This window comes from Lotus japonicus, chromosome 3 (genome assembly GCF_012489685.1).
Source record: "Lotus japonicus ecotype B-129 chromosome 3, LjGifu_v1.2".
Taxonomy (NCBI): domain Eukaryota; kingdom Viridiplantae; phylum Streptophyta; class Magnoliopsida; order Fabales; family Fabaceae; genus Lotus; species Lotus japonicus.
This window is the reverse complement of record NC_080043.1, coordinates 57,868,398-57,921,148: the sequence shown is the minus strand read 5'-3', so window position 1 is coordinate 57,921,148 and position 52,751 is coordinate 57,868,398. Positions and strand designations below refer to the sequence as shown.

Sequence of the window (52,751 nt, the reverse complement as noted above, 5' to 3'; positions counted from 1 at the left end):
AGTTTGTACCTTGATGTTAAGAGTTATTTTGTGAACTCTTTTTATTTATTCCTGGAATATGTTTAATTTTGGAGTTGAAAAATAAATCTGTTGTGCTATGCATATGATGTTATGACACTAAAGTTTGGAATTTATATATTTATTATGAGCATGACAGGTGTTTTCATTTATGGTTTTGGAGAATAAGTGTGACACCCTCTATGTTATGCATTTTACTCTGATTTAAGCTATAATATTTATGCGGGGTTTAGAGAATGTTACACGGAGCCTAGGCAGTTGGTCTTGCATCATGCTGCGAGTATGCTGAAGGTGCTGCGTGCGTCTCCCGGTGGTGCGTTCGATCCCCGGTGGGTGCGTTAGCGGGCGCCCCCCGAAGGGTGGTTAGCGCTGAATGTTGATGGCTCCTCTTTGGGTAACCCGGGTCGTGCTGGGGCTGGTGGTGTGGTCCGGGACATGGCTGGGGTGTGGTGCTTCGGTTTTTCAGCCTCTGTGGGGTTTCCTGAGATCTTGAAGGCATAACTCCTCGCTATTTTGTTTGGGCTGAGGTTGTGTTGGGATCGTGGTTGTCGTAGAGTTGTGGTTTTCTCTGATTCGCAGCATGCCCTTTCCCTTGTGCAGAAAGGGTGTGGTCGCTTCCATGTTTATGCTGTGGTGCTGGGTCTCATCAAGGACATTTTGAATCGTGATTGGCTTGTCAGGTTTGAGCACATCCTTCGTGAAGGGAATGCGATGGCGGATCTCTTGGCGAAGGAGGGTGCTCACATGGACGATCGGTTTAAGTACCTGGAGGCGCCTCCCTTGGATGCTATTCCCTTGTTGGCGGAGGACTACCGTGGAACTTCCTTCTTGAGGCTCTATAGTGTTGTAGTCGTTTTTTTTTTCTTTTAGCAGCTTTGTACCAAAAAAAAAATTGACAACCAAAAACTACTACCCATAGTTAATTTATAGCATATTTAAAATACTTTATTTTTTCTCAAAATTAATTATAACACTCGAAAACTACTTACATAAGTTAAAAGGGTTCTGAGTTCTGACTATATAATGATCCATTCAATCTATTGTTGGGGTGGTCTGTTTCCTTTTCCTCTTCATCCTTTCCTATTTGTTTATTTTCTTCGGTTTGGACAAATTAAAACAGCCAAAACAGAATTATTATTATGTGTGTGTTAAAAAAAGAACTGGTTACAAATTTGCCTGTGACTCTAGATTCTTCAATTAATTGTAGGCTTAATAAGTCCACTCTGGAGGTAGAGTTATCTCATCATTGTGGACATTTGCCGGCGCTTTTCTAGACTGAACTGAATACATGGTGTCACTGCCAGCCCTCTTACTCCCTAGAACGTCTGTAAATGCAGCAATAGTAATTAATTTCATTATCATATAAATTAATATTCACATAAAAGCAATAAAGAGTTTTTCTTTTCTTCATGGCTTATCTAAAAAAAACATAAAGCAATAAAGAAGTTTAAAATTAAGTAATACGGGCCTACATAAACTTTATAAAATATTAAGCAAATTAAAACAAACAATGACACTGTATATAATTAATTACATGTTACAACACTTTCAAAAAAAAAAACTACATGTTACAAGAGATGAAGCAACAAATATTAGACGCTGGTAGAGTAAGGTAGCTGCACGCAAAAAGCACAAAGAACAAGTAATAAATAGAGAGTAATTATATATAAACATACGTACATTTCACCAAACATCCTTTAGGCTTACGAACTAGAGTCAATTTTTTAACTCCCGCAAAATTTGGTAACAGTTAAAAACTGCTGCTAATTAAGTTGTATGTGTGCGAAGATTGCCTAGCGAAATCTTATGTTGGTGAATCATTTTGTATCAAACAAAAAACAAAAGTGGAATTGAGTACCATGAAGAGGAGGGAAGGCAACAGCTTTGGGTCCAGACATAGTAGCGGCCGTTTTGTCAAAATGTTGTTGCAATGCCTGCACCACTCTAGCTGGTATAAGGACAGAGCAACCTTTCCCTGAACAGCATAACATGCATCATGTATAAAAATCAATTTCAACGTAAGATGTGCAACGAACATGCATTGTTTGGTGCTATAAAGAACTAATTAAATTGAAGAATCAACGTATGTGGCCACCAAACTCTCTGACTGCTTTGTTTTTTACTTAACTAGCGTTTTTACCCCGTGCGTTGCACGCCGAATATTGATCTCATTATTTAGACATGTATTAATGAATTAAGATACAAAAAAAAAAGATGAGCATTCAACCAAACAAAATAAATCACAATGAGTATCACACCAATTGCAAAGTTTGACAAAAACTTCATATATACTTAATTCTAAAATTATTTAAAATTATGAAAAATATATTTAAATTAGATGAAAATTTGTTCTAGAGATTTAGTAGAAGTGGCAAGAGCTAGGAGACATAAGTGTTGGAGGGGAATGAAAAATAGCTTGTGGAAATTTATGTGGTATATACTTCTATTTGTGATCGATTTGACAATTCCTCAAATAGAATATGTTATTTTCATTCAAATTTGAAATTGATTTTTGGAGAATTAAGAGAGGTCTAAATGTCTAATTAATATTTGGTCACCACTCACCACACCACCATTCCCAAGCTAAGCGGGGGTTAGTTATAAAGCAAATCATTGAAGCTAAACAACATAATTAACTTTAATATGTGTTTGGTTCTCCCTCTTAAACTCCATAATCAATTTTTATTGGTCATATTCACTTTTAGAAGATTATCTTAATTGAGTGGAAAGTGAAAGTGATTCATGTTTATATGATTACTAGTATGTTTACCCGTGCCGATGCACGGGGGCAAATTTCCAAAGCTATAATAAATTGTTTTTAATATATGGAACTTTTTTTTGCATTAATGAAAAATAAATATAAATATTATTTTTTATTTGATTAATTTGATTATGATATAATAATATAATAAATTGTAGGATTTTTTTAATTTTTTATTTTTTCTATCTTCAAATAATTATACAAAATTTATAATATATAAAAGATGTGATATTTTTTGGTACATCGGACTGATAAATTGCATCATCCAGGAATTGATCTATGGACCTCTCCCACTCAACGAACGAAATTATAATAAAATTTGCTCTTCTCTTATTTTTTATTAAAAATATTTTAATGTAAGCTTTCTTCCCCTTCAAATTCTATATTCACAGTTAAATTGTAATGCTTTTGTTTATCTACTCCTTAAAATATTTAAAAAGTCTAGAAAAAGTTTAAAAATTATATTAAAACATTTTCTATTAGTTTCAACTTGAAGGTATTTTCATGTTAAATGTCTCTCATCGTATCAGCTTTTTACTATATAACCTAAACATCAACAAATATAGACTATATATTTACAACCCTCGTGTAATGAATTGTTCTCTCTCACTCCCCCTCCCCCCTCCCTCTCTCTCTCTCTCTCTCTCTATATATATATATATATATATATATATATATAATGTATAAAGGACTTATTATTCCTACAACTTGTTCATTTAGAAGCTGAATTAATCTATGTTGTGATATTATTTTGCTGATTGGATACTTAGAAAGCTTGAATTTAGCGACTCAATAATTTATTTTACTTTCTCATCGAAAAAATTAAACATAGAAAAATATAAGCTATATATGTGGGAGCCTCATATTCACAATCAAATTAAAATGCTTCTGTATATCTGCTCTCATTATTAGAGTTGAGGTTTGCACTACCCTTATAAATGATATTTATGCTCTCTATGTCTAGCCAATGTGAGACTTTTAGAAAAAGTAATGAAATTATAATAAAACATTTTCTATTAGTTTCAACTTAATTGTATTTCATGCAAATTATTTCTCCCCGTATGACCTTTTTAGTATATGTAACGTAAACATAAATGAATATAAGCTATATATGTTCATTTATTCTAATTCCCTCAACATTTCATATATATATATATATATATATATATATATTTACTTTTAAACATATAAAAAATTCTAAAATTATTTTGAAATTTATTGTTTGTTATTTTCAACTTGAAAATATTGTAATATAAATGTTCTTCCCCGTGTAATATATATTTTCACAATCAAATTAAAATGGTTTCGTATATCTTTTCTTAAAATTATTTAAAAGTCTGTAAAAAGTACTAAAATTATATTAAAAAAATTCTATTAGTTTCAACTTAATTTTAACATCAAAATTCTTTTAAGTGTACTGATAAAATGATATTGAAACATTTTCTATTAGTTTAACTAAAAAAATTTATTACTTTTTATGGAAGAGAATATTAAATTATATTAAAATTTATCTTTAATTTTTTTTTAACTGTAAAATATTTTAATATAAATATTCTTCTTCTTGAGATCCCTATTTTCACAATAAAATTGTAAAAAATGCATTTTACATTCATTTAAACAGAAATACGGTCCAAGGATGAAAAGTTAAAAATAAAACCTGTTTACTAAAATTTATTTAAACTTTATGTTAACTATAGTGGAAAATCAAAAAATTAAAATCTTCACAAATATACCAAAGCATATAAATTCTATATCTTTTATATATCTTTATAAATATTTTTTATACCATATGGCATATAGCTATAATGTTTGCTTATCAAAAAAAAAAAATATATATATATATAGCTATAATGTTTAAATTTTAGTTTCAGAAAAAACAATTAGTACATCGGAAACATAAATTGCACTCTTTGGGGATTGATCCCAATACCTCCCACTCCCAACCCACATGTCACCTAGCTCTTACCACTTTAGCCATCATTTGAGGACAAAAAAACTTTTTTATATATCCAAGAACAATATAGCTAACATAAATGGTTAAATTTATAATTCAAAAACTAAACAAAAATTATAATAATCTTCCGATGTACCAAAAAAAAATTTTTTTTATTTATTTTTGATTTTTGATTCTGGAAAACTTTGAAGTTATGAAAAAAAAAATTTAGTCCCCATGGAAGTTTTCTTGTTTTACCTTCTAATTTATGATACTTTTAATTAATTTATTCATAAATAATAGACTATATTTTTTTTTTGACAACAAAAGATGAATAATATTAATAGCAAAAGTTTCATGAGAACAACCCTCTCATGGATAAGAACTTGCCAAAGTAAAGACAAAACCTACAACTAGCGCCTGTGCCTCGTTAAAACCTCCCTAGGAAAAACCCATTGTGGGATAAAAAACCTTGGGTAGGAAAAAGAGTACACATAGCACTAGAAATCTTACATAAACACCAAAAGTCACCATAACATTTACCCATAGCACATTCCCTTTATTCAAGCACACCCCACCTAGTTAAAAATCCAAATCCACCCTGCTGTATGAGATAGAATAATAAACCAGCAAACTTAACACATCCATTAAGTATGAAACTATCCAAAAAAGAAACACCAGTTGCTCATATGCCTCCCCAAAGGAAACCAACGTAGCTCCTTGATTAGCTGAAACCTTTGTTGCTGCTAAATAAACAGACCAGAATTGCCCAAGTATCATGAGACATATTTTGAAGAAAAGTTCACAAAGACCCCAAAAAGCCAGCAATATCCATTCATGTCCTCCTTCATTATTCACAAACCTGCCAAAGCAAAATCTCCCCATCCCGTCCACTCTTGGCCAAGAAATCCGCCTGTTCATTTCCTTCGCGCAGTACGTGCTTTAGTTCCTTACAATTCACCTCAGAGAGCAATATATCAATTCTGTCCATCAGTTGAAATAATCTCCAGGGCCTGCTGTCCTCATTCTGTACCCAACCTATAGCCACCTTTGTATGTGGAATTGAAGCCCACAAAGCAATAAAATGCTGGTTCAGTAATCTCTGCTCAACTTGTAGCTCACTTTCACGCCATAACGAGATCAAGCCACCTGCACTGCCATTTGCTAGAGACACACAATAATTCATACCCAGAGCTTGAGCCCAAGAACTCAGACATTTTTTCCGACCTGCCCCTATTTTTGTTTCCTGAATAAGAACAACTCCTGGTTTCATATGAGATATATGTTTCTTGAGAACCCTTCGCTTCGAGGATCATCCCATGCCCCTCACATTCCAGATTATCCATGGACTCCCCATAAAACCAGTACCCACCAATACACAATAATTACAAGAAATTGGGATGATTTTGTCTGACCTGAAGCGCCAGCCTTTTTACCATCTCGCCATCATCACCGTCAAAAACCACACCCAATTTTTTGCCCAAGGACCATGCCTGTTGTGCCCAATTCACAGAATTTTCCACGCGAATACCCTCCTGTTCTGCTGTAGCTAAGACACGCGCTCCAGATGCCTTCTTGTTGCGGCTTCCCTTTGGCCTACCTCTCTTCGCCTTCGGTTTCTCTATTAATACCTCCTTGCGTTTTCCTTTTGATTGAGATACCTTCTTTCTGCCTCTTCTACGGTTTAAGTGATCAAAAATCTGTTCCTCCAACAAATCTGCATCATCCCCCAACAATCCAAGATCTGACTCGTCAAAAACACCCATAGTAGCCTCTTGTTTACAAATATCCAGCTCCTCACTACCAGCAGCCAGCCCACAATGATCAAGCCCATGAAGCGTTTTTTCTCTCCCCAAAAAATTATGTCTATCCCCTGGAGAGCGGGCCAACCCTTTTATTTTCCTAAGGGAGGAGGGTAAAAGTTGTTTTATTTTTGTCTCTGGGCCCGTAAACTGATCCTCAAATGGCTGGACCATGTTTATAATTGGCCCATTTTCCACATCAGTCATACCATTCAAATCTCTACTATAAATTCCCATTGCATCCCCATGTACAGGTCCCATAACGTTTTCTTTTAAAAAGCTGCATAATGGGTCCCTTCCCAATAGGTTTGAATCACATTTTCCTTTTGACACGCTGATTTCCTCAACGTTCCGGCCGTTTTCTGAAACCCCTCCATTAACACCTATTATTGCCGTATTTTGTAACCAACGTAATATTTCCCACGCCGTGTAATCCGCCTCAATTAATTCTTTGAAAACGTCTGTTACGACTCCTGTCAATGGCGCTGTCGTTGCTTCCGCCGTACCCACCACCGCACCCGCTGCTTCAACTGGCTTTGCATCACTCTCATCGGTCGTCTTAATCACGTCAAACTCTTGTTCCGTCTTGCTGCCTTCGTCATCAGTCTCAGAACGAGTACCCTCTTTAACCGTCGATCCCAACTTGAGCCCAGACCAATCTTGATATGCTGACATTTCTTTTTCTATCAAAATTCGTACCACAGTCCCTTCCACATTGACATCCATGAAATGTTGTTCTATCAATGGACATGTAGTATCCACCAGCATACGAGCGAAGTCCAAACGGTCTTTCCTTGACGTAATCTCATCAATACACACATACTTTCCCAACCTATCACCTATGATGTTAAAGAAATCATACCTCCACACCCCTAATGGCACCTTCCATAATCTGACCCAAACTAGCTGAGACCGTCCAACTGTCAGCGCTTCACAAGGCTTAATCCATTCAAAGAATTCTTCCAGCATAGAAGCGGCCTCCGTCAAAGTGATTTCCATCTCCTCCTTAGACTCAAATTCTAAAATCATGTCACGCGCGCCCAGTAATTTGATCTTAAAATTTGATAAGCCCTGCATCCGGAGCCCTTCCTGGAGACTTTCACGAGATTGAACATTATAGCAGGTTGCAGCAGCGCACCTCTCCACCCAGGTTCGCTCTTCCTCTTGCATAGAAAACGGAGTGCAGGTTTCAGGCTTCACGTTTTCTGGGTCGTTCGCCAATTCTGTTCTTCTCTGCTTTGGCCTCCAGACCTTCCCACGCACATTGTCTTTATGGAATCTCTGACTTCTAGGTGGTTCAAATTTTTCGTTCCCCCTTGTACTCTGATACAGAGCTTTCTTTACCTCCAAATAAGCTCCTTCCAGTTTTACCCCGTTGAATTTGCGTATAGCTCTCTCCGCCTCCAGATTTGTGCTGTATCGCAGGAACCCAAATCTCAAACGCCTACCCTCCTTCTTCCTCCTCTGGACATACACGCTGCACAGTCCTCCTGTTTCTGCAAAAATTGCATGGACCTTGGCCCACGTCACTCCATCCGCTATTCCATCAACAAAGACTGAAAATGATCCTCCCTGCCTCTTTGCATTCCAGACCTTCCTGACTCTCTTCTCCGGCAACTGATTTGCCCCGACCAGATCTGCCCTAGCAGAGCTTCCTTCCATTATTTTATTAATAGACTATATTTGCTAATTTATTTCACGTGAAAAATAATTCTAAGTTTTAAAGTTATGAAAAAAAAATCTTTTAGTCCCCCGTGGTAGCTTTATAGTTTTACCTTCTTATATATGATATTCTTAATTAATTTATTCATAAATAAATAGATTATATTTGTTAATTTTTTCCGATCTAGCGTGAAAAAAATATAAGTTTTAAAGTTATGAAAAATAAAGTTATTTAATCCCCTGTGGAAGCTTTCTAGTTTTACCTTCTAATTTATGATACTCTTAACTAATTTCCTTCTAAAACTATTTTAATATTTTTGAAAATAGTTATGAAATAATGATAAAAATTCTTTACGATATAAGTTTTAACTTGAAAAAAAATTCCAATAAATTTAGTACGTCTATATGCATTCATGCTCCACTATCATGATACTTTTCTACCACAACCGTTAAACATATTTTTGAATATCAATCACCATATCACATTAGTAACATACAATGATAGTCATAACTCCCTCTAAACTTCAACTACAACACTATCCCCGTTGATATCTTTACATAATTTTTTTAATTCATTCTCGCAGAACCTGTATCATCTATTAGACAGAAAATTAGTGCTACTTTGAAGGTAGGGAGAAACTTCAAAAAAAATAGGATGACCATAGAATTGAGACAAAGAAAGCACATTAAATCAAAATTTAACAAAACTAAAGAAAACAAAAATTTAGGAATAATTAAAAACATCAAAGAAATTGTCCAAGTCCTGCAAAACAGTCAGATATATTGTCCCAAAAAATAAAATCACTGATAAGATTAGTCATTGATGGAAGCAATGACCAACATCATCAGCTGTTTTATCCCCTTTCTTTGCATCCCCAATTACACACTGTGAAATAAGAGCAAACACAATTCTTTGAAAATTCACAACAGAAAGAATTAGAAGTGTTATATTCTTTGATAAACTTTCCTATATTCACTGATGCTACTGAGGAAATTGGTATAGCACTCAACATTATTTCTTTCACATTCTTCTTATTTACCTTGCAGTGCTTTTGAGAACCATATGTGCTTATTCCCTCTTATGCAAACAGAAAGAATCAATATAAACCCAAAGAAAAATGTCACTACATTTGGTATCATCACTACATATAGGCAAAAGGAAAAATTGAAAACTTAGCGGACTATGGTAGTTGAGGGAATAAGCACATATTGGACATTATATTACCACACAGCTACATACATCAGCAGGGTCCCTCAAGTTTAATCATCAGCCAACTTGTCTTAATGAAATTAGAAGGAATTATTGAGCCTTGAACCACTTTCAAATCAGCAGCCTCATTCGTGCTATGAATGCCACCATCGGAGCACATCAAAGTTGTCGCCGCTTTTTGAAGTCATCGCTGAAACCTTCAGCCGAAATCGAACCAGAAGTCGCGGCCAACACACACCATCATGGGTTGCATCACCTCCACTACGCAGCGGAATGGTCACCGTAAAGATGAACTACAAACCACCTCTTACTTGCTCCCTAGCCAGCTGCGTCCTTGGAGTTTTAGTCGGAACCATCGCCGCCAACACCGTGCCATTCGCGCTCACCATTCTACTTCATCTTCAGCCGGAACCACCTTCCTATCGAAGTTTCATGAAGATGGAGATGGTTGATTATTTGGGGCCAAACTCATCTTATTTATAGTAGAAGCCAAATATGTAAGGGTTGGCAAAATTAACCAATAAACACAATCTATGATATAATCTAAATATTTAAGCACAGTTTGTTGAAAATTGAAGAGGAAATAAAGATAAATTATGGCATTGGAATTCTTTTCAAGACTAACAATAAGCATGTGAATGAATAATGATAAGAAGTTTTGATTTCACCTAATTTCATTGGTGAAATTGGGAGGCAATAATTTTTTTTTAATTATCAAAAAATGTAGATAGTTATAGTTCAGAATGGAAATAGGTAGAATACAAATTGGCTATAGATACATTTAATTTTTTTTTTGAAACTCCCAAATGAATATTCAAAATTGAAAATCCTCAATTAAAAAGCTACAATTTTGGCCGCTTAATGAAGCACTATTTCCAAGTTATTCGTATAAAGGTTAAAGAGAACTAAACCAGAAACAACCCGAAAGGGTCGGTATCCAAAAAAAAAAAAGGTCGGTATCTTGAAGTGTCAAAAAAACCAAATATCAACCATGTGCATCAACACAAGTTGAAAAGCATTAACTTATTGGAATGCTTTGATAACCACTGCGGCTTCCATGATTTGCCGCAAGAATTTCTTTCTCGTCAGTAAGTTTTAACACAAAAAATAATGGTGTAATTAAAGTGATTTTGGAATTTGAACAGAAGTAACCCTTCATTTGTTAATGACTTTCACTGCTTTGTGAGCTGCTTCATCTAAATCTTCAGCCGTTATTAATGTCATACCACTTTCCTTCAAAATTCTTCTTCAAAATTATTAATATGCATCATTGAATATAAATGCATTAAAAAAGAAGTGACAATGCTTCATTTCTTAACATTATTTTTCTACTTCATTTTCTCTATCCAAAATTATTTCTCCCTATGATTGCATATGTCCAAAAGCTCATCCTTCCTTCTACTATTTCGTTGAAGAAATCGAGTTTCCTAGATGAATATTAATGCATTAAAGAAGAGATGACAATGCTTCATTTCTTAACATTATTTTTCTAGTTCATTTTCTCTATCCAAAATTATTTCTCCCTATGATGGTATATGTCCAAAAGCTGTTCCTTCCTTCCTTCTACTATTTCGTTGAAGAAATCGAGTTTCCTAGATGTAGTTTCAAAGCAGCTCTTCACGTTATCAAATCATGTCAAGCCTGTCCAGACTGTACGTCTTACCTAGGGAAAATAGAAGTATTAAATGCAAATGAAAATCTAATTACATTCAGCCAAAGAAACAGCCTGGAGCTATGCACTGTTTTCAAGTAAGTAAAATTCAATTTTAGTCCTCCCCTCCCTTTTCTATCTTCTCTAGTCAAATAATTTTTTCCTCTTTAATGGTTCGTCCAAGTGAAAATATAATTACATTCACTATCATGGACCTCTCTTTCCCACCTCCCTGATGAATTTTGACCCTAATTCACATCTTCTTGAGCAACTATCATAATTACTACAATTATTATTAAAATTCAAAAAACAAATGATCAACAATAATTATTAGCTTAACCATTTCCTTTTCTATTATTCTGATTTTATACCTTCTGAAATCCTGAGTATGAACTGAGTACTTTTATGTTGTGAACATCTTAGTTGTAGTCTTCTAGAGATAATGATCTGGGGAGAATAAATTTTTTTCAAAAGAAACAGATATGAATTATCATGAAATATATCAACCACCTGACATAACATGAGCAATGACTATTAAAAAGTGTTAGCTATCCTATATGCCATTCAGTAAACATGCTAATCAGCAAGACCATACAACCAAAACTGACCATTCTAAATGTGCACGCTTAACTGGATCTGCAAACCCATGTCAAGACATAACATTTTTAACCATCTCAACAGAAATTATGCACTTACCATTCAGCAGAACTGAATTATCAGTGAAGGGGCCACTGCCATCACATCAAGAAAAGTTCTCACCAAAAATAAAGTAGTAAAGGCTTTTATTGGGAACAAACTCATAGACCAGTAACTTCTCTACTCTTTCCAAACTGAAACCAAGTAGCCTGACTAAATTTATGTGTTGTAGCTTGGCCACCAACTACACCTCGTTCTTGAATTCCTCATCCCCTTGTCCTGAATTTGTAAATAACCTCTAATCCATTGGAATGCTTACCCTGAAAATATATCAGTTGATGTAAATGTATATCAGATCCGAGAGTAAGTGAATACCACTATATGAAAATTATTATTGATCTAAAATGTAAGCGCATATCATTACCTTGTAAACAGGTCCAAATCCTTTGTCCTAGAATATTTGTGTCGGAAAAGTTATTTGTACCCTTTCTTATGGTCTCCAAGTTTAATTGCATTGTATTAGCAGGTTCAATTCCACTGTCATCTTCAGCTACACATGTGAATGGAACTTAATCAAATTTAGTTCTTCAATGGTGAATTAAGATAAACAGCAGAAAATTAAAAAAAAAAAAACATGATGGTAAACGGTAGATTTGCTTTCTTTCTCTGAGTGAATCAATACCTTCTGTTATAGATACATAAAGTACTTCATATGTTATTATTTCTATTATGATTAATTGCTTGTATTGTATTGAGGAAAATTATATCATGTTAATACTGAAAGTTGATTAAACACTAGTCCAAAGTACAGTAATATTTGAAGTCAAAGTTGCAGTTGATAGCACAACCTGAACATGAAAGTACACTTTCTCACTAAGGGTCTAAACAGTAAACACTAAAATGGGGGAAATGGCATAACTAAGGCCAGTCAAGAATTTAACATGCAACAAAGGCACCTAAAGCATCTCAAATACTGCATCTCCTTAAAGTAAAAAAATAGAGAACCTGCGTGAACATGATAATAAGAGAAATACCAAAGATGGGTTAGCATCAGAAGCATCAATTATTGCCTTCCCCAAGACAGAGTTATGCTTTGGATTTGAGTTCAGCTCAAGCTGCTAAAGCTTTTCAACCGCCTCAGCCTTTGTGCCCTAGAAGTTAAGACATCATGATCAAAGAATATGCTGCAGATTATCAGAGAAAATTGAAAGTGAAAGAAAAAATTATTGATGCTGGAAACTAATATAAAAAATGTCTAATGACTTCATGAAGGCAGCACCAGTTATTAGAGTTAACATGAAAAAGATACCATTCCAAGAAGGAATAAGCAGAAAGCTTCCTCAAATTTCAGATCAAAGCCATCTGAAGCCATCAAACAATCAGATATGTTTTTTGCTTTGTTAATCTGCATCATATAAATAACAATACTGGGTATCAGGGTGAAATTAGGAAACCCATTGTTTGAGAATGTAAGCAAATAAAAAACAATATGGATTGTAACAAATATTAAAATGCTTCAGCTTTGAAGAGGGTGTTACCAATTCTTTTTGCTTGCTGGAAAATCGAAGTGCCAAATGAGCTGTAAAAATTATATAGAAACAACTTGAATATAGTATTACTCTTAAATTCTGTGATTCAATTGTCTACTTATTCTTTCGCATCACAGCTAAGATATTCCAAGGAAGGAGATAACCTATCTCATTAGCCAGCAAACTTCCCAATGCTTGGCTTAGAAAGGAAGGCCAGTCATGTACTTAGCATGAAGCTCCAACATCAAGACCCTGTCTAAGCAGTTCTCACAAAGCTGCTATTGCTCCACGTCTCCTATCAAAATTTTCAGGGGTATTTGACATGCTCAGGAGTTCCAAGATGCAAGCAGGTGCAAGCTCTTCAAGAGATTATTCAATCTAGAAACCATGAAAAGCATCCTCAGGGGTGTGTTCCATGCGTAATATACAGCTAATGTTTCCAACCATCACTGCAGAATGGCGAATTCTCAACCCACAAAGCATATGATGGGGGATGACATAAATTATGAAAATGGAATTTATCAAAATCTCCCTTAGACATGATTCTCATTGTTCTTCTTTTCCAATCTCATTTGCATCTGGATTCATTTCACATATATTGTTCTGCAGATAGATGGGTAGTTGCTCCACTATATTATTCAAGAGACTGCAGCGAACCTATGAAATCAAATGAGACACAAAAAATTGAGAAAAAATGTGATGCAGAAACGACAGCATCAGAGAGTGAGAGAGCAGAAACGAAAGCACTTCGTCTTCTACATCTTCTAGCAAAATTGTGATGCAGTTTCGGTGGAAGAGCTCCAGGCTTTATGCTAACTAATGGGTCAAGCAGGGTATGGAAGCTTGAGATTTGCGTTGGAAGTTCCTTTTCAAAAAGAATAAAGAGGTTTACGTTTCCAACAATGGCTTGGGAGGGGAAAAGACAGAGGCGTGCTATGCAAAGTCAGGGTTTTTTGTTCAATAGAATTAAAATCTGAAAAGGCTTCGAAAAATTGGGCTCTCTTAATTTCATTTTAATTCAAATTCAGTTTTAAATGTTTATTTAAAATTTGGGATAACCCACTTGTTTCAATCTGCAAGGTACATTGAATTGAATTGAGTAGATTTTTTTGAACGTGAATTGAGTAGGTCATGGTGACATTAAATAGATTGTGAACAAATTTTTAAAATGGTTTAAGTTGTTAAATAGTGATTGGCTTAGAAATAGGTAGTGGATAGTTAATGTGAATTAATAATTAATGTTACTCAGATTAAAGGTTAAAAATAATTCGAAAATAAAGTAAATTTCAGGTGCTATTACATGGCTACCCTTCAATAAAAATACAATTAGCAAAGATGCCACTCTCAAGTTTCTAAAAGTAGTAATAATATTTTCTTTTTGATTTTTTTTAATCTTACAAAAAATGTTGAAACCTCCCTCAATGGATGCCAAGTGTCAAAACTTGCCAAGTGACACAAAAAAAGTCTCAATGTTAGCTTATAATTAGGGACGGAGGGAGTACTATTTACATGGAAAAAATAATTTATATAAGGTAATGTTATAAAATCTTAACAATTTATTAAACCAACTACAAAAGTTACTCTATATTGACTTTAGAACTAAACTCCAAAAATTCAAAACGTGGAACAAAGCACTCACAAAGTTTACATTTAAAAATTGGTTAGGTTTCACATTGAGCGGAAAAGTGCATTTAAAAGAAACTATTGGAAATAACTTTTGAGAATAAAAAAGTGATTTGGATAGATTTTAACGTAAAACCAAACATGTTAATTGATTTAAGTCTCAAATTCAATTTTGAGAAAGTCAATTATGAGACTTCACAAAATTAGATAAGAAAGTCATTTTTATGAATTATCATAAAGGTGCCCCACATAGATTATTTACGGTTAAATCACACACAAATTAAATTGTTTCAATGGTTTCTACACATAGGATCGGAGACACAACTGATTGGAATATTAAAAGCACAAAACTTAGGTCTAGTTAGTTGCATATGCGCAGTTACTATAGTTGACTATTTGAGTAACCAACTAGTAGAACATCAAGGGAACAAACATCACTACAAATTACCCAGAATCTAAAAGCAACTATATACCATATCAATCGCATTAGAGCATCTTCAATGCAAGGTTCTTAGTTCTTATTTTTGAGTTAAGAACTCCGTAACCACTCGAGTTGATGATGTGGAGTTCTTAGTTTTTAAAAATAAGAACTAAGTTTTTATATAAGAAGTTTTACTTTTTTTTTTTTTGCTTCATCGGAAAATTACAAAACAAACAAACAAAAAACTAAGGAATAGAAAGAGAGTCCTTCAACAGAAGGTACTCAACATCATGGTCTGGTCTCGGAATAATCCAAGACCCAGAACTCATAGCAGCAGCACCTCTCCGAACTAAATGATCTGCAACTGCGTTGCTATACAATTAATTTTTTTTTTCTCTCATTCATTTAATTTAAGTATTGAATTAGCATTTAAATTTAAATCAAAATTATGTGAAAATAAAAAATATTAATATAATGCTATTGTGAGACCGGATGAATAGTGTTAAGAATAAAGAACTAAGAACTCATGGTTGGAGCAAAATCTGCAAAGAGTTGCTTAAGCACATATGAGAGTACAGACTCATATGAATAGTGCTAAGAACTAAGAACTAGCATTGGAGATGCACTTACCTTGCTTTTTGGTTGATTGAGTTGGGGAACCACGAGGCAAGAAAACTCCGGTACCACCTATGGAACCGGGCCCACCAATGAAAAGCGCCTGCATGCCTACATCGGTGGTATGTTGCTGTTGGATCTGTGGAGCGGGGCGAGTACTCCTCTGTCCATCACCTCCACCACCTTCACCTTTCCGACATGTTGCTGGTTTTGGCATCGGAGACTCCTTAAGCTGAGATAACTATATATATATATACACACACGCATAGCACAAAACAGGGGATCAGGATCACAAAAAAAAGTTAGTTATTAAGTTAAAATTATACAGCCAAAATGAATAATTGGGATGACCCTAAAATTAAGTTTTGATTAAAACATTAGGTAATATGAAATTTTTTGTTCACTTATCTTAAATATCATTCGAACATCACCTTGAAAATTAATTCAAACTTTGTTTATGATCATTTAGGTATTATATATCTGACCTCAATAGCTCGAATTTGTTCTTGTATGAGAGAGTCGTAGGAACAAAATCCAGTTTCTAAGGAATTAGAACTCTGAGTTTCATAATCTGCAGGTGTATCTGGCGGTGATGCTTCCTCAGAATCAGGGCTCCACAGAGTTGATGGGGGTGAACTTGTTAAGTCACGTGACTTCACAAGAAAAAAGAGAAAGAACTTCAATGATTTATTTATTTATTTGAAAAAGGTGTTAATTTTAAGTACTAACAAGAATCAAAGGGCAAGTCTGAGATTTTGACTCCACTTGTTTTTCACTATCTGAATCTGTGAAGATTTTATTTGTCACAGAACTAGAGAAACAAAAAGATTGTAGTACCTGTTCAAAATTGTTATCAGTCTGGTAGCAACTGTCTGAGAAATCCAAAGAGTGGTCGTTATCTTGAAGCAAGAAGTGAGCCATGTGGTGAGTTAACTCGGCCATGAAATCATCCTCCATGTTGTCGGCGTTCCTCTGAAGGTGCAGGGTGGATTGAAGTGATGATTTTAAAGGTGAGTCATGTTTGTTGTCGGTTTTGTCGTAATGTTATCTGAGAGACCATCCATCATTGAATAGTGAAAGCAGCAGCAAATGGGGTTTTGGAAAAGAAAAATATAGAGGACGACAAGGGAAGATGAAGAATAGGTAACCCAGAATGAATCTAAGAGAGACAGGGTATTGCCATATTGGTATTAAGTTTAATTAAACATAGCAAGTTGTGTATTCACGGGTGAAAGAGGAGATAAAAGAATGAATTGATGGATAATATAAAATTTAATAAAAAGGGTTGGGTTGGGTTGGGGCATGTGAGTGTTGAGGTCGTGAATGATTGAATGAGATGAGAATGAAAGGGATTTTATGCTGAGCCTGAGACTTGGGTTTAGTAGTTGAACCAAAACAATGTGTGTGTCATGTCATTTACCCACAGCCAGGCCAACATTACATTACAGCTCACCTGCAATTTGTTGGACTCAGTACACTACAGGCTGCACCACAAAACATGCAAACTACTCCAACACCACCTGCGTATTGCTGAAGTTTATAAGGACTCATTTGTATTTTATAAGGACTTGTAAATACTCAAGTTTTCAAATATGCCTACGCTTTGTATTGCAGAGGTATTGCTGATTTAATAGACGAGGAAAAGTGATTACAACGATAAAATAGCTAAGTTAAGTTATGAGTTGAGGAAGCCTTATTGATTCAAGTTCAAATTGGATATTGGAAGAGGGTTGAGATCACTTTATTTTAAATTGAGTTGAAGATAGAAAGATGTTGATCAACTCAAACAAAAGCTTTGGGATCACCTCAAACACAAGTCTTATTTTTTTTTTCCTTCAAAATTTTAAATTATTTTAGTATAACAGTCCAATCAACCCACCCAAAACCAATCCGAACATTGTCAAATGAGATCGGTTCGGATCTGAAGATTGAAATTCGTGAAATCTAACCCAACTCAATCTAAAGAGCTGATGAGTGGTTTTATTTGGTCTAAAAATCTACCTAATCCATACCACGTTTTTCAAAAAAATCACTTAAAATAAAATTGATTATTTTTAAAAGGCAAAATCCCTCTAAAGGAGAAAAAAAATAGAGAAAGAAAAGAAAGGGCCCCGGCGGGGAGGCGAATTTGCATTGCAGCCCGATCGATCTGTAACAATGGATTCTCGCCATGCTTCTCTCGGTCGACGAACGGTACAAACCTCCTTCCTGTTTTGCGGATTCAATTCAATTCCTCTTTTTTTCTGATTTCAATTGAATTGCATTCATCACCTTTCAGCTGGAGGAAATTCGCCAAAAGAGGGCTGCGGAGAGATTGAGCAAAACCTCTTCTGGACCAGATCTCACCAAAGTTCCCACCACCTCCGGTTAGTAATTTCACTTGTTTTTCTGCAATTCAAACCATGTATGTCTTTTCAAATCCTTTTATTTCAGAGATTGTGGGAATCAACAAGTCCGACAGCGCAAATAGACTCTCTGAGGTAGTACCTATTGTCCTTTCTTATTGCTTAATGTTGTTCCATGTACAATCGGAGTTTAGGTTTCTCTTTGTTTTTTATACAGTCAGACATTGGTGCTCTGCTATCTCAAATAAACCATCTGCAAAGGAAGAATGCTGACTTGGAGGACGATAACACCAAAATAACTTTAAAGGTCAAGATTCCAATTCAAAATACTCCATGTGTTGTGTTATTTATCAGTGTACCCACCTAGGCTCATTGCATTTTGTCTCTTATTGCAGCTTCAAACGGTGGAAATTGATAATGCTGCAATGCGCAAACAGTTGAATGATCTGGTAAGCAAAAAGGGCTGACAGTTAATATTACCTCATTAGTACTCAAATCCCGAGCTAGTGGAAATTGGAATGGTTTTAACAAATAAACCCTTATTTGATTCATTTAGGAGCAAAGTACAGTGCCATCACTCAGGAAAGCACTCAAGGATGTTGCAATGGAAAAAGATGCTGCAGTTGTTGCACGAGTAATTATTTCAACGTTTTATTCATGTCTCCTGGTTGTACACTTGTTTTTAGTTGTTCGCAATACCTAATTGGACCTTACATATAAGTGCAGGAGGACCTTTCAGCACAGCTTCGTACCCTGAAGAAACGGCTTAAGGAAGCAGAAGATGAGCAATATCGTGTACGGGAGAGATTTATTTTACTAAAAGAACTATTAGATGAAGGACCCTTTTTTTATTAGAATCTTATTGGCTATTTTGCTCTAGGCTGAAGAAGATGCAGCTGCATTGAGAGCGGAATTAAACTTAATTCAGCAACAGACAATGAATGATACAGTTAGCACAATTTCATCCCTTGGTACTCCACCAGACCACCTTCAAAGATTAGAAAAGGAGCTAGGTGCTTTGAAGTTGGAACTACAGGTGATGTCATGATTATGTAATTGACATTTGTTCACCTTATAATTAATTTCTTTTTCTTTTTTTTCGTCTGATGGTCATGGTGTTTAAAATTTATAGCGAGAGTCACTGTTGAGGCATCAGGGGCAGGAACAATTGGCAACAGAGCAAACCCGCATTGCATCACTGATGTCTGAAAAGCAGGAGTTGGAAGAGAAACTTAACTCCATGTCTAGAGAGGCTGCAGGTTATGTTTATGAAAACTTCTGTATAATATAGTATATGAAATTTGCTATGGCTTAATGTTAGACCCTGGGATTTCCAAGCAGGCCCAAATGTCACTTATGAGCCTTTGATCCATCATTCAACCAAGGAATATGGATAGTGTATTCTAGAAGGGGCAAAGTGGGGATTACTAGCAACTACCTAACAGAATAGAGAGAGGAATATGATTGTAATAGGCCATTATATAAGAAGGGAATGGAGAGGTTGAGAGGTCATCTTTGGATCATTGAGTTGTAGAGATGAGTAGGAAGCTCTAAGCTTCCTATAGGAGCTAGGCTCTGTGTCAGATTTGGGATACCATTCCCTCTCTGTATTTCCATTTGCCCATCAAATAAACAATCTGTTCATTCTATTTCTTGCATTTATTTTCAAGGTCCACTGTTAGGAATCTGGGTTCCTAACACTTAATGAAACAAAGTATGCAGCCAATCAGTTATGATAGCAGTTGCACTTCCTGGATGCTTTATGCCATCATTGAATCGCAATTATATATCCATGAATTCTAGTTTTTCAAGGCCATAGAAGAGATTGTTTGAAACATTTTGTTTTCAACTACTAATTTATTATTTCCACCATCATATTTTCCTTTAGAAATGCGCCTCTTTTACTAGGAGTGGTCTCCTATAGCTGTTATCTGAGTATCTGACTTCAACTCATTTAGATTCATATCGGCCCATGGGTTTGTGCCATGAATTCTCAATTGTCTTATGAGTGCTTATTTTCCAGTAAGGATGTCTATGGACACAGTATTTGGTTCCTATTCTCGCCACATTCAACTTTATCTTTTTTTGCTGTTGAATTGGTGCCCGGTAACATGATATTGACTCTGGTTTGTGCACATGCAGAAGCCTCCAATAAAGCAGCTCACAAGGCATTATCTTTGGTGAGAATAAATTTCCTTTTAAATGAACTATTTGTTGAATTCTCATGTTTTGGTATCTTTTAGATAAATTACGGCAGAAATTTAAGTTACTGTGTCATCCAAACCTTGATACAGTATTAGCAAATTACTGGCATTCGTGTTTACTGTCTCTGGTTATAGGTTATGCATGTTTAAGACTTCAAGTAGGTGAAAAATAAGAAAGGGAGTGAAAATTGAAGTCTCAAAAGTTTTTACTGTTATGGGTTGTTTGGCTGAGGTTGGAAATCTATCTCAATTTAATTTAAGTAGTAGTAGCCAAAATTTGTGGACTAGATTGTACGTGAGCTGCACTCTTTTTTCAACCTTATATTTTCAATATATCAAGTGTGAAGCGATGTTTCAAAAGCCAGACCGGTCATTGAGTTGGTAAAACACTAGTTTCCGGTTCATTGTTTCAAGAGTTAAACCATGGTTGTTCTCAATTCCGGCGGGATCCTGCGGAATCTCGTGCGGGATCCTGGAATCCCATCCCTGCCCAGCCATACTGTGGGATAAAATTTCCCATCCCGGCCCAGGTAGCCGTTGCCGATCCCGGGGGCACGATCGTGATTCTCCCCCTTTTTTTCGAAACTCATGTCTTCCTAAAATACCCTCAATATTTAAGCGTTGGGGTTATATTTTAAGGGTATTTCCAGGTTTTCCCTCTGAGAAAAAACCCTAGAAGCCTCACACTCGAGCAATTCCCTCTCACTCGACCCATTCCCTCCTTCCCTCTCATTGCCGCTGATCTGTGAAGCACCAGGGCTGGCCCGCAACCACCGCGAAAATTTTAAATCTAGCCATTCAACCTAATTTTTATTTGGTTCAACCAGTTCTTTACCGGTTCTGAAATCAGTTGTTTTTCAAATAAATGGACCAATTACTTGATTGGTTCCTGCTTCATCTGCTTGAACCGGCTGATCCAGTGCAGTCTTTATATCCATGGTATGAGATGAGTTTCATACTTTCATTGCTTAGTTTCTGCTTCCTATCTTTCACCTACTCAAAAATACCTTTAGACTTCTGCACATGTAGCATGGATGCTATGGCAGCTGATGATGAATGGCCTATTATGCTGCTCCCATATCCATTTCCAGATTAATATATTTTTTGTTCAGTGACATCCAACCTTTTGCTGGTGCTCAAGATGTTTAGGTCTAATGTTTGAATTTTGTAAATTTTCAGGAAGAGAAGCAGAAACTTGATAAGCAGTTGCATGATATGGCCTTGGTTGTTGAGAGGTTGGAAAGCAGTAGGCAGAAACTTCTAATGGAGGTAAACTCTCTCTCTCTCTCTCTCTCTCTCTCTCTCTCTATATATATATATATATATATATATATATATATATATATATATATATATATTGCTTGGTGTTTTTATATTCCATCTGATAGGGATTGGTTTTTCATCTTGTTGGCAGATTGACTCGCAATCTACAGAAATAGAGAGGCTTTTTGAGGAAAATTCTAATCTCTTGAACTCAAACAAAGAGGCAATTGAAGCAGCAGCAAGATGGGAAAATCAGGTAAAAATCAGTATTAGAGGTTTGACTAAATATAACTTATGGCTACTGGTCTAAGGTCTCATCCATGATTTTCTGGTCTTGTCTTTTAATATTTTAAAGGCTTAATTGCACTTTTGGTCCCCCAATTATTGCCTTCCTGCGAAAATTGTCCTTAAACTTCAAAATTAGCAAAAAACGTCCTCCAACTATGCATGTCGCTGCACTTTTGGTCTGCCGTTTGCCTTCCGTGAGAAAACTAACGTGAGAAGCTGATGTGGCTCCATCACGCGTGTCTCACATGACTTTCTTCAGAGAGCTTGATGAGTGGACAAGTCACATGCTTCTCACGTGACTCTAAAAGGGGTAATCAGGTCTAATTAGGGTTTGCAATTTCATAACCGTTGGAGCCTTTTAGAGTCACGTGAGAAGCATGTGACTTGTCCAGTCATCAAGCTCTCTGAAGAAAGTCACGTGAGACACACGTGAGGGAGTCACATCAGCTTCTCACGTTAGTTTTCTCACGGAAGGTAAACGACAGACCAAAAGTGCAACGACATGTATAGTTGGAGGACGTTTTTTGCTAATTTTGAAGTTTGGGGACGATTTTCGCAAGAAGACAATAGTTGGGGGATTAAAAGTGCAATTAAGCCTATTTTAAAAGCCAAAAGAGTCTGCATCTTTTGACTAATGGTATTAAGTCAGTTGAAAATTATTTAAAATTGAAACTTGATACTGATTTTCCTGAAAATTTACTGATTAAGTTAAAAAAAGATATAGACCTTTACGATCCTGTCCTGTAAATGGACCTGTATGGGCCTCTGAAGTATTTTTTATATCATGACCAACACTCCAATTGGTCCTATACATGTAATCCTGTATCTGGAAAAAGTATGCAATAGCTAAATGATGATATGCAATATCAGTCAAGCCATACATCACCGGTTACTAGACCTAGCTCTCCACATAAAGTATGAAATTCTGCATTTCACTATAGCTCTTAAATAAAGAAAATCTAGGTTCACCGTTGTTCTAATTAGTTCGTGTGCCAGGGATGAATAGTCTTATATGTTGTGCAAAACATTACTAATTACTTCAGTTGAGTCTCAGTAATTTAATATAGGTGTTGTTATATGTCTATATGACATCCTCTTTGGTTTTAATAGTGTGTCAGTCACATTAACTATTATAGCTAGTGAAGTAATTTTATGAGCAGTTGTACCTTTGGAGGTGGTTTTCTCTTGTACTGCGTATTTTTTTTTTACTTCACATTCTATTTTGACTTAGACTGGCATGGTTGTTAGATAATTTTAGTGCTAGATTGGTGCTGCTGATAATTCCATTTCGTTTTATATCCGTGCTATGTTGAGTTCTTTCTTTATGAACAAACATGAAGTTCCAGACTGCATAGAATTTTGTTCCTCACTATTATTGTGCTGGACTGTGATTCTGCAGGTGATGGAGTGTCTTAAGCAAAATGAAGAGCTCCGCGGGGTTCTAGATAAACTGAGAATGGAACAGGCTAGCGGCTTGCCAGACTCCTTTAAAAATGGGGGACATGAGATTGGTTCCTCAACATCCACAGGAGAGATGGCATCTTTGAAGGTCAGTAACATATTCATTGCATATTTGCTCCCCTTTGTAATTAGTTCATGTTATGAGTTATGACTATTTAGGTCTTATGGGTCAAATGTTCACTTTCAAAATAAATAATCAAAGTAGAATTTGCTGATTTTTCCTATGAGTAATTCTCAGGGTATTGTGTTTGGTTGAGGTTCTCTCTGTTATCAGCACCAGGACAGTTTGTCATCCATTCCTCATGATTGTACACCTTTTGGTTTGCTTGGCAGGGCCAACTTGTGAAAGAACAGAGCAAAGCAGTGGCACTATCAGCAGAAGTCATGCAGCTTTCTGCTCAACTTGAACAAGTCAAACAAGCATATGATGGTCTTTCACGCTTGTAAGATTCTCCCTCCATTTTTTTCTCTGTATCAAGCACACGCACATTCATTTGTTTTGGCATCAAGTTTTTTTGTTAATGTGATCGACAATACTGCAGCTATAGGCCAGTGCTGCGCAACATTGAAAGTGGGCTCATAAAAATGAAGGAAGACAGCCCGTTAGCTGTACGATGATGGCAATGAGCAGTTTCATGCTGATTCTCTGGTTATGATTGTGAAGACATGAATTTGAAATGTGTAACAGGATTCTTTTATACCATTGTTAATATAATTCGTTTCATGCAAACGAAGCAAGATGGGTTCTGAAACTGGTGGTGATGGCAATGAGCAGTTCTGTAACAATGCTCTGTATGGGAAGCCCTTGTTATAAAGAGCGTATACATAGAAATTAGTAATATGTAACATATGTCATTCTTTATACCATTATTAATTTGTAAACACAAGGTCTATCAATCCGGAAGGATATTTTGATATGATAGTTTTGTATAAACCAAATTTAGGTCGAGAGAGTTGTGATGAAACCATTTTTCTTGCAGATGTGTATCCTCGTTATAGGGCGCATAACTAAATCATAGTTTGATATTGGAGGAATTGATTGCTAGTAGAATATAAAAATCTGCTCAATTTGGAAAAAGAAAAGGAGAATCCAATTACACATTTATTTCACTGATTTACAAATTACTTATTTTATTTCCTTGTGCGCTTTGTAAATGGGTTGGAGTACGCCTTGTGCTTCTTTTTAATTCATTCTTGCCTCTAAAAAAAATCGCTGATTTTCCATTACTTTGTTTCACTTAGGCTTAATACATCAGAAGACCTCTTAAATTGGAAAGAAAATCAGTTCCAGGGCCTGTAAAATTTTCGCATCAAATTGGGCCCCTAAGAATTTTTTTTTAATTCAATTAAGGACAAATCCTGTCAGACTTCAGTTTTATCCTAGTCAGCAATTCCAGGTGTCATTTTTTTTTAATCTAAATAATGCCACATGTTATAGTTAATTGAAAATCAATATTAATCCTTAATTAAATCAATCAAGCCCTAATTAACTCATCTAACCCAAAATTTATTTTCCACCCACATCTTCATCTTCATTCATTTTGTTCATCTTCCACTATCTCTTCTTCCAATAAACCCAGCAATCCAGAAGAACCACCACCTCTTCTTCTCTCTTCCTCATTCTCCTCTAACCCACCACCATACCAGGAAGTGCAACCCAAACGCGGCCTACACCCTGATCCTCAGCCTCGCTTCTCACCTGTGCCCGCGTGTAACCAGCGATCTGCGCCGTCTTGCTCGCACGCCCCCGCGCCGCCCCCTCTCCCTCTAGCGCGTCCAGATCTGCGTGCTCCAGCCAGATCCGGCGTCCAACCCGTGCGCCCAGGATGACCTAGGGCCTGACTCAAAACCCTTTTTGCTCTTGCTGGACGGTGGTGGTTTACCCACCAGCCAGCCACCACCACAAATCCTCATGCCTCCTTGATGCTTAGAATACTTATTCGACCCATGAATGAGCCTTGATTGTTCTCTGTTGTTGCAGCCATTTTTTTGTTTGTGTTCTGAGAAAGAAAAAGAAAATGGAAAACAAAGGGAAAGGAGAAGAGAAACCCAGAGAGAGAAATGTTCATGAGCCATGAATGAGCCTTGATTGTTCTCTGTTTTTTGTTTAGGGGTTGTTGTTGCATGTGACTAGATGCTAGATCTCTGGGGTTGGAAGAAGATGAATGTTCAATTTGGGATGAAAGATTTTAATTAGGGATTGGTTATAATTAGATTAGGTTAGATTATTAGATTAGTTTATTAGTTAGATTATTAGATTGTTTAGTTAAGGGATTATTAGATTAGGTTTTATTAAATTTTTAAATTTTTTTTGTGATTAAATAATTGAGTTTGAATTAAAAAGAAATTATTTTTTAATTAAATTTTTTTTATAAAAGCCACGTGTAATTGATGACTATGACAAAATTGAGGTCTGACAGCATTTGTCCTTAATTGAATTAAAAAAATTTTTCAGGGACCCAATTTTATGTGAAACTTTTACAGGCCCTGAACCTGATTCCCTTTACAATTTCAGAGGTATTCTGATGTATTAAGCCTTTCACTTATGACACATCAATAATGTTTGTGGTTATTATCATCATGTTCAACTAATCATTCATATTTCAAAAAAAAAAAATTAATCATTCAAGAAATGCAATCATTAACCAAGTTTATTAAAGAAATTCTATTAAGGTTCTGTTGTGTTCTATGTATCATCTAAAGACGCTTTACACGCTGTTAACTTGAGTATGGGAAACACCCAGATTTTGAATTGAATATGTACAATTATTGTCTATTTTCAAGTCATATATAGGTGTTTCGCATGTTCTTATAGTCTGACAGCATCATTAAAAAAGTGATCAATTCACCTGATGACAAGTGTGGAGGTAAGAAAAAGTTGCTTGTTCGTATAGAATCAACTGATCAACTTAGCTGATGCTTTCAGTAATTTAAAGCCAAAATATGATGTGTGATTTCAATATTGAATAATACTGATTATGATTAGCCATGGTTTTGTTATAAAAGAGTGAGGGGAACAAAGCTGGCAGCATGGTCTATTGCTCTATTTTCTTTTCTTTTCCAAACATCAATTACTCTGTTCCACTTCCAACCATGAAGAGCAAAACCATTTGTTTCTGCATTAGAGGGCGCAACCGCAAGAGTAAGGAAAACGAGGTGGAAGATTTAGAGAAGTTCCCCCATGCTTATAAGGGAAAAACTAAAGGGAGTGCTGATCTGAAAACTCTTGCTGATGATGGCCGGCAGCAATATTCATGGATCCACCGCAATTGCTGGCAACGAAGCAGCTGTGACCGCTGCTGTGGTGACTGCAGCTCATGTGTCTGTCATGAGTGTCCATGAAGGTCAAGATGGAAGCAATCATGGACATGATGGTGGTTCTGGTGGAGAAGGTGGTGGAGGGTGATACCGATGCTAATTGCATAACTCAAGTTCTTCCTATTAATAACATTCTTGAATCCAGTTTCTATTTTGTTAAAATCAATTTTAAAACTCACAAGTTATTCGAATTCTCTTCAAAGTTGATTTTAATTTTAGAATCATTTATAAAAATGTATTCCAAACATGCACTATGTTTGAAAACCAAATACCCATTTGGTTTTTCTATTTGTAAGAGAAGTGATTTGAAGAAAAGCTATTAGGAGTAGCTTTTATAAGGGAGATATAATTTTGGAAGGATCAAAGTGAATCGAAACATGCTAGTACAATTTGCTATGTTACACCATCATGTATGTTGTCATATATTTCTGTGCTAGACCATTATGTCCTCACATCTTTCTTTTCATTCTCTTTTGCTGTGCTTTCGGCGCATGATGCCTCATTTGGTTTTGTTTTATATGTTAAGACTATGTATCATAGAACAATACGTTATGCTCTATAAGCTTGCCTAATTTCTTCTGTGTTAAGTTTTCTACATGAGATCCCAGTGGAGATAGACACATTCCTTATCTATATGATATATTTTTTGGTACATTATCTATATGATATATGGTTCTGTTTTTCTTATCAAAACTGGGAAAAAAATGCTGCTACATGATTTTCTAATTTCAATTCGCTTGTTATAGCATCTAACTAAAAAGTTAATTGATTATAATTTCAGTGATTGTTTTTTTAAAGCTATTTCAGTAATTGTTAATGACATACAAAATGTAATAACATGGAAATCTGATGCGTGATGGTTGTGTGGTGCAATATAAAATATTCAAGAGAGAATATAACCAAAAGTGACATAATTGACTTATGTAAAGAATACACGTGAATTCGAAAAAAAAAGTTTCATGTTTCTATAGCATTCATGTTTTAGCAAAAGGAATCACAATGTAAAATTTTCTGCAGAGTCTCATTTAATATTATGCAATATATTCATTGAAAGTTTGAAAAAAAATGCTCGGTTCTCCTCAAACAAGGATTTTGAGTTCGAGCCTAGTGGATGAAATCATGGAAATAACTTCCGTTTGGAATAATTAACCATATCATAATATGAATGTTTAATTTTCGACTCAAATAAGATTGTCTCATATGGGTGATACATGTATTGCACACAAAAAAACAATGATACAAATGTTTTATCAAACTTTCGTTTGCTAAAAGTATATTGATCAGTATATCAACCATAAGTTGTGGTGTGGTGTTTGCTCACGTTGTCCCTTAACGGAATGTTGAGGGTTAGATCTTTGCTTAGAAGAATGAAACACATTTCATAGTCAGCTATTTACCGCTTAGTGTGAGCATTCACAACAAAAGAATTAATCACTGCTGTCAACGAAGATGCTTTGGTAAAAAAACATTGATTTATTTCTTTAACCAATTGTATGATAGAAAATAATTTAAGAGAATTTTGTGTTGGGTTTCTCTTTTAACTAGGGTTATCCTTAGAAGTCCCATATCTAGCAGATAAATATTGTAAACCAACTTTCATATAAAAGTTTGAAGTCCTAGGTAATATAAGAACTTTTGTCACGCAAGTCCCATATAAAATATGAGTTGAGATGATTGAGTTCAAAACATAACAAGATGAAAAAAATTATCTTTAATGTATAGAGAGAAATCCTCATAAAGAATAAGGGGAAGGGTAAGTCTTTAGCTTCTAAGGATTGTTGTTTTAGGCTTGAGCTCGAAGGTATTTTAGAGTCAAATTGTTAGGTTAGCTCCAACTGCTTTTCTTTAGTTATTTTGTTAAGCATATGGAAATTTGTTATCTTTGTTATCTATTATATAGTGGAAGTTATTACTGACTTAGCCTCGTAGTTTTTCCGCGTTAAAATCCGTGATGTGCTTTGATATTACTCTACGTCTTTTATTACCATCTTCGTCATAGTCAGCGCTTATCATGAGTTACGAGTATTAGGGAAATTTGTTTATCCGCGATTTCACAACATTTTTTTTTATACTCCTCTCTTCTACAACTGCCTGCGCAGCTATGATGCTGCCCCATTCCTTAGGAGTCAAGTTTTTTTAAATTGAATTGATTGAGAGACGATAAACCAATTGAGCTTTCGAAAAAACTTGAAAAGATAAACGATCAGTAAATTTTTTTTTTTGACGGGATCAGTAAAAAGTTAATTTTAACACAAATTAGCATTTAGTAAATAATAATAATTAATAAATTGTCGAACAAGAAATCCCTTTTTTCAAAATGAAAATGATTTTTAAGATATTATTACTTTATGTATAAAATATTTATATTTATTTGTGTGAAATATGAATTGGAGGAGGAAAGCTTAATGCACTAAAAATCTATCTAGAATAACTAGTGGAAATATACCTAAGAGGGTAGTTCAGTTGGCAACAGAAGGTATGTGAAGAGCTTTTGGGTTCGATTCTCACACAGTACATTTTGGGGGTGGGATGAAGAACCTTGAATCTGACGACATCCAAAGGGTAACCGGTTACATGATATTTATAAAAAAAACAAAAAAAAAAGTAGTGGAAATATGAGGAATTGAAGATGGAGCAGATATTGCCACGTGGGGGTCACGATTATAAATCGGATGCAAACCTATTTATATTCCTCTCTTTATTCTCTCTTTCTGTTCCGCCTCTTGTTTCTTTCTTTCTCTCTCTACACGCCGTTTTCGTTTTACTCAGCTGTCTCCTTCTCCTCTCTCTCTCTCTCTCTCTCTCTCTCTCACTCCTTCCTCACCTTCACAAACCCTAGACCATACTCCATGATTCTTCTTCATCTCTTCCGCTGAACTCTCTCTTCAATTTCCCTTCCCAAATCTCTCCAATCGAATCGGAGAATTCACAATTCCAACCACTCCCTCTGGTGAATTTTCCATTCTTCGTCATGGCAGCAGCAGCAGCTTCCTCCACCAGCCAGGTCTACATCGATGTAATCGAGGATGTCATGGTCAAGGTCCGCGACGAGTTCGTCAACAACGGTGGTCCTGGCGAGGAAGTTCTCAAGGAGCTTCAAGCTGTAATAATAATAATTCAGATTATTATTTTTTCATGTTTATATGAATATGCGTTGATTTAGTTTCGATGAAATTTTCAATCTCAGTTTGTTGGTTTGTTTGGTTGATTTTTTTGGGTTTGGATCAGAGAGATCAATTGTTTTTGTTGACAATTTGTGTAGATGTGGGAATCAAAGATGATCCAAGCTGGTGTAGTGCTTGGTCCTATAGAAAGGTCCATTGCAGCTAAGCCAATGCCGGGTGGTCCGATTACACCGGTGCACGATCTTAATGTGCCGTATGAGGGGACTGAGGAGTATGAAACTCCTACAGCTGATTTACTTTTCCCCCCTGTGAGTTTTAACCCAAACCCACATTCCACACTTTAAGTTTTACTAGTAAGGTCTCCACTTTAATGTGTTCTTAGGAGTTTACATTATTGGATTGTTGATATGGGTGGCTTTTGATTGTACAGACGCCATTGCAAACTCCAATTCAAACCCCTTTACCGGGAACTGTGGATAACTCATATAACATTCCTACTGGACCTAGTGATTACTCTTCTTCTGGCAATGATGCAGGAGGGAATATTGATGCAAAAGGTGGAAGACCTGGTCCATATATGGTAAGACTCATTTTGCTGGCTAACCAAATGATATTTTGAAATGTTTTCCCATGTTCAATTGCCTTTTTTCTATGGTTTTAGTTTCTCAAATCCGATTTTCAATTTGTGCATTTGATTTAATCTGTGGCTCGTTTACAGTGGCTGACCTGAACTCTTTTATTTAAAATAAATCATGTTATGTTCATGAAACTTATTTCATTCTGTGCATTGATATGTCCTTATAATCTTCTACAGCAGCCCCCTTCTCCATGGATGAACCCGAGGCCTTCACTTGATGTCAATGTTGGTGAGTCACATTTAAATTCGGAACAAAGTTTTTAATAAAATGGATTTACAGTTTACACTAATGATGGTGTGTATTACTGTAGCTTACGTGGAAGGGCGGGATGAGCCGGACAGAGGAACTTCAAATCAACCATTGACACAGGTAAGCAAGTTAATGAAGTCTTATAGAAGAATATTCGTGCGCTGTTGTTAAAATTTGAAGAGACTTCCTCGCAATTTCCACGGGAAAATGAAAACGCAATGATTTGTGAAGTTAATGAAGTCTTATAGAAGAATACTCGTGCTCTATTGTTTAAAAAGAATACCATTGCTCATGTTAGATATTTTTTGTGAAGCCAGCAAATACTGTTAATTTCTTGTTGGAACACTTATTATGAGCATTTATTTTTATGTAGAATGCCAGGTCTGAACAGTTAGAGGTAGATAGAGGGGGTTAAAAAAACTAGAAGCTGAATTAAATCATTAGAAAATATTTAAATTAAATGGATTGTCATGTTTCATGATTCGCAATAAGACAATATATGGGCATCATTGGATTTATTTGGCCAACCCTGCATAGGGAAAGGGCTTTTGTTTTGTTATTTTCAATTCTGAACTTAAAAGCCATCACATTTAGAAATTAATCAATAGTTGAAATAATTTCAGGACTTCCTCGCAATTTCCACTGGAAAACGAAAACGCAATGATTTGCCTTCACAATATAATGCTGGTGGATATATACCTCAGCAAGATGGAGCTGGAGATGTGTCATCTAGAGATTTTGAAATTGAGGTAAGGTTTTTTTTTACCTATTGGCCAGTATCTTCTTTTTAAAAAATTATCTTCTAAGTGTTTACATATCATTTGTAGTTGTTGTATTAGTCAAATTTATTGCTTTTATCATCATTTTTTGTTTGTTAATGAGTTGGTGATTTGACTAAATTGGAGAAATGATATGATAATGTTCTCATAACTTTGAACTTTTTGTTGGATTTGGCACTTTCCTTATCTCTTTATTTGGGGTGGGGTTGAGACTAGATGGGGCAATTCTTTCCATCTCAAGAAAGAGTATTGTGCTGCTTGGAGGCACTTTCTTTGAGTCCTTTTATTCGGATGAGGGTTGTTGTGGGGTTAGAACTAGATGTTTACATGAGGGATGGCTGATAGTGGAGGTATGCCCTGCCATCTCTGGTTCTCTACCTACATTAGTTATTACAGGAATCTCTGAATTTTTTTGAACATTATGCTGTATAGTGATAGTTTACCTTGAAAACAAACAATTAACGATTTCTTCAACCACATCAAAACTATAAGGTGTGCTTCCCAAAGTTGTACACTAAAATGAAAGAAAATGCGCCAGTCTCAATTTCTGGGTCAACTAGATGAATGTTTTACTACTAGGTTAAATCTTTGGCAACATGTTTTTCTTCGCTTTTCATTTACCTTCTTTCTATACAAAAGTTTGTTTTCCCTTTTTTCCCTACTTAATTCATATTCCAAGCATGTTTTTTCAATGTTATTTCAGTCTTTCTCTTTTCTGTGTGCTTCCTGCTTGTATCTCTTTCTTCTGCATAGGATTTGTACTATTGTTGCAGTGGCATGAGATGATGCAATGAACTTTCCTTTTTCTTTGCTAGGGCTTAGACAGTATAACTGATTTGTCATAATCCAAAATATTGAGCTTTAGCTTGTTTCTTTTCAGATATTCTTGCAGCCTGGATAACTCTAGCTTTTATATAGAAATTCACCTAAGTGCTAGTTTTCACAAACAGCATAATGACGCAATGCAAATCCGTTTCTATTGTTTTCTCTTTTCCCTTTTAGTTTATAGTTTCTGGGGCATTTGATTGTGACACCAAGTGTTCCGTCATTCATTAACATAGCTTCTGGTTTCCAGGTTGTATTGATATCTTAGTTTAAGTGAACTTATGCCATCTGGGAGCCACTTGACAATCTGTAAAGTGTTAAGTGTGAACCATATTCTAGTGTTTACCAACTTTAGAAGTCTGATAAAAATTGTCCACTGAATTCTGTTTCTCCAATCCAAAGGAATGTGTTTTCGGATTTTCTTTACTGCTTTACCTTGTTCAACTTTAACTCATTTTGAAACCCAACTTTGCTTGTGTTTACTTTTTTTTAAGTAATTTAACCTTTTGTTTTGTTCTCGTAAATGATAAACAGTTAAGAGGTATGCTAATGTTGTAGACTCTGAAGTGCAGTTAGTCTGTGTGTTCTTTCTTCTCTTCTTCATATGTCTGGCTACTTTAAGGCTAAAGCTAGTTGGGACTTTTGTCATTATGTTGTCAATAGTTCCTCTGTTATTGCTGCACCTGCAACAGCTTGTTTGTTAAGGCTTGCCCTATTTAAGGTTGAAATAAAATAAGGCTTTTTGGGGGAAAAATATAGTTGAGGTCGATATCAACAGCTTGTGATCAGTATTGGCTTTTACAGCCTACAACTCCACATGCATATGCTTTTATTTCTGTCTTCTCGTTTATTCATTGACTTGCTTGGTCGATGGAAAAATTTATTCAGTCGCTGAACTGTTGGACATCAATCATTCAGGTACATGGAGGGGGCATCTCCATCAATTCAAATCATACTAGTTTTAAAGGGAAAATGCTAGCAGATTTGGAGAGACAGGCTTCTAGGATTCCTCAACTTGATGGACCAATTCCTTACGATGATGATATGCTTTCTACTCCTAATGTGAGTAGTGATTCTTATAACCTCTTTCTGGTGCTCATGAGCTTAGTAATGAAAGAGTTGCCATTTTTATGGATTGAATAGGCTAGTATTTATCTAAAAAGAGAAGATTGGATGATAAAAAGTCCTGTTAATTCAGTCTGCCTGTTAATCTTTTCAGAGTTTTAATTTCTTTATGCTTCTTTTATACTTGCTTGACCATGTTTACATTTTTTTTAAGCTTGACCATGTTTACATGAATCATCTTACTGGGTCTGTTTCATCTTGTTGCAGATTTACAATTACGGAGGAGTTTATACTGAAGACTACAATGTTGCAAATACACCAGCTCCACCTGGTAAATGGAGAACGAGGATAGATAAATTTTAATTTGAATATTTGTGTGGCTAAGTATATTTATCCCTCACACTTGTTGATGATCCCCCTGTAGAAGTACCAGCAAGCACCCCTGCTCTCGTAGCTCAAAATGAGGTGCCAAATGACGACGACGATGATGATGAACCATTAAATGAAAATGATGATGATGAGTTGGATGACCTGGACCAAGGAGAGGACCAAAATACACATCATCTAGTTTTGGCCCAGTTTGACAAGGTAACATACAGTGCCCTTCCACTTTTGGTGAATTACATGTCAACTGCTATAGTAATATGATATAGTTAATGATTCGGGATTGGATAATTATTTTGCGAGTAATAATCTTGCTACAAATTTTAGGTCACACGTACCAAGAGCAGGTGGAAATGCACACTAAAGGATGGCATCATGCACATAAATAATAAGGATGTTCTGTTCAATAAGGTTTGTTTGAGCCTATTTGTTTTATAGTTTAGTTAAGAGTAATTATGTTTGAGTGTTAAAATTAATTTTGTTTCACATAAAGGTTAGATAGTTTTTCCTAATGTATAAGAAATTTACATGTGACTTAACTTACGTTTAACATTCCGTTAAGAATTCATGCTAAGTGTGCGAGTCAAAATATACTTATATTTAGACCCGAAAAGTAATTATATCGTACTTTCCAAACAAAACCTCCACAAGTTCATGCTCTCAATCTTAATTCTATTAAACTTGATTATGATAAACTAAGTTCACTAAACCTAATTCTACTAAACTTAAACGGACCGGCAGTCTTAAGGTGAATCAATGATGATATTGTCTCATTCTTTTAGTGCAAGTGTTTAACAAATTGACACGATGACTTCTGCAGGCGACAGGGGAGTTTGACTTCTAATTTTGCTGGGGCCAGTGCTTTCGTGAAGATTAATTCAGAGGTGCCATTGAGTGTTTCATGATCTTTCATTGATTATAATTATTAAATGAAAATTTGAGGAAAAGAGAAGTTATTTACAGTTTCGTGACTGTTTCAACTTTCAATGTTGGCCTCTTGTACATAAAGGATGAGCAATTTTTCGCCTTTACATTTGTTTAGATATTTGAGGCATTTTATGAAGTCCACCGTTTGTCAAGTATGTAGTTCCTCTAGTTCTGTGTACTTGGACATTTTGGTTAATTTGAGAATTTCATTCTACCATAATGATGGTTAATTGGCTTGAACCGTGTCTCTGTTGCTTTGCATTTAAATCCTAAACGCAAACCCTAATAAACAGGCCGACAACGGTTTGGAACTGGTTTTCTGAATTCTGTGTTTTCCTAATTATGTGCCCTGTGTTCATTTACAATGTCGGCTTCCGGATTGAGAATGAAAACATTGACCTTATATGACTTGGGATAAGCAAGTTCGGCTGTGTGAAAATACATCTAACACCATCTTGGTTTACTAAGAATAATTGTAATATTTTATAACCTATCATTATACTAGTAATTAGTGACACACTGAACCTAAGGAGGATGCTTTCTAAATTTAAACTTTAACTTTTTGCTTGAACTCTACTCTTCATTATACGATGCTATTTCATGTTTGAAGCCTACGATGCTATTTCATTTTTGAAGCCTGGCAAGTGACACCTCGTTATTTGTTTTAATTTTGAATACTTATTTTTTAACGATTCAAAATGCATATGTTAGAAATAACCGAAGAAGAGTCGTTTACAAGAAGCGACAACAAGCTGGGAGGATACTCTCCAACCAAACAGAAAAAGGAATGGAAAAGGCTAATTTGGCAAGAAAATCTGCTACTGCATGAAACCACGAGGCTGGCAGTCCTTGAATAGAGAAATAAGTAGCATATATTTTGATTTTTCTCCTTTCACATTGCTTTGTAGAGTATATTTCCGTTCCTAAGCTAACATATCAACGTGTGTTTAGAACACAAAAAATGCTTTTGACTTGTTTAGGGAAGCTAAATCTGGTTTTTCCCAAAATTAAGATAAGCGTGAAATGAGAAAAATAATCATTCCCGTTGAACAGAACCATTCAATGGGTATGTGTTGTTTCAGTCATTTTAAATTCGTTGACCAATTGAAAATAGAAAAGAGAGCATGAATTTCATTTGGTGACATGTTTTATTGTTTATGATTTTATTTTGCAAAAGAACTTTTTAAGTGATATAAGTAAGAAGAAATATCCCTTAAATACATGTAAGATTTGGTTTTCCATAACAACAACGAAAGGAGAGTATCATCTCTTCCCAACCTAGAACACTAATTGTATTTGGAATAAAATGAAACGTGTTTCTAACATTTGAATTAGAATTGGAGAAATGCGCATGTCGTTGCACCTTAATAATAATGCTAAATAAACCAAAGGACGGGGAAGTGCAGAAGTTCCTTCCTCCTGTGGAAATACCCCACAACTACAACACTAGAAAACAGGACAAATTACAACACAAAAGTAGAAAGAAAATGAATCTCATTCTCACTGGACATGGTTCACAAAAACACATTGCTTTTGGAAGAAACCACACAAAGCTGATGGCTCAGGAAATGAAGCCAAAGCTGGATGTTGCCACCCGGGGCTTGTCGTGGAGAATGAGCTCCTATCCCTACCGACACTAGTATCGTTACGGTTATTCTCTAACATCGGAGCTTCTACCTTAACCTCTGCATACAATGGCTGTGGGGATATGATCAATGGGGACAGTAAAGGAATTGCCTTTGAAGCCTCACCAAAAGGGTTAGAGGGACGCTCACTTAGGACCTTATCAATGTCAAGAGAAGCCGGTGCATGCTTCTGTAGCCTTGAGGGGCACCCTCCTGCTCTGCCTCGCTTTATGAAGCCGGGTTTGTCCTCCATCAATAGGCACTTGCTTCGAGACAAAAAGAGAACAATTGGGATAAAGGTCAGTTCAAATTTAAATGGGCTGGTAGTGGTATCCAAACATACACATGTTATGTTATGGGGCTTGTTCAATCAATATTTTAGTCAAGTTTTTCAGGAAGCACTATATCATGTTCCCTCTTAGCTATTGTTGGTAAAGGTACAACAGACAAGACAAAGATTTCAATGACCCTCATTTTGTGCATGTCCAAATGCAGGTACAAAGGTTTAAAATGAATGGGGGAGAACAGGACAAGACAGAGGGGGTGGTAAACTTGACTTTCCTTTGGTAACAGACATTGACTGAAACGTAAGTTAACAGAAAAATTGTCCTAAGTTTGGATGGCTTATAGCTTTTGTAGGAGGGCATAATGTCTCCATCATCTTTATTTGCACATTAAGTTTGTTATACTGTTGCTACTATTCAATGTTTTTCACGGAAAATATGGAGGTAAATAGGAACGCATGTTACGCATGACTGGACAATGGACATGCCTTCAATTATCAACCCATCAAAAAACAGAGCCAGATGGCTTGGCCCGCTTTCAGTTTGCCAAATCAAGCCCACCACGTGTTATTTTAAGTCTAGATAAGTTTATTAGGATTGTTATCTTTATTTTATCCTTTATTAATTGTTAAATGTTCTATGTTAGGTTGAGATAAAGGAAAAAACTAAAAAGGCATAATTCAGAGATGCACCGGATTCTAGCATGAAACCCATGTCATTTTAGTATGGAAGCCGTGCTATAGCATGGCAAAAGTTGGTTCTGGAAATTCTAGCATGGAAGTCGCACGGATTTTTCCTGGAATTGGTGCTATATAGCCCGATAGAAACTGGTTCTGAAAATTCTAGCATAAAGTTGCGCGGATTGTGTGTGCCTGGAATTGATGCTGTAACACCAGTTACAAAAGGGGTTATATAACTTGATTTTTTCAACCATATTTGGATATCTTTTCACGTTGGAAAAGAAACAATTTGAGGCAGAGCTCTGAGTCTTCAGGATCTCGTTCAAGTTTCTAATGTAATTTTAATTAGGTACTAAGGGGTTGACTATCACTAATTAACTAGAAGGAGAATTTGACTAAGGAATTAGTAAGTAATCATATGTACATAACACCTTCAGCAGGTTTAATCAAATTCATATGTATTTAGAGCGGGTACAAACATAGCGAGAGTGACAGATTCAATTCCCCGATGCATTACTGGTCATTTTTTTTTTGATAGGCATTACTGGTCATGATAGGATAAGGTGGAATAAAATAAGAGAGTTGGATAAGGGTAAAATATGATAACGATAAGATATGAATAAACAATGAAAGTACCTAATATTTTATAAATGTAACTTTTCTAAATTAATAATTTTAAAAAGTAATTAGTATTTTTTTGTAAATGAGCCTATATTTTTTTTTCAAAAATGAAATATATATATATATATATATGGAGAAATATCCTCCTCTTAACTTGGGTACAGTAACCAAGGCAATAATAACTTGCAAAAACTCAACCACTAAAATATATGTTTTAAAATTAAATTATTTTTATTAATTATTCTATTTAAATTTAAAACAAATAAATAACCAATTGATTTTATTTTTTGAATAAAGAAATAAATAATTAAATTAATTAAAATTTAAAATATTATTAATTTTAAAAAGTTACTCTATATTTAAATTATAAATAATTATATAAGTACAAAGGTAGTTTTAAATAGTAATAGAAAATGATAAGAGAAAATTAGTCCATATTTACTATTCATAAATCATATATTTATAAAGTAAGTAGTATTAGTGCTAGTAAATAATTAATTTATATTTTTTATTATAATATCAACTGAGTAGCAGCAAGCGATATGAAAAAAATTGTTTATTTTCATGTGTAAGACCAATATTTTTACCATATATAAATTAGTTCATTTTTAATTAAATTTATATGAGCAACTAAATAACTTTAACCTTGTACTAGGAACTAGCAATTAATAAATATTAAAATCAATATTTTTGTAAAATTAATTTTTTACATTTTACGAATTAATATATTAAAAATTGTAAAAAATATAAATATCAAAATAATTTTAATTTGTGGTTAGAGCACTAGAAATGAATAAAAAATAATTATATTATCCAGCTGGTTTTTAACTCAACTCTGTCATTTACACATGATGGATAATATAGGAAAAATGACATGTTTGCATTATCCTATCTCGCAATAAACAATGGATTACAACATAATATAATTACACTATCTTATTCGAAATTATTTTAGTCTTATTATTGGATACATACACAAAAGACCAAAAGTACATGTATAAATTGGATACAACTAGTCACATACAAAAACATAGAAAGGATTCTTTGGAGGACTTTTAATTTGCTTGAAGAATTCTCCCACGGTTCTCTTCCTGGGCAACTGCAAAATGTGGAACGATCACATGAAACATGGGTTTTCTGTAGCCAAAATAGTTTTAAAAAAGCAATTTATTGACGTCAAAGTCACACAGATATCATACTATATTGATAGCAGGACAAGTGGATTATGAACTGGTGCTTATACCTTCTTGATTGTTGGTTATAGAGCTTGTAGCAGGAGTTTTGACTGCATACTGTTGTGAAGGTTCCTCGTTCCGGAGAAGAGAATTCACAGCTCCTTTAAACTTCTCCATCACACCTTCATTAATAATAGAACCTTTCCTACGACTCATTGTTTCAGATGTAACCTGAGACCGAGTTTTTTCATCATTCCCTGCCTCAGACTCATTCACCACATAGTTTTTGACAGAGGGGCTTGCATTATTCCCACTATGTAATGAGAATGGTAAATTTTGTGTTGCCGATGAATAGTCTGTTGGCGATGAATCCTCATAGCGGAGAAGAGAATTTACAGCTCCCTTAACCTTGTCCATCACACCTGCATTACTAGAACCTCTCCTATGACTTACTGTTTCAGGTGTCACCTGAGAATGAGTTTCTTCATAGTTCCTTGACTCAAACTTATTCATCAAATAATCTTTCATCGGCTCACCCTCAGAGCCTGTATTCCTTCCACCAAGTAGAACAACTGAGGATGATGAATTTTGTGTTGGCGAGGAAACTGATGAAGCCAGTGGAGAACCTGAAGAAGCTTGGGATGACAAATTCGCAGAAGGAGTTCTGGAAACAGCATTAGAGGATGTGGAATGAGCTACATCTGGCCCTTTAGCAAAAGCTGGTGTCAATTTCTCTGCTATTTTTTCAGTCATTGTCATGTTTGAACCACCATGAGTAGTAGTTGTTGCAGGTTGTGGTGTTGTTGAAGATGTAGCAGGACTATTCAGCATGTCTCGATCTTGTTCCATTCCTGATTTGATAGCATTCCGCAAAACACGCTTCTCGGAGATGACTGGATTTGCTCTTGGATGTTGTCTTGCATTTTCTTTGTAGTCCTCAGGTGCCAGCTCCGATTCGTAGACTGAAATGCAATATTCATACAAGAGCAATATATGAAAAAGGAATGGTAAATGAAAGAACAGAGAAAAAATCTTTGCCAAGATGAATATACTGATCAAGGATTAAGGTTTACTGTCTCGTGTCTTAATTTTCTGTTCAACCAATAAAATCTTGTCATGTCAATTAAAAAAGACATGAGTGGAGAAATTACAAACTCACATGGTAGTCTTATTAACATGTCAACATTTTAATGGTGGGAAAAAGAATGAAACACAATTTGGGGAGGGTGAGGGCAGAGGAGTTCAATTCGAATATACTGAGGCCTTAAAGTAATGTTTATTACTTGGAGCTCCAAGGTATTCAGCATCTTCTTCTTCCTCCTCCACGTCTTCTAAGCTAACACCCCAAGAAGGAGTGAGATTCCCGTCCTCCTGTCTTCTCTTGCCGCTGAGGCTAGTGCGCAATCTCCTTGCCTTCTCCTTCACTTTGGCGAGAACTGATTTCTTCTGATAGAGGCCATGGTCATCTTCAGGGTCATGGTGCTTCACCCTCTCAAAGTAAGGGGAGGAGGGGGAAGAGGAGGTCGGAGAATAGGTTGGTGACATCCTAGAGGATTTCCCTCTTCCTGTCCATGGAAACAAGAACTAGGCATATGATTTTCCAGTGGTATAGAAATTCATATCATAAATCAAACAAAGCATGCACACTTCATTAATTACTTGCATTGGCAAATGCATGGTTTAACATTGATTTTTTTCATGGCCTGTGGGGTGTCATAGCCGGTCCTAAATTCGGGTAAAGAATAAAGATTGTGTTAGGAATGAGGCAACATGTAAAATTGATTGTATCTTTAATTTGGATCAAGTGGTCTATATAACCAACCTTAATTACTTAATGAGATAAAACTTTTGTTGTTGTTATGGTTTGGTATATATACCCTTTTTGTTAGTAACTAGCATAACAAAATTAAGCTTTGTCTAAAACAATCATAGTTGTTTAACTTTAACAAGGGATTACCTCGAAGGTATTGTTCCACATTAACGGTGGTGGGACTTCTTGAAGTATTAACATGTTTGTATGTGCGTTCTGACAGAGACATTGTTCTGAATATTTCCCAGGATCACAATGTGCCTCAGCTTATGAAATAACTCTTCTTTTATGTTTGTTCTTTCTATGGGGAATAATAATATACAGAAATTTTACACAAAATGAGCCATACTTAAGCTATTGGTTCCGGGGTTCTAGCATTGTGCCAATTGATCTAGAGGCTAAAACACTGGATATACACTTGTGGGCTCATTTTTTCCACGTGGTGTCCAACAAATTTCCTTGCTACTAAACCTCACAAATTAGTACTTACCTAAAATAGCAATTTGACTAGGCCAGGATTAGAAAATCTGCTGTTTGAAACTTTACCATGTTTTTCACAGTATATCCAACTATACACATTGCTCAGAACCACCTTCAAACATTTTTAGCTTTACCATGTTTTTCACAGTATATCCAACTATACACATTGCTCAGAACCACCTTCAAGCACATACTAGGCAACTGAGTCCCTAGGTCATTGGAAACCTGGGAACAAGCTACCAGAACAACTGATTTTACTTTGTATTATGAGGGACTGAATATCGTTCATAAGGATTCGGATAAAAATATGACGATTTTTTTCCAAGAAATTTTAACGAAGTAAAAATATCGTTGATTTTATATCTAAAAATCAGTTGTTCTTATGAAAATATCAGTTGATTTTATATCGTTGATTTTATATAATATATTACGAGTTAATTCATTATTTGATGTTCTTCATTGGCAGCTTCATCAGTTGGATGTCAAAAATGCTTTCCTTCATGGTCATCTCACTGAAACGGTTTATATGGAGCAGCCTCCTGGATTTGTTGTCCTCGTTTCCCGGTTCATGTGTGTCGGTTAAAAAAGGCCATCTATGGCCTCAAACAGGCGCCTCGTGCTTGGTTTCAACGCTTGAGCTATTTTCTCATGCGTTATGGTTTTTCGTGTAGTCGGGTTGATCCATCCTTGTTCTTCTTCCACAAAGGACGTATTACTCTTTATCTTCTTGTATCATTCTTACTGGTAATGATCCCTCTCTTTTGACTGAGTTTATTGCTCGCCTTAATGCTGAGTTCACCATTAAATATCTGGGTAAGCTTGGCTACTTCCTTGGTCTTGAGATCACTTATACTACTGATGGCTTGTTCTTGGCACAGGAAAAATATGCTCATGATTTTCTTTCTAGTGCTATGATGCTTGAGGACAGTCATGTTTCGACACCCTTGGTTGCCGGTTCTCATCTTGTCAGTTTTGGGGAGGCTTACTCAGATCCTACGCATTATCGCTCTTTGGTTGGGGTCTTGCAGTACTTGACTATTACTCGTCCTGACTTGTCATATGTTGTTAACACGGTTAGTCAGTTCCTTCAGGCTTCGATAGTGTATCATTTTCAGGCTGTCAAACGAATTCTTCGTTATGTTTGTGGCACACAACACTTTGGTCTTACGTTTCGTCGTACCTCTTCCCCCGATGTTCTTGGTTATACTGATGCTGATTGGGCTCGCTGCACGGACACTCGCCGCTCTACTTATGGCTATGCTATTTTTCTTGGTGATAATCTCTTGTCTTGGAGTGCAAAGAAACAACCTATTGTTGCTCGCTCTAGTTGTGAATCTGAGTACCGAGCTATGGCTAATACTGCTTCTGAGCTTGTTTGGTTGCTTAATCTTCTTCATGAGCTTCGTGTTCGCTTATCAGCAACTCTTCTTCTCCTTAGTGACAACCAGAGTGCTTTGTTTATGGCTCAGAATCCCGTTGCTCATAAGCATGGCAAACACATTGACTTGGATTGTCACTTCGTTTGTGAGTTGGTTTCCTCTGGTCGATTAGCTGTTCGGCATGTGTCTACTTCTCTCCAGCTTGCTGATATTTTCACTAAGGCGTTGCCTTGTCCGTTGTTTGAACATTTTAGATCCAAGCTTCGAGTTGGTCTTAATCCAACGCTAAGCTTGACGGGCGGTGTTAGAGATAAATAGATATTTATCTTACGAGATATTTTTTTATTTATTATTTGATTTATTTTGTAATATTTCTCAGAATATTCTTAGTATATTCTGTACTTTTATTATTATAAATAACATTGTCTAACTCACACACAATTTATGGTGAGAGTATCCAATCTTACACTGTGAGTGGTGGAAAGTGGAGGAGAAAGGAGAGGAAAGTTGCTATCTGTGGAGATGGGGTGGTGGCCATGGCTTCTCAGTCCTCAGCTTCAGCCTGTGAGTTCTTTTCTGTCTTTTCTGTCTTACGTGGCCCAACTAAAGCTTTGGGTTGGATTGCTTTCCTATTATCAGTATATCATATCAGTAATAATTCCTAGAGGAAAATGTTGATTGACCAAAAATATTGAGTAGATACATAGCTTCAATGGAGATGATGGTCAATAGCCAAGTACTCTCATATTAAAAGGAAATGAGAGAGGTGATAAATTTAATCAAGGTTTAGCACTTTGTGCCTTAAGTAAGTGGTTGAGGATTCAAAACTCTAACTTTTGTGAATGAAAATACTCTTTAGTTAGATCCCTACCGTTTAGTGCGCTGACAGTGGGGCATTGGATTAATTTCACAACTTCCATCGCGAGAATATGTTAGCCAAGACAAAAAAAGAGACTGTGGTAAAATGGAGGAAGATGGAGAGAAAATGAGGTATTGATATTTTTCATAATTGAGATTGATTCATAAATTCTAGAATACATGAATTTCGTTGTGAAAGTGTAAGTATCGACAAGTTAGTAAGAATTAAATATATATATGATTTTTAATTGGGTTGTATTTTCCTCAATTGAGCACTTACTATGGAATTTACTAATACTAGCATACTACTTTGTTTATTTTTTTCCAGATTAACTAATACTACTTTGCTAATTAGCACTAGGAATAAAATTACTACTTTGCTAATTGCTATTTGGGAGGTGTTCCAGCCAAGAACATAAAGATAGGGTATAGTACCTAGAGTGAAGGGATTGCAACAAGAGAGAGAATCTAGAGAGGAAAATGTGTAACTTCCTAGAGAGAGAGTGTAACCGCTTAGATAGAGAAAATAACTGAATTTAGAGTTTGTTATTGATTAAATGAGCCAAGAGTCCTTTACATGTGGTAACCGCTTCCTATTTATAGGCTAGGGGTTGGGCCTTGCGAGTTTAACTACCCCTATTGGGCCAATTGGGCCTCGCGTGAGAGGCCCAACTCTGAGCCTTTGTGACCGCCACGAGGTTGGCAACCCTGGGCGAGGCCCTCCAGAGGGCCTCCCCCAGTCCACAAGACACCGAGCTCGAAGCATGAGAGTTAAGTGTATCTTTAAGAATAAAGGTACAAACATTAGTAGAAACTAGCTTAAGTTAAGACTACTAAGGAACATAGTAGGTCGCCAACATGGCGTTGAATGTGAATACAAATTTTGTCTTTGCAAGTTCCCTATAAGTCCACAAATCCACAGGTGCACTTGTGGCGACGAAGACAAGCCCGCTCGCCTTGTAGCATTGGCGAGCGCCCATTAGTTTGGTGCCCTGGCACGTGGGGTCACGCGTGGCGTGTTGATTGAATTGAAAAGGTCAATGAATCTTCAGAATCTCAACCGCTGTTCTCGTAACGTCCCCTCAAATCATGATAAAGCCCGTCCTTCTAGATTTAGGCCAATCAATCGCTGTAGCTTCCCATTTAATGCGTCGTTCGCTCTTCCCAAAAATCTGCGCCTTTCCCCATTGTAATCATTACTTTTCGTCATTATGGGGCACGATTCCCCACTACTTTCCCACGATTCCAACCAACCATCCACAAGAGATTCACACGCGTCTCCTTTCAAAAGTCACCCTTCCTATAAAAACCCTATTCCTCTACCATCTGCCACTTTCGAAACCTCCACTATTCGCATCCTTATATGCCCCCAAAAGTCTTTCAGTGAACCACCATCCCGGTAGTACCGCCTTTCATCCTCTTGGTCATCTCCCACTCGCGTTTCTTCCTGGTGAGTCCCTCGAACCCCCTAACTACCTTATTTTATCCCTACAATGCTTTCTTCCTTCCCACCATGTCTTCCAGACGCGAACCAGAAGCTCTTCCTGCGGCGTCACCGTGGCTACCCCTTTGCGGTACATCTCGGCGCCGACCAGCCTTCCTAACCCTGGTGGGGTTCCCCTTAAGCAGTCGGAGGTCTCTGCCTTTCGCCTTAAGTCCTTCGAGTCTCTTCCCCTCCCCATTAAATCCGGTCGACCAGTAGGAGCTGTCGACCAGCCTTCCGACTATGAGGAACGTAACTCAATTTATGATCTTCCTCAAAAATTGGAGGCTTTTGCCACGAAAAACCTATTGACAACATCCTCGGTTACGGTGGTTGTACAATGGTCGAGCGCCCCTGGTTCCGTAGGTCGGCTAGGGACGTGTGCAATTTTTTCAATTCTTCTATGTGTATGAATATATGTTCACCGATTTAGAGATAAGACTTCCTTTTTCCCCCTTCTACTGCTCAGTGCTGCGTGATATCAATGTCGCCCCCTGTCAACTGCACCCTAACAGTTGGGCATTCTTGCGGTGCTTTGAAATTCTCTGTGACGCCATCCAGCCCACCCACTTTTTCTATTTCTACGACGTGGTCGCCCAACCCTCGCAGTCGTGCAGCTGGGTATCCCTGAAAGCTAGGTCCGGCCGCAAGCGCTTCAACCCTTTTTGGTCCTGTAATTCTGGCAGGTGTAGGACGGATGTTCTACCAGATGTCTAAGATATCTTGTACAATATTACACAAATCACAGTAAATATTGCAACAAAATAAAAGACTGAAAAGATAAAATCACACACAAGATTGTTAACCCAGTTCGGTGCAATACCACCTACGTTTGGAAGGTTTTCACCCAAGAGAGATAATCCACTATTATAGAGAAATTGTACACAAAATGTCTCACAGGAACTGCCCAGTTCAACTACCTTTTCTACCTGACTCTACCCGTGGAATATTACTTAGGTCTCCCCCTAAGTATGAGAAATCCTTCTCACTCTCTCTCACAATCACTGCCACAGTGATTGAACTCAAGTATGAGTTACAAAGACAGATCACAAGATCACACAGTAACAACTCAACTCTTAGCTCACAACAATTGCATAAAGCTGCTAAGAGTACAAGAACAGTATGAACTCGATAAAAACCCTAATACAATGATACGTTCTCCACCTAGTGCCTAGGTCTTGGGTCTTCATATATAGTCTTCCAAGCCTTGTCTTCATTTGGGCTTGAAAGAACACACAGTCCATATAGAGATACTGGAAGTTATTATTAGAAACAACCAAGTAACAAATCTCCACATGATCCTCAGTCAATCAGTAATTAAGCAGATTCCAACTTCCATAAATAGATTCAAATCAAACCCCCTTGAACCGGGTTTGATTACACACGGGAATATTCCTTGACGGCGCGCAGAAGCTTCCAGCAAAAACCTAACTTGAATAGAAAGATTCACAGATAACCAAATAACCAACTCACAGTAGATACTTAGGAACACATGTCATAGACAAGATGTTACAACATCAGGTCCGACAAGTTGACACATACATACTTAGCTAAAATGCAGTCAACCAAACAAAGGAACAACAGGTCCAACGCCAAAGATATCTTCGCACGAAAATACTTCAAGATCCCTGCGTCCCACGAGTATCCCAAAGCTTTCACCTTGAGAGACGGCACTGCCCACTTTCCCTTTTACTGAACGGAGGAGCCCGTTAGGATTATTGACCCGCCAGAAAGCTCTTTGACCAAGGAGGACAAACTCATCATCAGCTTCTTTGCCAAGCTTCCAATTCTAGACTGTACTTACGTAATTGAGGAAGCTAAAACCTCGCTAACCCCTCAATATCTAGGTCGCCAAACTCCCACCTGTCTTTCCATATGCTTTGTTACTTCTACTGTTTTTAGTCGCACTTTACTGATTTTCCTTTCCTCTTATTTCTGAACAGAAGACATGAGATTCACCAGTGCTGATCTCTTGGTTGCTTTTGAGAAAAAGAAGGTCACCCCTTTCCCCCGCAATTTAACATGGAGGGTGATAAAAAGAAGCGTACACACCAAGATTTTGGTGATGATGTCCGCCAACCGCCGCTTAAGAAGAAGACTCCTCCAGCCGCCATCGCCGACCAAGGCAGGGCCGATCAACAAACCGTTCCAAAGGCCAATGTCTTCGCCTCGTCCTCCCAGCGAGTGGAGGAGGCAGCTCAAACTGCTCAGAATTCCAAAACTGTTGATTGCCCAAGCAAGACTGGGGCCTCACCGTATCTCACTCCACCTGTCAGTCAAACTCCGAGGCCCCCAACCGGCCAAACACCGCTCCCGCCTCCTGGTCATGAACAAACTCCTCCTCGCACAACCGAGAAAACAGGGATCCCGCTCACCCTTTCCTCTCTCAGGCCAGTATTGAGAGGTTGGAGCAGGTGGTCTCGAGACAAGGTCTGGACAGAGTGGCTGAGGGCTCCATGGCGACCTTGCTCCATGCTTTCCACCTTTACCATTCGGCCGCCACAGGTGCTGAAGCTTTGCGGTGAGAAGTGAGCCGACTCCGAGCCACCAACTCCAAGTGCAACGAGAAAAGTCAAATGTTGGAGGTTCAGTTGGCGACCCAGAGGACCGCTTACGAGGAGTTACTGGCGCGGGAAATTAATCGGGCCAAGGTCAGCTTGGAGTTCCGGGAAAAGAAAATTTTGGAGTTGGAGAATGCCCTGGGGGAGCTAAAACAGGATACACAATTAGAGGTCGGCGCGAAGGATGAGGTCCTAATCTCCAAAGATCAGATCATTTCTGCCAAGGACGCATAACTTAACACTCCGCGTGACGAACTGGCGAGGAAAGATGAGGCCCTCGCCATGATGAAGGCCTAGGCCAAGACTGACGTCGAAACCCTTGAGAAGAGGCTGAGGCACGAGGCCATCGTGGCTGCTGCCGGAGAACGCGGTCGTGGCTTCTTCCTTGCCAAGGCTCAAGTTCAGTATCTTCATAAGCAGTTGGATCTTCGCCCGATGGGGGCGTTTAAAAAGGTCACCCCTGCTGGCTTAGTCGACCCTGATGACCCTTCGGGTTTTACTGCTGAGCGATTCCTGGACTCTAAAGAAGAAGAAGAAGAAGAAGAAGATGTTAACGGTACCATTAATGAATGATTGTAATTGTGTTTACCTTGTCTTGCAATTTTGACCGCCCTTTGGGGCTGGCTATTAATGAATATGGTTGCTGTTTTGACTTTATCTGCTTAATGTTTCGTTTTTCGCCACTTTGTATGTTTTCAACTTGAAATCTGAATTACGTTTAACGACATTGAAAGTGTGTAGGGTTTAACTATGACTTTTTGCTCGGTTTATTTGAACCATGGCTTGACTCACACGCTTTTCCTGTAAGAGCAGGTGTGACCTCGCCAACTCTACTCGGCCAGGACTTATAGTGGCTCGGGTTCTAATGGCCATTTGGGTTGCCCAAGGCTTGGCCTAGTTAAGTATGCTCACCCTTATTCGGGGAGGCTTTTTGGATAAGAAGCTTATCCCACACATCGCCAACGGATAACAGCGATTGCGCCGAACTTTCCGGAGCGATCCCCAGACATCAAGGTCGTGTTGGGATCGCCACCTTCAAGGATGTTTTCCCACCGTGCAACCGCTACAATTCAGTTATTTTGCAGGAGTATTGCTGAGAATATCATTTTTGTATTTGATTGTAAAAAGTGTTTTTACATTTTTTTAGGGATGCCTCATTAAAAAAACTCCCGTTGTGGAGAAAAAGAGTACATCTTCATTTTTAGTCCTAATTTTTGTTCCAAGCTTGCCCTGCTGAAGCCAAGTCCTCGCTCGTCTCGCCACGCCGGTGGCCACCCTACTGATTCTCAACCCATAAATGCTTGCCACCCAACTTGCATCCTCTGGAAAGCAAACCTCTCGTCCGGACCTCCTGTGGTGAAACTAGTTTTCACCAGGCTTGAATTTGCCCTTAAGTTGTCGAGCCGTCTTAAAAGGCTCGAAATTTGTCCCCCCAACCGCCTTCCAATATTCCACCTTCCCTTTGCCTTTGTTCTCAGGGCGACACTCCAGACGCGCTGCCCCCTTCTTCTCAAACTTACTTTGGCAACCACCTTGCTGAACAACTTTCCCCTTTCCATCGCCTCCGAGGCGTCTCTTCCGGGGAATTGGCTCCTTAAACTTGGGCGGTGCCCACTTCGCGTCTTTTTCACTCCAGTCGAAGAGGTCCAAATTATCTCCCAGCAACTTCTCCAAATGATCCTCTTGCTCCTCTGTGAGTCGAGGCCCAATCGCCAGAACTCCCATTCCAAACTTAAACATCTCAAGATCCTAAATCCGGTTTTCCCTAAGCTCCTCAGTATGAGAGTCAGTGAATTGCCCATCCTTTCTTGTCCTTCTTTCCGCTATTTCCTCATATCGGTTCGCTCTACGTCTGTCGCTCCTCGCGCTAGCCAACTGTTCCTGCCTGCTTGTTCTGTCCTGGCCCTCCTCTTGAACGCCCCTTGCTCCTAATTGCCCACTAAAACCTCAATTTCGTGGAACACTGGCACCTGTGACCTACAACAACTCCCTTCTTGCCCGCCGCTGATCAACTGCTATCTTTCCTATCTTACCGCTGTTTAGCGGGTACTTCACCGCCAGGTGAGCCGTTGAAATCACTACACATAGGCGATTCAGTGTGTTCCGACCGATGATGACGTTGTACGACGCTACCACATGCAAAACCAAATATATTACTCATAGAACCTTTGCATTCTCATCAATACCAAAAATTGTGTCTAGATCCAGATAGTTGCGCACCCAAACTTGTTCCCCTGAGAATCCCACCAAAGTTCCTGTGTACGGCGCCAGGTCTTGATCTGTCAGCCCCAGTTTGTCGAACGCGTCCCCATAGATTATATCCGCCGAACTGCCCTGATCCAGGAGTACTCGCCTTACGTTGAAACTATTGATCCTTACCATGACCACTATGGGATCATCCATGTGGTCTTGATCCCTTCAAAATCAGCAGACGACACTACTATATCCGGATGCTGAAAACCAAACTGAATCTCTTGTACTAAACTTACCGCTTTGACGTGTCTTCGCCTCGCTGCTTGAGAGTCACCCCCGCCGCCGAAGCCTCTGGCGATTATATTGATGGTTCCGACTGGCAGCTCCAGATCCTTGTTAAAGGTTTCATCAGTTCCCTTCCTTCCAGTCGCCAATGTCTCCTTCCGATCTCTCACCGGGGTCGAGCGACGGTTGTCCTATCGGCGGTCCTCTCGTTGGCGGTCTCCTTGTTGGCGGTCACCCTGCTGACGATCGCCTCGATCATACAGCTGTGAGCATCCCGCCCTTATCAGCCTTTCAATTTCTTTTTTCAGAGTGAAGCAATCATCAGTGTCATGGCCCTCCGAGCGGTGATACTCGCACCATTTAGTCTTGTCTACCACCACTCGTGGCGGGCGCGCCTCTTGCTCAACTTCTGCAACTGTATGTGTTGCTTTCACCTCGCGAAGCAAGTCTGTCAAATGTGCACTCAGGTCCTTGTTTGCTTCCTCTCGTCGACGTAACCCTTGTTGCAGTCAAGGGCGACGCCGCCCAAAACTCTCTTTCTTCGGATAAAGCTGCTTCGTAGCGTATTTCTCCAGCGACTTACCTTTCTTCTCCCTTCTCTTGCTGCTTTCACCTTTCTCCCGGCCTTGCCCGTCCTTTTTTAATTGTTCCACTTGTCCTCCATCTTTCTCCTTCTTCGCGTGCTTTCTTTTGAACGCGTCATCTTCCTCGTCCAAAATGAAGGTGTTCGCCCAACGCGAATCTCTGTCATTGAATGAGTTGGCTTCCTGCTTAGCTTGTTGTTCAACATTTTAGGCAACAGTCCATTCTTGAAAGCTCTCGCACAAGCGTGCGGTTCCAATTCCTCGATCTTGACAGACGTTGCGATGCACCTCGCCACATACTACTTCAGAGTCGCTCCTTCCAACTGGCGAACGCTGTACAGGTCGTCGATCGTTATTTGCTTGAGCTTGCTTGCGGAAAACTGAATAAGAAACTTCGAGGAGAAATCACGGAAGTTTAGATCCACGAGGCAGAGTCGTGAACCACGCCATCGCTGTACCTTTGAATGTCGATGGAAACATTCTTCACTTCACCGCATCTGAAGTTGCGCTTATCACCATTTTCGTGTTGAAATAGAGGAGGTGATCCTTCGGATCCGTCTTTCCGCTGTAAGATTCCAGGACGAGATTCTTCATGTTGTCCAGAATTGTGACTTCCCTCACCGCCGCTGAGAAAGGCTCGAATTCCGCTATGGCCTCCGCCTCTCGCACTCCCTCGTCCTGCAACTCATGGTGGAAGTAGTCAAGATACTATTGCAAATAATTATTCTGTTTCCGAATGTTGTGGACGTTGCGGATCAAACGCCGCCATTCTCTGTGAGTAATTGGCCTCTGAGGCAGCGGCGATCCGTTTTCTGCAAGGATCGGGGAGTTCTCTGGAGTTCCTTGCTGTGAAGGTGAGGATGGCGGAGTAGGCAACATAGGCGTTGGAGAAGGAGGAGGAGGAGGTGGTGGAGGTGGAGGAGGAGTCAGTTGCTCAGGTTGCTCACGATGAACCTCCTCACGACGCGATCTCCCCCTCACACGACGCAGTGGTGAACCTGGCCTCTGCTCCTACGTCTCATTGTGTCGACGACGACGAGTTTCCATCGAAAATCAACCTTAAACCAGAAAATCAATCCGAAAACAACTAAAAACCAAGGAATTCAACAGAATTTCGAACTTCTCACGATCGTAAAAGCAATCCACGTAGTCTGGGAGTCGAAATTCACCGATCCCCACAAACGGCGCCAAATGTTCCAGCCAAGAACATATAGATGGGGTATAGTACCTAGAGTGAAAGAATTGCAACAAGATTACGTTCTAGGGTCTTTTGTTAATGGCATGAAAAATGACATGTTTTAAGTTTTTAATTTCCGGAACACATAGCCAAACAGTATCGAGATGTTGAAAAATCAACATTGTGTTTTAATAAGACCACGTTTTAAAATTCGATATTATGCACGAAATTACATTCCAAGTTTTAAATTCCGGAATTCAACAAACAACAAAATACAGTGCAAATAAATACATACTCAAAACTTGAAAACCCAAAAGAAAAAGGACCTGAATTAACCTTTAAATGCCTCGACGAAGAACGCAATGAAGAAAATCGAGATGAAGTGAGTGGTAAGGAAAGCGAGTGAATGAGGAAGGGAAAGTGAGTGAACAAGGGAGTCAGTGGAAGAGGAGCGAGAGTGAGGAAGAAGAATATGAAGGAGAAATTATGGTAATCGAGAATGGTGGGCTATGGTGAGGGTGAATAATGGAGGGGTATCGAGATTTTGCTCCGATCATGAGTTCTTAGTTCTTAGCACTATTCATCTGGTCCCACAATACCATTATATTAGTAATATTTTTTATTTTCATATAATTTTGATTTAAACTCTAATTTTAATTCAATACTTAAATTAAATCAATTGATGAATGAGAGAAAAAAATTAATTTGTTAAGCTAAGAATTCAAAAAGTAAAACTCCTTATATAAGGACGAGTTCTTATTTTTAGGAACTAAGAACTTCACGTCAGCCTCCTCCAATGGTTAATAACTCAGTTCTTAGTTCTT

General features: G+C 37.4%; 5 protein-coding genes, 1 long non-coding RNA gene and 1 pseudogene across 10 annotated transcripts; 3 read left to right on the top strand and 4 right to left on the bottom strand.

Annotated features, from left to right (window-relative positions):
- Window positions 1-1,227: 1,227 nt before the first annotated feature.
- On the bottom strand, window positions 1,228-17,296 carry LOC130744395 (uncharacterized). Its single transcript, XM_057596584.1, has 6 exons — window positions 16,699-17,296; window positions 16,347-16,514; window positions 15,877-16,102; window positions 1,877-1,993; window positions 1,584-1,634; window positions 1,228-1,343 (listed from the first exon to the last, which is right to left on the bottom strand). The coding sequence occupies exons 1-6, from the start codon at window positions 16,816-16,818 to the stop codon at window positions 1,228-1,230; spliced, it is 798 nt and encodes a 265-aa protein (XP_057452567.1). The 5' UTR covers window positions 16,819-17,296.
- LOC130743433 (uncharacterized) lies at window positions 11,517-15,870 on the bottom strand. Of its 4 annotated transcripts, XR_009021479.1 has the most exons (6): window positions 13,367-15,869; window positions 13,212-13,252; window positions 12,983-13,078; window positions 12,708-12,824; window positions 12,098-12,223; window positions 11,517-11,993 (listed from the first exon to the last, which is right to left on the bottom strand). It is a non-coding gene; the product is annotated as an uncharacterized LOC130743433 (long non-coding RNA). The 4 variants fall into 4 exon arrangements; XR_009021477.1 differs by having other exon boundaries at window positions 12,708-12,857; window positions 13,212-15,870; XR_009021478.1 differs by having other exon boundaries at window positions 12,983-13,252; window positions 13,367-15,870.
- Window positions 17,297-17,904: 608 nt separating the features above from the next.
- On the top strand, window positions 17,905-24,401 carry LOC130743432 (uncharacterized). The gene is made up of 15 exons (XM_057595683.1): window positions 17,905-18,054; window positions 18,140-18,227; window positions 18,295-18,341; window positions 18,424-18,513; window positions 18,602-18,655; window positions 18,763-18,840; window positions 18,933-19,001; window positions 19,087-19,242; window positions 19,339-19,465; window positions 20,349-20,386; window positions 21,590-21,679; window positions 21,825-21,929; window positions 23,361-23,510; window positions 23,756-23,865; window positions 23,965-24,401. Exons 1-15 carry the CDS (start codon window positions 18,019-18,021, stop codon window positions 24,038-24,040), a joined length of 1,314 nt encoding a protein of 437 aa, XP_057451666.1. The 5' UTR covers window positions 17,905-18,018; the 3' UTR covers window positions 24,041-24,401.
- A 1,915-nt stretch (window positions 24,402-26,316) lies between these two features.
- On the top strand, window positions 26,317-27,097 carry LOC130749515 (uncharacterized; annotated as a pseudogene).
- A 2,347-nt stretch (window positions 27,098-29,444) lies between these two features.
- On the top strand, window positions 29,445-34,952 carry LOC130743431 (uncharacterized). 2 transcript variants are annotated; one of them, XM_057595682.1, is made up of 11 exons: window positions 29,445-29,843; window positions 30,003-30,173; window positions 30,296-30,445; window positions 30,683-30,731; window positions 30,814-30,872; window positions 31,376-31,501; window positions 33,275-33,418; window positions 33,689-33,752; window positions 33,846-34,009; window positions 34,133-34,216; window positions 34,626-34,952. In XM_057595682.1, the coding sequence occupies exons 1-11, from the start codon at window positions 29,712-29,714 to the stop codon at window positions 34,647-34,649; spliced, it is 1,167 nt and encodes a 388-aa protein (XP_057451665.1). In that variant the 5' UTR covers window positions 29,445-29,711; the 3' UTR covers window positions 34,650-34,952. The 2 variants fall into 2 exon arrangements, with proteins under 2 accessions (XP_057451665.1, XP_057451664.1); XM_057595681.1 differs by having other exon boundaries at window positions 29,447-29,843; window positions 30,680-30,731.
- A 1,280-nt stretch (window positions 34,953-36,232) lies between these two features.
- LOC130744394 (uncharacterized) lies at window positions 36,233-36,610 on the bottom strand. Its single transcript, XM_057596583.1, has one exon. It carries the CDS (start codon window positions 36,608-36,610, stop codon window positions 36,233-36,235), a length of 378 nt encoding a protein of 125 aa, XP_057452566.1.
- A 2,195-nt stretch (window positions 36,611-38,805) lies between these two features.
- LOC130749513 (uncharacterized) lies at window positions 38,806-41,245 on the bottom strand. The gene is made up of 4 exons (XM_057602876.1): window positions 41,075-41,245; window positions 40,401-40,682; window positions 39,186-40,079; window positions 38,806-39,041 (listed from the first exon to the last, which is right to left on the bottom strand). The coding sequence occupies exons 1-4, from the start codon at window positions 41,154-41,156 to the stop codon at window positions 38,998-39,000; spliced, it is 1,302 nt and encodes a 433-aa protein (XP_057458859.1). The 5' UTR covers window positions 41,157-41,245; the 3' UTR covers window positions 38,806-38,997.
- Between the last annotated feature and the right edge of the window lie 11,506 nt (window positions 41,246-52,751).

Excerpts from the sequence above, each read along its gene's own strand:
- LOC130744395 (XM_057596584.1), bottom strand. The coding sequence starts at position 16,818 with ATGGAGGATGATTTCATGGCCGAGTTAACTCACCACATGGCTCACTTC. Across the intron at positions 1,994-15,876 it reads TCAATCAACCAAAAAGCAAG|GGAAAGGTTGCTCTGTCCTT; the intron begins GTAAGTGCATCT and ends TATGCTGTTCAG. Across the intron at positions 1,635-1,876 it reads TGCCTTCCCTCCTCTTCATG|CTACCTTACTCTACCAGCGT; the intron begins GTACTCAATTCC and ends TTTTGCGTGCAG.
- LOC130743432 (XM_057595683.1), top strand. The coding sequence starts at position 18,019 with ATGGATTCTCGCCATGCTTCTCTCGGTCGACGAACG. Across the intron at positions 20,387-21,589 it reads CTCACAAGGCATTATCTTTG|GAAGAGAAGCAGAAACTTGA; the intron begins GTGAGAATAAAT and ends GTAAATTTTCAG. Across the intron at positions 21,680-21,824 it reads GGCAGAAACTTCTAATGGAG|ATTGACTCGCAATCTACAGA; the intron begins GTAAACTCTCTC and ends TCTTGTTGGCAG.
- LOC130743431 (XM_057595681.1), top strand. The coding sequence starts at position 29,712 with ATGGCAGCAGCAGCAGCTTCCTCCACCAGCCAGGTCTACATCGATGTA. Across the intron at positions 30,174-30,295 it reads CTGATTTACTTTTCCCCCCT|ACGCCATTGCAAACTCCAAT; the intron begins GTGAGTTTTAAC and ends TTGATTGTACAG. Across the intron at positions 34,217-34,625 it reads AGGATGTTCTGTTCAATAAG|GCGACAGGGGAGTTTGACTT; the intron begins GTTTGTTTGAGC and ends TGACTTCTGCAG.
- LOC130744394 (XM_057596583.1), bottom strand. The coding sequence starts at position 36,610 with ATGGAGGACAAACCCGGCTTCATAAAGCGAGGCAGAGCAGGAGGGTGC.
- LOC130749513 (XM_057602876.1), bottom strand. The coding sequence starts at position 41,156 with ATGTCTCTGTCAGAACGCACATACAAACATGTTAATACTTCAAGAAGT. Across the intron at positions 40,683-41,074 it reads TGTGGAACAATACCTTCGAG|GAAGAGGGAAATCCTCTAGG; the intron begins GTAATCCCTTGT and ends TTCCATGGACAG. Across the intron at positions 40,080-40,400 it reads TGAATACCTTGGAGCTCCAA|TCTACGAATCGGAGCTGGCA; the intron begins GTAATAAACATT and ends ATTGCATTTCAG.